The following is a 62,887-nucleotide window of genomic DNA, read 5'->3' as shown; positions in this document are numbered from 1 at the left end:
ACTAAGCATGTCTACACTCCTCCTAAAGTTACTAGAATTCCTCCATCAATGGCTTCTCTGAAAGACGCTAAGGCTGTGGTAGAAGAAGGTGGCTGCACTATCTGGGGGCAACTTCCTGATATTCCTTACAAATCTGACAAATGGGGTCTAGGCTGCACTGCTAAAGATCAGAGTGAAGGCAAACATCCTCGTCCCAAAGGTTTGGAGTATCATTTCATCAGCAAAGGAGTCAACGCCATAAGTGAAGACGAATACAACTGCTATCTAGACAAATGGGTCTTCCCTACATCAAACAAAGGACTGAAAAACTGGAAGACTGAGGACATTGTTTCTATCTCCTATAATCAGGAGTAATCGCCATTCTTAGTTTATTTCCTGCTTTCTTTTATATTTCCAATTTTAATTCCTGTATTTCAATAAACAATAAACTCTAAAAGCCTTGTGTCCCGCCCGAGACCCAATGGTCCATTGTTAGGGCTTGTCATTTCATAAGCATATTTTCATTCAATAAAGCATTGGACGTTTCGTATTCAAAATTGTGTGTTCGTTTTTATTTTTCTTGCTTTACTTTTATAGCTATGTTTTCTTACACACACCCACATACTGCACTGCAGATACACATCCACTCTGGATCCTATTGATAACGACTCTGCTATTGCTAAATATGACTTTGAAAATCCGATCTATCAAGCTGAGGACGAAGGTGAGGAAGGTTGTGAGGTGCCTAGAGAACTTTCCAGATTATTAGAGCAAGAAGAAAAGACTATACAGCCGCACGAAGAGCCAATTGAGATGGTGAACATAGGTACCAATGAAGAAAAGAAAGAGATCAAGATAGGGGCTGAATTAGAAGATACTGTTAAACAAAGATTGATCAAGATGTTACGAGATAATGTTGAGATCTTTGCCTGGTCCTACGAAGATATGCCTGGACTCGATACTGATATTGTGATCCACCGTTTGCCGATCAAAGAAAATAGTCCCCCGGTTAAACAGAAGTTACGAAGAAGTAGACCTGACATGGCTCAGAAAATCAAAGAAGAGGTCGAAAAACAATTCAATGCTGGGTTCTTAAAAGTTGTGAGTTATCCTCCATGGATCGCCAATATAGTACCCGTACCCAAGAAGGATGGAAAAGTCAGAATGTGTGTAGACTATAGAGATTTGAATCGAGCAAGCCCGAAAGATGATTTCCCATTACCACATATTGATATTCTGGTTGATAGTACTGCGCAATGCAAGGTTTTCTCCTTCATGGATGGTTTCTCAGGTTACAATCAGATAAAAATGGCTCCCGAAGACATGGAAAAGACAACTTTCACTACGCCTTGGGGCACCTTCTGTTACAAGGTCATGCCATTTGGGTTGAAGAATGCTGGGGCAACATACCAACGTGCGATGGTAGCTTTGTTCCATGATATGATCCACAAAGAGATAGAGGTCTATGTTGATGATATGATTGCAAAATCCAACACTGAAGAAGAACATCTAGATCACCTGCAAAAATTGTTTGATAGGTTGAAGAAGTACAGACTGAGACTGAATCCGAACAAATGCACCTTTGGCGTAAGGTCTGGTAAGCTGCTGGGTTTTGTTGTTAGTAGTAAAGGTATTGAAGTTGATCCTGCAAAGGTAAAAGCTATACAAGAGATGCCTGCTCCAAGAAACGAGAAAGAGGTTAGAGGATTCCTGGGACGTTTGAACTACATTGCCAGATTTATCTCCCATCTGACTGCTACCTGCGAGCCAATTTTTAAATTACTGAGAAAGGATCAAGTGGCGAAGTGGAACGATCAATGTCAAGAAGCTTTTGACAAAATAAAAGAATACCTGCAAGAACCTCCAATCATGATACCACCCGTTGAAGGAAGACCTCTAATCATGTACTTAACTGTGCTAGAAAACTCAATGGGGTGCGTATTGGGGCATCATGACGAGTCTGGTCGAAAAGAGCATGCAATATACTACCTTAGCAAAAAGTTTACCGACTGTGAAACAAGATACTCACTGCTCGAGAAAACTTGCTGTGCTTTGGCATGGGCTGCTCGCCGACTAAGACAGTATATGTTGAACCATACCACTTTATTGATATCTAGAATGGATCCTATCAAATACGTGTTCGAAAAGCCTGCTCTCTCTGGACGAATAGCAAGATGGCAAATGATATTAACCGAGTATGACATCCAATATACGACTCAAAAAGCAATCAAAGGAAGCGTAGTGGCAGATCATTTGGCACAACAAGCTGTGGACGACTATCAATCCATGAGTTTTGAAATTCCAGATGAAGATGTTATGTTTGTTACTGACTGTGAAGAGCCTGGTCCGGATGAAGGACCTGAACCTGGATCCTGATGGACTATGATTTTCGATGGAGCTTCAAATGCACTTGGTAATGGTATTGGCGCAGTGATTATCTCTCCTAAAGGTGAACACACTCCATTCACCGCAAGGTTATGTTTCGATTGTACCAACAATATGGCCGAGTATGAAGCGTGTATCTTAGGACTCCGAGCTGATATCGACCTAAGGATCAAGTTCCTAGAAGTATATGGGGACTCTGCCCTAGTCATCAGTCAAGTCAAAGGAGAATGGGACACGAAGCATTCTAATCTCATGCCTTATAAAGAATTGGTGTTGTCGTTAATTACATATTTTGAAGAGATTACTTTCGAACATATTCCCCGAGAAGAGAACCAATTAGCCGATGCATTGGCTACTATGTCATCCATGTTCAAGGTCAGATGGGATAATGAGGCTCCTGTAGTTACCATAAGAAGACATGATGAACCTGCACACTATTACGAGATAGTTACTGATGAGGTCGAAGAAAAGCCATGGTTTCACGAAGTAAAAAGATACCTCGAGACTCAAGAATACCCTGAAGGGGCATCTATCAATGACAAGAAGTTCTTAAGTAGGTTCGCATCCAAATTCTTCTTGAGCAATGGAACCTTATACAAACACAATCATGATTCAACCCTGCTTCGTTGTGTAAACAAGAAAGAAGCTGAAGAGATCATGGAAGACCTGCACGATGGTACCTTTGGAACTCATTCTAGTGGACATACTATGGCTAAAAAGATTCTAAGGGCCAGATATTATTAGTCCACTATGGAAGCTGACTGTCACCAACATTCTAGAACATGTCACAAATGCCAGATATACGCCGACAAAGTACACGTGCCTCCTGTTCCTCTAAATGTTCTGACCGCCCCTTGGCCTTTTGCAATGTGGGGCATTGATATGATCGGAGAAATTAAACCTACCGCCTCCAATGGACATCGCTTCATCCTAGTGGCCATTGATTACTTCACCAAATGGGTAGAAGCTGCTTCCTTTGCTTCCGTAACCAAGAATGTGGTGGCTCGATTCATTAAACACAATCTCATCTGTCGATATGGAATCCCTGAAAGGATTATCACTGATAATGGTACCAATTTGAATAACAAGATGATTACCGAGCTCTGCACACAATTCAATATCAAACACCACAACTCTTCTCCTTATAGACCGAAAATGAATGGCACTGTAGAGGCCGCCAACAAGAATATAAAGAAGATTGTGCAGAAAATGACTGTGACTTACAAAGATTGGCACGAGATGTTACCATTTGCTCTTCATGGTTACCGTACCTCCGCACGTACATCAACTGGGGCAACCCCGTTCTCACTAGTCTATGGTATGGAAGCTGTGTTACCGATCGAAGTTCAGATTCCATCTTTGAGGATCATGAAAGAGGCAGAGCTAGACGAAGACGAATGGATCCAGACTCGACTAGATCAGATAAACCTGATTGACGAAAAGAGGCTCGCGGCTGTTTGTCATGGACAATTATATCAGAAGCGTATGATCAAGGCATTTAACAAAAGAGTCAAACAACAAGCTTATCAGACTGGTGACTTGGTTATAAAAAGGATTATTCTACCACAAGGTGATCCTAGGGGCAAGTGGACACCCACATATGAGGGACCATTCGTAATCAAGAAAATATTTTCTGGAGGAGCAATGATACTCACTACCATGGATGGCGAAGACTTTCCGCATCCCGTGAATGCTGACATAGTCAAAAAATACTACGCATAAAAAAGACCCGCTAGGTCGACGTACCTAGGCAAAAATAAGGGCACCCCGACAAACCAAAAGGGTTTGGGCAAAGATTAGGGATAAATATAAAAAATATGTACACCCGTCAAGTTGAAAACCCGAAAGGGCGACTTGGGCAAAAAAGGGTATCCTGGTAGGCTGAAAACCCGAAAGGGCGGCCTAGGCAAAAGTTAAGGATTTAAGCGTACGACTATGTCTCGTTCAGATCTCTCATCAATCAGATACATCTACAACATCAAGTTCAAAGGGCTCAGATCGATTCAATCATCTTTCTCCAACAAGCATGGGATGAGATGCTCGAAGACATAATAACAATAGCAGAATTGAAACCCAATAGGATTGTTTCTACATAGCTATCTTTCTTTTGTTTTATTTTGTACCTTTTTCAAAAAACACACAATATGTTCTTTATTCTGCCTATTCATGGCTTTTCTTAATACAAGTTGCTTTCTTTACTTCAATTTTTTTCACTTCTTTTTCGAATACGCGAACGTCCAATGTTAACTTTGAGTGAGCATATGCATATGAACATGATTATCATTTATCTTTGCTTTCGTAAAAATATCTATTAGATCGTTAGGTAGGAAAGGCGAGGAGACAATGTCTAAAGTAACCCAGAAGTCTTTCTTGCAAAGTCTACAATCTGAAGGAATCCCCACAGAGCTAGAAGATCATATTCCCCACAGAGTAATCGTCAAGAAGACATCTTCAAACACTCTCGTCCAACAAAAGATGAAGATCCCCAACAGAGATTATATCTTTAACATTGTCATTTCTCCAACACTTTGCTCTTCTCCAAACATGGCTTATCAATATCTCTCATCCTCAGTCAGGGTACATCGAGTTACTGGATATCCCCAAGCAAAAATCATAAATCCCCAGCTGAACATCTTCAAGGATACAGAGATTTATTTTCTCAATCAAGACTACATGAATCATATTCACATATCACATGTCATAAACATATTCATACAATTGCATACATGTTCATGCATAATACATAAAGCATCGCGACAAGTGCGTACATAAAATGCGAGGTTCTCATTTATTTTGAGAATCCCGTCACATAAACACATTACATGCATCATGACATGGCATAAAAAACTAACTTTACCTTTTTCAGGTTACTACTGCAATCAAAATAAACATTACCTACCTTCAAATCTAAGTCGATACCTTTGACGGTTCCTTAATGATCTACCTTTGGAGTTAAGTCGATACCTTGGACGGTTCCTTAATGATCCATCTTCAGAGTTAAGTCGATACCTTGGACGGTTCCTTAACAATCTACCATCAGACCTAAGTCGTTACCTTTGACGATTCCTTAAAGGTCTACCTTTAGAAATTAAGTCGATACCTTGGACGGTTCCTTAATGATCTACCTTCAGAGTTAAGTCGATACCTTGGACGGTTCCTTAACGACCTATCTTCAGAGTTAAGTCGATACCTTGGACGGTTCCTTAACGATCTATCTTCAGAGTTAAGTCGATACCTTGGACGGTTCCTTAACAATCTATATTCAGTTTTAAGTCGATATCTCAGACGATTCCTTAAAACAGCCAACTTTTCAAAAACTAAAAGTAGTTCTGTAACGATCAACGATCAAACAACTAGTTCTCAAGCACTCCAAACATAAATACATGACTTACTAGATGGCATCCTCAAGCCCATCCCCGACAAAGGTAAATTTCTTGGTATTCTAGTGTTCAATCAGCTTCCACCTTCAGATACCTACTGGCACACAAACCACTCTACATCTTCAGGTTTAAGACAATTGAACAGGGGCAGCTGTCATACCCCAAAATTTGCCCATACATTTTTCCTCATTCCAATACAAATCAGTACATAAAGCTCATAGACACATTCTCCTACACAAAGGCTCTGAACTAGGGTTTGGTTCACTCAAAGGAAAATCACTGAATCAATGGCTCCAAAGCATCTCATATGGCTCAATACATCTCACATTATCCCTATGACAAGTATCAAGGCTCATTTCAAAGAATTGGTATCTCAGTTGTTCAGAAAGTCAACAGTCAACTAAGTTAACATAAAAGTCAACTGTGGCCAAAACAAAGTCAAAACTCCTGATTTTTTGTCAAGATCCTCATATTGAAGTATCATTCACCATTTGATCAATAATTGATCATGGTTCATCAAGGAAATATCAAAAATCAACAAACCAAAAAGTTTCTAAATTAGGGTTTTGTATAGGAAAAGTCAACTGAACTTTGACCAGTCATAACTCTCACATGGAACATCCAAAATTTTCCATCCAAAGCTTATTTTGAAGGAAATTTGATTCTCTACAAAATTGTGTCTCACATGCCAAGTCTAAAAATGCTTCATTTGAGAGATATGGACCAAAACATTATAGGTTCTTTTCAAAAGTCAACAAAAAGACACTTTTTTCAAAGGGACATAAAATGAGAATGGAAAAGAATTTTGATATGAGACCAAAGACACTGGTTATAGGACTCTCTAAGGTTTCTAAAAAGTCCTAGAACACCTCCATACCTCAAAAATTGAGAGATATTGGCCTTCCTAAAGTTGGACTATTTTGGAGGGAAAAATGTGAAAGAACTTGACTTTTTTTGCAAATAGGCCCAAGTTGTGTTGACTCAATTTTGATCCCCAAGTACCCAAGAGCCCAAAATATCTTTGCCACGAAAATATATGATTAATTTGATTTATTTTGATTTTTTATTCCAATTAAAAAGAATTAAAAGCATGTAAATTAGAAGAAAATCAATTATTTTATAAAAGATATGATTTGGATTCATTTTAATCATCAAATATACTTCAAAATCAATATAATTTCGTGCATAGGTAATTGGGAGAAGATTGAATCAATATTGGCCATAGTTGGAAAATTTCAAAATCATATTTTCAATCAAATTTTTCAAACAAGTAATCAAAGATTCAAAAGGATTTGTTCTTATTTTGTTAACCTAAACTATTCCACTATATATACATGATCATTCCAGACCCCTAGGGTTACAAAAAATTTTGCCTCAAGAACTACTAACCCGAATTCAAAAAGGCACAAAAATTCAATCTCAAATTCTGAGTTACAGAGCGATTCAAGGGATTCCAAGTATTGCAATACACCCTCTGAAGGTTCCTGGAACTGTTTAGATCGTCGCACGCAAGCAACACCCCCAGAATTGCCTCCATTAAGCCACGGTATGTAGGAATCTAAACTCGTTCAATTGCTCTAATTCACATGGCATAATCATGTTTTAATTGCATAAATCTGTTTATTATGATGTGTGGATCGTTTCTGGTTGGTAAATTGTTTAGTTGCGTGCATATATTGTGAAACACCATTGTTGGGTGTTAGGTTTCGTTTTAGGGTTTTTGTATGCAGGAATTTTTATGCAAAATTGAGGTTGTGTTCGAGTTCGTGGGGCCTAGACGAACTCATAGATGGCCTCGCGAAAGATTTTTATGTGTGTTTGGGGTTATTCGTAAGCTGGCCGGCTATGGTGACGGACAGGCGTCCGTAGGTAAAAACCAGGGTCTAAGACGACGGCTGGTTGGAGAAGACAAGGACGTGGCACGCGTTGATTGGCCCAGTTTGAAATTCTGCCTGGCGCGCGCGTTTGGAGAACAGCCAGATCCAGCGTGTTTCAGTCTTGTGCGTACGGTGCACCTTCGTCTCAGCAGCCATCAGATCTTCTCCCAGGCTCATCCAACGCTTCCAGATGCGAGTGCACACCATGATCCACACGCCTGCGCCACACTGAATCAAAGTTAAGTTTTCTTTAATTTTTTTGTTATTTATAATTATACAGCCTTTTATTTACATTTATATATATATTTTCAGCCAATCAAATTTTGTTATATATATATATAAATTATATGTTTTTTATAAAAAACTATTTTCTTATTTATTTCATAAAACATTTATTATATATTTTAATTATAAATAAGTATTAAAATTGATTTAATTATTTAAAAACCTTTAAAATTTCATATTTAATTCATTAAAATTCTAAAAAATTCAAAAAAATTGTTTTTGTTCTCGATTAAATTATTTCGTCCTGATTTAATTAATTAGGTCGCGAGACCAATAATTAATTAAATCTCTTATGTTCTCTTATTTGATTTACACGTAATTAGGATTTTTAGCGAACATCTCCTACACTAAAAACTATATTTTTCGTATGGCTTTTCAGGGTTACCTTTCGAGTGCCTCCAGACAATGCGCCCGATCAAGACTCAAAGCTAAGTATTTTATTTATTCAAAGTCTATTTTGTTTCCTTTTTGATTTTAGGGTTTGCCCTTTATATTTTCTCGAACTGTGCATACATTCACTCCCTCTGTTTTTTGTCTTTGCCTTGTTACTTTCAGGGTAACTTTGAGCCTCCTCCGACTGTCAACCATGTCAGATCAAATCCCAATGCAAAGCTAAGTATTGTTTATTTATTTATTATTAATTTCTTTATCCTTTATTTTATTAGGGTTAACCCTAATTGTCCCCGAACCGATAATGCACTCACCCTCTTTTGTTTGCCATTTTTCTTTCTTTCAGGGTTTGTCAAATGCCAAAGCTACGTCATTGGTAACCCTAAATCTCTTCTGTTTTTATTATTATTACTTATGTAAAACCCTATTAAGGGATCCGCTGGTTTCATTTTCCCCTTCCCCATACTATTGTTATTACTTTATATTGCTGCGTGGTTAGTAATCCTAGGGAGTGATAAACCATGAACTGAACGTAGAATCATTAATTATAAGATAAATATCTGAATTGAACCACATGATTGTTGCACACACGCACGCTTTTATAGTAATCCCTCTGTTGCCTTGTTGCCTGTTGCCTGTTGCCTGTTGCTTTTTGTGTTTTTTGCAGAATAGCCAGTCCCTCGGATATGAGGATACCTCAGCCATGTTGCCTCGATAAAAGATCATGGTCCCTAATGAGGCTGCCTTCGATATACTAACATGATCTCGACCCTCGGAAGTTGCCTACGGAAAAAGGCTGAGGTATCTTCTGGTTGCCTACAATGAAGGCTATTCTGGTCCTCCCCTTAGACTACCTGCCCCTCTATGGCATGGGTCAGTCTTATGGCGAAGGATATTTCGACGACCCTTTAACCTCCAAATGAAAGGCTTCCTGCCCCTTATGCCAAGGATAGACCCTTTCACCCTGAAAGGCTGAAAGAACTGACTCTTCAAAATTATAAGGTAAATTGCCCTTAAATTGCTTTGCCCTGCTCTGAAATTTTTCTTTCAAATATTCTTTCTCAAAATTCTTCAATGTGGCTACGCTCATTTACGAGCTAAAGTCCACATCTTCTTCTTCTACATTTCTGAAACAAAAAAGAGCAAAGCAAATTAAGAGCCCATGGAAAACCATGGATGCAAAGGGTGCCTTACACCTTCCCTTTGCATAATTACCCCCCGAACTCAAATCTTTTTAGGGTGTTTTCCTGTTCTTTTAGCCTTTCCGATATTTGGATAAAATAAAAGTCGGTGGCGACTCTTGCTTACCGCGACATTTTCGATTATAAAAGTCAGTTCACCGTATTACAACATCTCAAGATGATAAAAATTGAGCAAAATACAAGTTGCGGAAGTTGAACAATTTTGAAGAAGTGCATGAAGAGAAATGCTTGTCAAAATCAATTTTCTTCCAAATGGGCCCAAGTTCTTTTGTTCTAAACTCATTCATAAGCCCATATATGGTCTCTACACTCAATAGCACGTCCCTTGCTATTTTATTTTATTTATTTTGGAATTATTCCCATTTAAATACAAATTAAATTAAGTAAAATATGGAAACAAGGAACAATTGTATATGGGCTTCGCTTTCACTTGTCTTGAGGTCCAAGATAGCCCATATAACATGTCAATTTCGTGTACAAGCTTCAAGGGCAAGAAAAAGCCAATTTTGGAAAGATTTCATGTTGATTTTCCAATAAAATATTTTCATTAATACAAGATATTATGGACACAAAACCTAACCCTAGGGGATCCATATATATTAAAAAAAGATTCATAAAAGAAGGGGGGCGAAAATTGGACATGGAGGACTAGGGTTTGCATTCCAAAAAGTTCACATACAAACTAGATTTTCGAGTTGACACTTGGGGGCCTTTTCAAGAGCTTTCCAGGACTTCATCGTGCTCCAGAGGTTTCAAGGAGTAACTCCAGGCTCCAAGAAACGACCAAAAGCTCCTGAAACGTTTCATACGTGAACATCATTAGTGTACTATCTCTCGAATCCATATCTCCAATATTATTGCGTTTTGAATGAAACTAATATTACTAATGCGTTTCTAATATCCTATAGACCAGATTAGGGCCATCACATATCACATGGAGGTTGTAACGCATAGAGCAGGATATGCCATTGCTAGGGCATCGAGCTCATGGTGGTTCGGTTCCCACGTTACAAGCCGTTTCAGTTCTTGAAACCATTACCATTGGATTCGCAGCGTATGCTTTAGGCGATCTGGGTTGGTTTCGCTTTTGTTCCGGTCGTTTTTGCAGGTTCCCGACGCTCTCCTCGCCGGAGAAGATGACCGGCGTCGTCGCTGGTGAAGGGGATGACTGGGTCAACGCACGCGTGGCTAGGGGACGCATCGTGATTGGTCGAGTGTTTTTTTCTGATTCTCTCTCCAGATATCAATGGCCAGTCAATGGTCTCCTGGGTCCCACGTTTATTTTTTGAATTTCCCACATGAATTTTTGTTTCATATATTATTATTTTGGGTGAGGTATCTACTGACTTACACGTGCAGCCTGATTGGTAAGGGAGATCTTGATGTCACTATATAGACCTGGGTTCGATCCTTGGGTCTGTATCATTATTTTGGCCATATATTCCTTCATATTCCAGCACGCGTAACATACACAAAGCCCACCATACACCTTCAATTATCACCCTTAGATCTCCAATAATCCAGATCTAACGTCCAAGGATTTGCACCTCCATCATGCTCCCTCAACAAGCTGCCACACAAGATCCCAACCAGGTTCTTTTTGTTATAATTTTACATTTTTATTGTTTAATTATTTAGATTAACTTAATAAATCAAATTCTAATTTAATCAAACTATTTAATTAGTTTAGAAATATAATTAGGATTAGGATTATTTTAGGTTTTTTAGGAATTATATTTTCTCGATTTATCCCGATTATCCGAGTTAATGTATTTTAATCGATATGAATTAATAAAAACCATAAAAACCCTAGAAGTTAATTCTCCATTAGGGTTCGCCCAATCCCATTGGCCATTCGGCCGGAGTTTTTTTAGGATTTAATTTGTTACTCGTTCCGACTAAACCTATTAGTCGCAATGATTAACAATCGATTAATTTAATTAATCAAATCCAACAATAAAAAACATCAATCCTAATCCCCTTTAACAGATAAATGGCGGATGAATATCTATTTCATCCCGCTTTCGAATTAGTCGACTCTCTATGTCGTACTGATCAAATATCTGAATAAAGCAATAAAATAATTTAATTGATCCTTTATTTAAATTCTCCCTTCGACCCGACTAAATCTACTAGTCGCATTAGACGAGAGATAAAAATATCAAATTTAAAATACATTCAATTTGCTGCCCGCGACGATCAATCTATCGATCCGAATAACCAGCAATGTCCCGTAATCTGTTAGCTATAATGATCAAATCTATTGATCATCGCATCTGACAGTGACATATTAAAACCAGGGTTGTACGCCCAAATCTTAAAACACACTAAACCACGATACTACGGATTTTCATCCTTTCAACCCTGCGATGTTCACAACTACGATAAGGTAATTCAAAATACCTTCGAACTTCGCATTTCAAAACAATTTCAAAACAACTTCAAATACAATCAAATTTCAATTCTAAGGCGTACAATCCTGTGCCCGAACTACGTTGACTCTGATTCTCCATAAGGAGATACGTAGGCACTTGGATAACCAAGGCGAGTCCCCCTCCCTAAAATCTCAATTTAGTTCAAATCTCTATTACTACCCTTTTCAATTCTTTAGCTATTAACTTAATAATTTTAGCCATAAACCTATACCTTAGATTCAAAGCCAATAGGAAAGGGTTGAGGGTGCCTAACACCTTCTGTAATACGGTGAACTGACTTTTAAAGAAATGTCGCGGTTAAGCAAGAGTCGCCACCGACTTTTATTTTATCCAATAAGAAAGGCTAAAAGAACAGAAAAAGACCTTTTAAAGATTTTGAGTTCGGGGGGTAATTTATACAAAAGGAAGGTTTAAAAAACACCCTTTGCATCCATGGTTATCCATGGGCTCTTAATTGCTTAGCTCACTTTGTTTGAATTGTTTGAAAAAGTGGGGTGTAAATAGAAATTTGAATAAGAACTTTAGCTTGTAAATAAGCGTAGCCTTTTTGAAAATATTCTTTGGAAAAAAGAAATGGGAAAAAGATTTTGAATTTGAATTTGAAAGAAAAAGCAAGCAATTAATAGCAACTACCCTAAGTTTTAAAAAACGTTCTTTTAGCTTTTCAGGGCGAAAGGATCTATCCATACCATAAGAGGGCAGAAAGTCTTTCAATTGGATGTGAAGGGTCATCGAGAAATTATCGTTCGCCACAAGACTGTCCCATGCCATAAAGGGGGCAGGTAGTCTAAGGGAAGGATATAATAGTCATTTAATATTTTTAGGCATCATGCGAGGATACCTTAGCAATTAGGACAATCATTTTTATAAGGCAACCTCGAGGGAGTTTCAATAACTTTGAAGGCAACATTGCTTTAGGTATCCTCGGAATCGAGGGACTTGACTATTTAAAGGCAACAATAATTAAGGCACCAAGGCAGCAGGTGATAAGGCAACAGGCAACAAGAGGGGTTACCCTAAAGGTGTGTGTGTGGCACAATCACGTGGTTAACTTCTATGACATTTATCTTGTATTTCAGTGATCTATGTTCAGTTCATGGTTTATCACTCCCTAAATTACTAACCACGCAGTTAAAAATAAAATAAAGGCAGAAATAAAATTTCCTACGCTATTACAATAAACACCTACGGGGATGGGGAAAGACAGAAAACAAAAAAAAGCAATAATTAGTAAAAATTCATGAATGTCTTGATCTCCCTCGAGCCTCTGATCATCTGAGAATTAAACGAAAAATAATAGGATGAGTGTATTGATTATTCGAGGCAAACCCTATTTTGAGGGAAAGGCAAAAATAAAAGCAAAATAATATTTAAATAGGAAAAGAATTAAAAACTTAGATTTTGATGGTGCATAGTCGGAGGATCTTGGCTAACCCTGAAAAACGAAGAAGAGAAAGGGAAAGAATTGGGCGCGAAAATAAAAGCAAGGAGAATGAAAAGGCGAATAGAATATAGTAAAAAAAAAGGTTAAAACCTAGACAAACTCAAAGGTTAAAATCTAAGGGCAAAAACTTATAGTTAATAGACAACTCTTGCATTGTTGATATTAGGCTAACAATTTACATAAAGGTTTCCCTCAGTTATCTACGATTCGTGAAATTTAAAGGCTAAGCCTTGAATTATTTGTTAAATTATTTAACCTAATTAATTAAAAATTATTAAACCTAAAATTAAACTAATTTTAAATCAATTATCTAGTTATTTAATCTAAAACACTATATATTAATTAATTAAAATAAATTTACTAATAATAATAATTAAAAAGAAAATGAAATTCTAGGTAAAAAATTAAAATATAAACCTAAAGGCTTTTGGTTGTAGTAAAAAAAACAGTTTTTTTAAAATAATTAATTAAAAAACAATAAAGAGAAAAAGAAAAAAAAGAAATAGGACTCAGCTTTGGATCCTGTGCGGTAGTCCTTATGAGTTCCATGGTAGACTTGCAGGTATGTAGGCGCTGGATCTGAATTCGTATCGATCAAGTGGTAACGACAGAAGGGCGCACCATAAGCATCCATTTGTAGCGGGGAAAATCTGACATCGAAGCCATGGGATTGACTCGAATCAATATTCCGTTTTGAAATCGCCACCGCGCTTTATTTTTTCAAAGGAAAAGGGAAAAGAACGTAAAACCCAAAGTTTTGTTTTAAAAAAAACAAGAAAGAGATCTCAGGTACGGGTGTTGATTATATGAGGGGAAGGTTTAAAGCACCCCTCATATCCGTGGTACTCCACGGGAACCTTTTTGAAAATCTGTGTTGTGTGTGTGCTAAAAAAAACGGTTTGTTTTATTTTCAAAATAAGCTCGGCAAAGCGTTAAGCTTTGGGCCTACATACCTCCTCGGTGCAATGGAGAAGTCAGAGCTAATGTAGTTCCTCTTTTGGGAAAAACGTTTTTAAAACGAATAAACACTTTGTTGTCGTTAGAGAGAAATACTCAGCCATTGATCTTGAGCATGAGAACAAACAAGTTCTTTGCATCGCAAATGAAAGAAGGGCTCCAACTCGGATAAAATCAACGAGTATGCCACTAGCTCTCTCACGCGGAAAAGATCTCGTTATTATCAATCAATTTCAAAATCGTGGGGTATAACCACTCGTTTCGACAATTAACGGTGTCTAAACTTTTGAAGAAAAGCCACTAAGGGCGAAAGATATTTTTTATGAAAAAAGGTTTTGAAAAGGTTTGCAAACATAAGAATATTTTGAAAAAAAGGGAGAAGATTTTGAAAATTTAAGAATGGGAGGAGATGAAGAGGCTAACCTAATGCATAAAATAAAAGCTAAGGAAAGAAACGGTCTAACCGAATAAGAAGCCAACACTTGACATTAAGAGCCAAGGTAGTTTTCCCAACCTTTGGATTTATCAATACCAACACATTAACACTTGGGGATCCAGATGAACTTATTGTCTTAGCACCATTTTTTCATTAAGCACATTAAGATTCTGACAAAAATTGGGCAGAGTAACGGCTGTTTTTGGGTAAAATCCTTATCTCAATGCCTTGGAATTAACCATCAAGGGCTTTCAAGGAAATACCTGCACACATAAACATACAACAGAACAATGCCAGACAGACAGAACAATCACAGGATAGTAATAGAATGAGTCCAAAGGTACTAGGTCCATAAGTCCGAATCTCCAAATTGCTAGGGATAGTAACTGATAGTCCAAAGAGAGCCTTATGTATTTTTTAGATTTTTGATTATTTATTAGTGTTTTAGCGAAAAAATAGAGTATGGTCCAAGTGGACAAAGAGAAAATGACAGAAAGTAAATATGATGAAATGATAAAGTAAAGCGATAAAGCGAGAAATATAAAGAGCGGTAATATAAAGAGCGGTATAGTAAAGGTGCGGAAATTAAAGTTAGTTGTTAAATGTTAAAGATAACCATCTTGAAACTTGTCAAGTATGTTATCAAAGTTAGTAGGAGATCGATGGTGAGTGAATGATGTACTCGGATTTAAATTCAATGGGGTTTATCAGAAGCTTGATAAAATCATAGCGACTACACGATAAAAACCTCCACAAGTCTTAAATCAACCGCATACAATTCTCTTCCATATTTGATCTTTTTTATTCGGGACACGAAATATTGCGCTATGTTAAGCAGATCGCCAAGTGATTTATGTAGAAATCACCCTACAACGAGGCCGGTCAAAACTTTATGTGCTAATGCATGCGAGAAGAACGATATGTAGATCGCCTTCCGAAAGCAATACCGCACGAAAAGAAAAATGGTGAGTGATCTAGTCTTCACCAAGAATCCATAAGAATTCTCAAGGCATTAAGACTTTCATCGATCAAAATAAAGAGAAGTAAAAGATGGAACCACATTAAAAGCTCCTTTCATCCATAATTTCAATCACATAATTTTGCGGATTTGGATTCTCATCCTATCGACGCCCTAAGTCCATTGAAATTAGAGAGAAATTAGGCCTCTAACTTGTGATTCAAAGAAAATATCAAAAGAATGGAGTAGAAGATGAGTTAGAACCAAAAACAAGTCCAAAACCACAAAAAATCAGCATTCTGCCCAGTGTAAATCGATTTGCATAGAGTGTAAATCGATTTGCACAACTCTGTTTTCAAAATCTGCGCAGTTTTCAGTTATGTAAATCGATTTGCACAAGATGTAAATCGATTTGCACAACACAGTTTTCAAAAAAACAGCAAATAAAGAGAAGAAACTTGTTTAAACATAAAACCAAACACCTTGTGATCTTGGATCAATTTGTGCACGAAAATGTATCAATTAAGCAAGCAAATCTCATCAATGTAGCACCAAAGGTGCATCAAGCATAAACAACAATGGATCACATCTTGACTTATGGAATGGATCTAGAATTTTACCAAATCTTTCACAAACTTTGAATCTTCTTCAAGAATACACAACCACAAGCCTTGATCTCTCACAATTGATGAAGAAAAGTAGTGTTTATGTTGAGGTTTAGCTCTAAATTAGTGAGGTTCAAGATGTAACTCACTAATTTGTGTGGAAGAAAAAGAGCTTTGAGTGATGGGTTTGGAAGAGATGAGGAGAGAATTTGCAATAAGTTTCTTGGCTATCAAAGCTTCAAGAAATGAATTTGCAATAAGTTTCTTGGCTATCAAAGCTTGAAAAATGAAGAGGGGAGTGCCTCAATTTATAGCACTTAGGCTTGGGAAATTTTGTGGCTTGGAGTTAGGATTGGAAAATAGAAATAGGCTTGGAAAAGTGATTTGGAGCCAAAAATGAAATCCAATGGTCTTGATGCAATCACATGAGGGTACATGATTAGATGATGTAGGAAATCAAATGTAAGAACCAAGTCATGCTTCCCATGCTTGCAAATGATGTCAACACTTCAAAAAGCTGAAATTTGCCTTCATTTTTCCAAATTCGTGCTGGTGCAATCGATTTGCACATTATGCAAATCTATTTACATGGCTGAAAAAAGGCAAAATCTGGGGCAAAAACAGTTATGCAAATCGATTTGCACATTATGCAAATCGATTTGCACTGATGGCAGAAGCAAAATCTGGGCAAAATCAGTTGTGTAAATCGATTGTTGTCTTATGCAAATCGATTTGCACTGATGGCAGAAGCAAATCTGGTGCAGAAACAGTTGTGTAAATCGATTTACACCTTATGCAAATCGATTTGCACAGTGAAAATGTTGAAAAATGCTCCTTTGATGGGTATTTTGACTTGGTACCTACAAAACACAAACATACAAGAGCACAAGGCAATATTTTTGGTATTTTGGTTAGTAAAACAATATACACAAACTAAAACATGGGTGCTCGATGATTCCTTTGCAGATGAATTGAGCACAGCATTGCAAGTAGAGATCTAGGTTAAAACTTCTTGATTGATGATTGGTATGCAAATGATGCGTGATCTTAGGGTCAAAAATTGGGGTATGACACCATTGAACACGTGCACAGGATCTGTAAGCAAATCAATTGTAAAATAAAATTGTAAAACCCTGGGGATCGAACCCAGGTCATGGAAGTCATGCCCTTTCTCACTCTGCCAGTTGTGCTAAATTACCATGTTGTAATTTAAATGGAAATAAAACTATAAATATTAAATAAGCTCATAAAGATGGAAAAGTCAAAAGGGCGGTCCCTGCGTGCATGCGCGGCCAATCAGAGGAGGGGAGAGACTTTTGACTTGCTGACCCTCCAACGGAGACGCGCCACGTCTCGTCTTCTTCACCTCTCCATCTGCAAACAATTAGCTACGGTCTTATCGCGATTTAGCTACAATACCACTGCGAATGTTTCCTAGCAAAACCTGCAAAAAAACAAACTCTTAGAAGCACCGGGCAAACGCGACGGAGACCAACCCATATCCACTCAAAATCAATCCCTGATCTCGCAGGTGGCCGTCGTTTGGCCTAAGACGTCCTGCAATATTGAGTTTGTGAGCTATCAAGTTTCCATATTCTCTCCTTTGCAACTGTAAAAGACACCTTTTAAATTAGTGTATCAGTGAATTATTATTTTGAATGGTGGAATAAGCATTCTAATCACTTGTTTCTTCAAGTAACATAGACGTAAAATATTACCCAGCAAATTCAAAATGCATATTCTATATAAACTAATTTGGATTTCTACGCTGCTTCTTGGAGTCGTTGGATCAAGATTGCACGGTACAGTTAAAATCAGAGTTATCTGAGTTTGATCCAACAACTCCAGATACGCTCACCGGAACTAAGCCTTCAGATCCGATTCAACAGCTTCCCGCAATCCAAGTTGTGCCTACAGGAAGCGGTTTCCAACCATCAGTCACATCACATATAAGCCCAATTACATGCCATTATGTGTACATTTTCATTCATCTTTGCAAGTTACACCATTTTGACCTTACTAACTTGTGTGTTGGAGTGCTAACTTTACAAGTACTTCCTATGCTCCAAGACTTACACCGCCGTACCAGAGAGCTTCTACAGCTCTCATAAGCACATCATCGATCTTTTTTCCACGCCTGAATGGCGGCACCGTTGTGGGAACTGTTTTTTGATTCTCGTAAAATTCCACGTCGAATTCTTTAGATCCTTTCCATTGCACCGCTACAACTGTTCTTGTCGACTGATCAGATCGGTGTGAATTTTCTCAACCAACAATGATCACTTTGAAATCAACTAGATTGGCCGCTCATCGCATCACCAGTCATGTGACCAAAGCCACCGAGGCAGTCCTTGCCTCCACTCATTAGACATGATTCTTTTCTAGCTATTTCATTTAATCATTTATGGTTATTTATTAAGACATTGAAGCATTCTCTCATTATTACTATTTTATAAAATAGACTACAAAACCTAAAAGCTATTTATGAGGCTAGGTTTTTGGCTCCCTCCTCTTGCATGTGAAATTTCTCCTTTTGTATGGGTACTATTAGTATCCATGAAAATCATGTCATTTTCTCCTTTTGTATGCATCATTCAGTTCAACTGAATCTTTTTATGATTCATTTGTTTGTATTTTCGTTTGCTTGTATATCCATTTTTGTCATCCTATTGATACCTAACAATCCGTAAAAGAGAACGCAATTGTGTAGAATTGGAATATGCATCATATAAGGTACAGAGTCCTATATTGGCATAGTAAGTGTTACACATTATGGATGGGTCCTTTATTGCACCTCCACTCTATTCATCAACTATGTTATGTATGATAATATAATATTTGAAAATTTCTTCACCCACCTCCCAACCTTCTTGCCCACCCCTGGTGAATTTACCACAATATCCCTTGTTTCGGAAGTTCATTTTCGAAACTGTACTTTTTTTCTTAAAAAAGGTGTTTTCGGAAATGTATCTCCGAAAACGTGTTTTTTAAATATAAAATATTGATTTCGGAGATGCATCTCCGAAATAAAATTACTTTTCAGAAAATGGGGTGTTTCGGAAGTTCATCTCCGAACGCACCCCCCTTGGGGAATTCGGATATGAACTTCCGAAAATATGGCTGGGCAGAATAAAATGAAAAACAACAACAATTCGCTTTATTTAATCGGGTGAAGATTACAACGATAATATTACATAAAATATTATATAAAATTAGAAGGTAATCAATAGGCTTCCAAATTTCAAAAGGTTTTTTTATTCTTTTAATAAAAATACGTACTAGTCAGCTAATCAATACGTACTAGTGTAAGTGTATTGGATTTATCATCTTAGTTTTTGGAAGTGGTTACCGGGGCCGGAACATATGACGGAGGAGGTGGATGTCCGGAGGATGAAGAACCGGAGGTACGTCCACCGCGAGACAAAGAAGCCAATCAATGTAAGCTATAGTTTATCACTATCATCAGGGGACGTCATTACAAAAAATTGGGAAAAAAATCTTATTATTTTTAATCTTGATTTTTAGAAATGACGTCCCAGATGATAATGATAAACTATAGCTTACATTGATTGGCTCCTTTGTCTCGCGGTTGACGTACCTCCGGTTCTTCTTCCTCCGGACATCCACCTCATCCGTCATATGTTCCGGCACCGGTTACCACTTCCAAAAAACTAACCTGATAAATACAATACAAAAAACACTGTTCATTACAATCCGAAATCAGAACAAAACAAAATAAAACACGTCTAACAAAACAAAAACACGTTATTCCGCCCGACGAGCGTTACAAAATACATATCAAACAAAACAAAAACACGTTATTCTTCGTCTTCCCGACGAGCGAACTCCTCCGAATGAAGATAATTATACCAATCCTCATCCCACTCATTATCAGAATCATCAGCGTTGATCACGCCTGAAGGCTGAGCCTTCACGTCCGAGCCATTGACACCCAGGGGACGAGAAGCAGAACCAGTCAAAAGCTTCTTCTTCTCCTTCACCTCCTTCACCTCCTTCACCTCCTTCACCTCTTTCACCTCCTTCTTTGAAGAACCCTTTCTTCCCTTATCGCCACCCATTCCTGCGTAAAAATGAAGAAAGAAAGGTCCATGAGACCTCCTTTTATAAAAGAAGAAAGAGACACAAACTTCAAAGAAACAGACACAATAAATAAAGGCGTTAAAAATAAAGTACTTGCAAATTAAAACGGACACTCCCTACCCTCTCTAGAAGATGCAGTCCTGCGTGCTGGTTGTTTGCCCGACATGTTCCTGTAAACAATTGAAATCGATTAATATGCGAGACAAAATAAAAAACTAAAAAATTTGAACTTCTGATACAATTCGGAAGTTCATTTCCGAAAACTGGGATGGAGGTGTTTTGTTAGGAGTAAATTAATGGTAAATTCATGTGTTAATATAAGTGATTTCTTCTCTAAACTAATGCAAATTGTGATAAATCCATAGGTTTTTATTAAGAATTGAACTGAACAAGTTTAGTTCGTGCGTAAAGCAAATCGAATCACTTGTGGGTGTTATTGTTGCAGGTTTAGAGCTGAATTGAAGCTTGAGAAGAACATGAGGAGGAAAGAGAGCTGGAAGTCCCAAAGGCAGAAGAAAAAGATGAATTTTGCAAAGGGCGCGCCGCGAGACTTTCTAGAGCGCGCCGCGAAAATATCTCTGTTTTGAAGCGCGCCGCGCCAGTCCGATGCCGCGCCGCGGCCTCGGCGTTAAAAGCCCAAAACTTCTATTTAAAAGCCCTAGCTTCCAAGAGAAAAAGAAATTTGTGGAGAGCGAAATTAGGAGAACAATCTGAAGGTGCAGCCACAATCATCAATTGAAGACCAATTCTCTATCAAGCGAAGACATTCCTTTGATGAAGATGAATTCTTCCATTAATCTTTGTGTGTTCTTCATGTCTATGGAGAGCTAAACCCCTCTTGTTGAATCTAAGGTAGTAGTTAACCTATGAATATACAATACCATTAATTAATTCCTGTGAACAATTGTTTGAATTCATTATCAATAAGAAATCTTGTTTTTATTCTTAAATTATCGTTGAATCTTTGATCGAAAGAAAGGATTTAACTTTTGCCCTAGGTTACTATATTGATTCAATTGCAATTTGCAGAGATGGAATTGTAATTGGGTTTTCATAATTATCGTTCTTAATTACTATTATCGTTATTGATATTTGGAGAGATCGAATCTCATACCGGTAAAAGTTATCTAATTTGATTTGCAGACATGGAATCTTATTTGAGGATAAGTGAAGATAATGATTTAAAAGATTGTTCAATTGTGAATTAAGTAATAATTGTATAGGAGTAGGTTGATGAACCCTAAGGTTCAACATATTTCTCTATAATCGTTAACAACAGTTCATTACTCGCTTTTAATTTATTGTTTACTTTTGATATTATTAGAATCATAAAACAAACCAACTCAATTTTCCTAACTCAAAATAAACAACTATAGAACGGCAGTGATATTAACCAATCCCTGTGGATACGATATATTACCGAAAATATTTACCCACAAATACTTTCAACAAATTGGCGCCGTTGCCGGGTATTGGTGTCAATATTGCACGCATTGCAATAGTCATATTATTTTGAGTTATTTACTTAATTTTAGATTTTTAGTTATTTACTTAATTTTAGATTTTTTGTTTAGTTACTAAATTTTAGATTTTTAGTTTAGTTTCTTAATTTTAGATTTTTAGTTAGTTACTCTATTTTAGATTTTTTTTAGTTTAGCTCCTTTATTTTAGATTTTTAGTTAATTACATTATTTTAGATTTTGTTATTGCAATAGTCTTTTAATTTTGATTTTTGCATAATTTTTTTTTCTTGTTATTTCACTTGTTTGCTAGTTTTGTAGATGTTTGTTTGACAAAATGTTTGACCCAAATACAAATGACACGATTCATGCTCAAAACGAGATCCTTTTTCAACAAATGGAGTATCTCTTTCAAAGTGTGTCACAGTTCACACCTCAGGTTAGTGAGTTTCATGATATCGGATGGGGCATACCGGAAGATGCGATGGAGTATCAGATGGCTAACCATGAATACCAACAACAAGGGCTTTCACACTATAATCAAGGTTATCAAAGAGGACCCACTGAGTTAGAGGAAACCATGAATCAATTCATGCAATTCTCTTTAACCATTCAACAAAACCGGGAAACGCAAGATATTCAACTTACCAAATTCTTCACCGAGCAAAACGTAAGTCAAGTCTCAACTTTTCAAAACCTTATGACTTGTGTAGAAACCTGCAATGCTACTTCTATAAGGAGTGTAAAAGTGATTAATGAGGAAGTTGAAAACAATGATGATGACAAGGAAGATGTTGTTGAAAAGGATAATATAGAGCATGTAAACATCAAGAAAAATATAGAAAGTGATTATGAGCTCTCAATAAAGCTACCTTATCCAAGACCTCCAAAAAAAGGAGATGATGTGTTTGTCGAAGGAACAAAAAAGGAGGATATAATCAAAGAAGTCGTGAATGAGTTAGAAACTTCAAAAGTTGAAACTTTTTCAAAAGAGAATATGGTGGGCTTAGAGTTGAAGAAGGGTAGTAATGCAAAGGATCATAAACTCTCATTGGAATTACTTCCTCTACAGGTTCCTAATAAAGAAGGGAATGAGAGTCATTACTTTCGGCCAATGAAAATGTTTAGCCGTTTGCAAATCACCATCCCATCTTTAGAAGGTTTAAAGTTAAAGCCAAAATTTGTCAAATTCATCAAGGATAGGTTCTCACCGACGAAGAAATTAACGGATAAGGAGGTTATCTCTCTTGAGGAGAGGAAAAAACAAATGAAGGAAGAGAGATTGCGAGTTGAAGTGATAAGAATTAAGGATGAAGAAACCAAACATGCAAACTTTAAATACTTTTGGGGTTTCACATTGGTAAGAAAAGTACCAAGGAAAAGAGACAATGGTTGATGATTCAACCATGAACCGTCAAGCTATGTGACGTTAAACGAGGCACTTCGTGGGAGGTAACCCACACTTCTAATGTTTTATTTTGTTTTGTTTATTTTTATTTTTTCAGGAAATAATAAGGGGACCTTTCTGGTGAAAGCTAGGAAGAATAAATTGATATGGCAATACCCCTTGTGAGTCAACCCTCTCGGGCTTGTTCTGAAACATTGAGGTCAATGTTTAGTTCAAGTTTGGGGGTGGATTTACTCTTTTGCATTCTTCAATTTTATGCTTTTATGTTTGTTATTTGCTCCCAGTTAGAGTAAGTAGTCCCATAACAAAACGAGAATCTCAAGCGAAGTATCAACAATGAAGCAACATGTATGAAAGTGGTAGTAAGTGAATGTTCAATTTTTTTCTTCAGTTTTCACTTTTTTTTTCAATAAAGTGACAAAGCAGGTATGAATTTTTGAACTCAAACTCCTAATGTGTGCATGAAATTTAGGTTGTTAGTAAATTCTTAACAGAAGTTCTTTATGGTACACTATTGTATTGGATTGGTTTAGCCTTAACCATTGTGAGGAAAGCTTTCCATTGTTTACTATATGCAGGAGACCATCAATTATTTTGACGTGTTTGTATCATGCTAAACCGGGTGTTGCATCGTCTGTGGAAATCTGGGAAAATGATTTAGGCAATTGTTGAATCTGAGAGTTCTTTTAGCCTATTCTAAACATGCAACTTAATTTCTTCTGTGAGAGTGTGATCTTTTGCTAACCATTCTTTGAGCCTGAGGTCAAGATAAGCATCATAATATGCACCAAGGAAAATACCTGGTGAGTTTTGATCTCAATAAAGAGTTTTGTTCTGGATCATCAACCATAAAATTTGGTGATGTGTTTTCTCTTTGACCCTTTTTAGAAAGTAGGGGAGCATTCATCTAATATGAATACAGGTTGATCTCCAAGTTGGGGAGAGTCACATTCAAAAGAAGAGTAAGTACTTATGGTAATCGGTGAAAGATAAAAAAAAGTCGTAGCTTGAAAAAAAAAAAAGAGAAGTAACAACGTTTGAATATAACGATTGTTGAAAAAAAAGTGAAAAAGAAGAATCAAGCTACGAATGAATGAAAGAAAAGATGGACAGGTAAAAGAATTAGAGTTTTAGAGAAAAAGAAATAAGTTATGAATTGGATGCGTCCCTAGAGTAGGAACAACCCTTGATTATCTTCTTTTCTTTGAATCTAAACCACATTACAACCATAGAAAGACCTTCTGATTCTCAGATTCCACAGTACTTGATGCTAGCAATTTGGTGAACGTATGATATGGATCTTTGTTGATTTAATTGTTTGGATGAGTGTTTAACCCCTCTTTTATTCATCATACTTGTTGATGAGAGTGATTAGTGCTGATTCAATTACAATTGTGTAGTGTTTTGAACTTCTGGAGGTAATTTGCTTTCAAAGTTTGTTTCATGTGTATATTCTAAGTCTGCAGGCAGAAGAGGAGTATTTGACTTAGTTACTGGATTGAACCACTTGAGAAAAACTTTTTGAAAAAAACTTGTTGCTTGATTGTCGATAGACTTTGCTGGAGGTAAGTAATTTTGTTTAGGGACAAACAAAACTCTAAGTTGGGGAGAGTTTGTTAGGAGTAAATTAATGGTAAATTCATGTGTTAATATAAGTGATTTCTTCTCTAAACTAATGCAAATTGTGATAAATCCATAGGTTTTTATTAAGAATTGAACTGAACAAGTTTAGTTCGTGCGTAAAGCAAATCGTATCACTTGTGGGTGTTATTGTTGCAGGTTTAGAGCTGAATTGAAGCTTGAGAAGAACATGAGGAGGAAAGAGAGCTGGAAGTCCCAAAGGCAGAAGAAAAAGATGAATTTTGCAAAGGGCGCGCCGCGAGACTTTCTAGAGCGCGCCGCGAGACTTTATAGAGCGCGCCGCGAAAATATCTCTGTTTTGAAGCGCGCCGCGCCAGTCCGATGCCGCGCCGCGGCCTCGGCGTTAAAAGCCCAAAACTTCTATTTAAAAGCCCTAGCTTCCAAGAGAAAAAGAAATTTGTGGAGAGCGAAATTAGGAGAACAATCTGAAGGTGCAGCCACAATCATCAATTGAAGACCAATTCTCTATCAAGCGAAGACATTCCTTTGATGAAGATGAATTCTTCCATTAATCTTTGTGTGTTCTTCATGTCTATGGAGAGCTAAACCCCTCTTGTTGAATCTAAGGTAGTAGTTAACCTATGAATATACAATACCATTAATTAATTCCTGTGAACAATTATTTGAATTCATTATCAATAAGAAATCTTGTTTTTATTCTTAAATTATCGTTGAATCTTTGATCGAAAGAAAGGATTTAACTTTTGCCCTAGGTTACTATATTGATTCAATTGCAATTTGCAGAGATGGAATTGTAATTGGGTTTTCATAATTATCGTTCTTAATTACTATTATCGTTATTGATATTTGGAGAGATCGAATCTCATACCGGTAAAAGTTATCTAATTTGATTTGCAGACATGGAATCTTATTTGAGGATAAGTGAAGATAATGATTTAAAAGATTGTTCAATTGTGAATAAAGTAATAATTGTATAGGAGTAGGTTGATGAACCCTAAGGTTCAACATATTTCTCTATAATCGTTAACAACAGTTCATTACTCGCTTTTAATTTATTGTTTACTTTTGATATTATTAGAATCATAAAACAAACCAACTCAATTTTCCTAACTCAAAATAAACAACTATAGAACGACAGTGATATTAACCAATCCCTGTGGATACGATATATTACCGAAAATATTTACCCACAAATACTTTCAACAAATTGGCGCCGTTGCCGGGGATTGGTGTCAATATTGCACGCATTGCAATAGTCATATTATTTTGAGTTATTTACTTAATTTTAGATTTTTAGTTATTTACTTAATTTTAGATTTTTTGTTTAGTTACTAAATTTTAGATTTTTAGTTTAGTTTCTTAATTTTAGATTTTTAGTTAGTTACTCTATTTTAGATTTTTTTTAGTTTAGCTCCTTTATTTTAGATTTTTAGTTAATTACATTATTTTAGATTTTGTTATTGCAATAGTCTTTTAATTTTGATTTTTGCATAATTTTTTTTTCTTGTTATTTCACTTGTTTGCTAGTTTTGTAGATGTTTGTTTGACAAAATGTTTGACCCAAATACAAATGACGCGATTCATGCTCAAAACGAGATCCTTTTTCAACAAATGGAGTATCTCTTTCAAAGTGTGTCACAGTTCACACCTCAGGTTAGTGAGTTTCATGATATCGGATGGGGCATACCGGAAGATGCGATGGAGTATCAGATGGCTAACCATGAATACCAACAACAAGGGCTTTCACACTATAATCAAGGTTATCAAAGAGGACCCACTGAGTTAGAGGAAACCATGAATCAATTCATGCAATTCTCTTTAACCATTCAACAAAACCGGGAAACGCAAGATATTCAACTTACCAAATTCTTCACCGAGCAAAACGTAAGTCAAGTCTCAACTTTTCAAAACCCTATGACTTGTGTAGAAACCTGCAATGCTACTTCTATAAGGAGTGTAAAAGTGATTAATGAGGAAGTTGAAAACAATGATGATGACAAGGAAGATGTTGTTGAAAAGGATAATATAGAGCATGTAAACATCAAGAAAAATATAGAAAGTGATTATGAGCTCTCAATAAAGCTACCTTATCCAAGACCTCCAAAAAAAGGAGATGATGTGTTTGTCGAAGGAACAAAAAAGGAGGATATAATCAAAGAAGTCGTGAATGAGTTAGAAACTTCAAAAGTTGAAACTTTTTCAAAAGAGAATATGGTGGGCTTAGAGTTGAAGAAGGGTAGTAATGCAAAGGATCATAAACTCTCATTGGAATTACTTCCTCTACAGGTTCCTAATAAAGAAGGGAATGAGAGTCATTACTTCCGGCCAATGAAAATGTTTAGCCGTTTGCAAATCACCATCCCATCTTTAGAAGGTTTAAAGTTAAAGCCAAAATTTGTCAAATTCATCAAGGATAGGTTCTCACCGACGAAGAAATTAACGGATAAGGAGGTTATCTCTCTTGAGGAGAGGAAAAAACAAATGAAGGAAGAGAGATTGCGAGTTGAAGTGATAAGAATTAAGGATGAAGAAACCAAACATGCAAACTTTAAATACTTTTGGGGTTTCACATTGGTAAGAAAAGTACCAAGGAAAAGAGACAATGGTTGATGATTCAACCATGAACCGTCAAGCTATGTGACGTTAAACGAGGCACTTCGTGGGAGGTAACCCACACTTCTAATGTTTTATTTTGTTTTGTTTATTTTTATTTTTTCAGGAAATAATAAGGGGACCTTTCTGGTGAAAGCTAGGAAGAATCAATTGATATGGCAATACCCCTTGTGAGTCAACCCTCTCGGGCTTGTTCTGAAACATTGAGGTCAATGTTTAGTTCAAGTTTGGGGGTGGATTTACTCTTTTGCATTCTTCAATTTTATGCTTTTATGTTTGTTATTTGCTCCCAGTTAGAGTAAGTAGTCCCATAACAAAACGAGAATCTCAAGCGAAGTATCAACAATGAAGCAACATGTATGAAAGTGGTAGTAAGTGAATGTTCAATTTTTTTTCTTCAGTTTTCACTTTCTTTTTCAATAAAGTGACAAAGCAGGTATGAATTTTTGAACTCAAACTCCTAATGTGTGCATGAAATTTAGGTTGTTAGTAAATTCTTAACAGAAGTTCTTTATGGTACACTATTGTATTGGATTGGTTTAGCCTTAACCATTGTGAGGAAAGCTTTCCATTGTTTACTATATGCAGGAGACCATCAATTATTTTGACGTGTTTGTATCATGCTAAACCGGGTGTTGCATCGTCTGTGGAAATCTGGGAAAATGATTTAGGCAATTGTTGAATCTGAGAGTTCTTTTAGCCTATTCTAAACATGCAACTTAATTTCTTCTGTGAGAGTGTGATCTTTTGCTAACCATTCTTTGAGCCTGAGGTCAAGATAAGCATCATAATATGCACCAAGGAAAATACCTGGTGAGTTTTGATCTCAATAAAGAGTTTTGTTCTGGATCATCAACCATAAAATTTGGTGATGTGTTTTCTCTTTGACCCTTTTTAGAAAGTAGGGGAGCATTCATCTAATCTGAATACAGGTTGATCTCCAAGTTGGGGAGAGTCACATTCAAAAGAAGAGTAAGTACTTATGGTAATCGGTGAAAGATAAAAAAAAAAGTCGTAGCTTGAAAAAAAAAAAAGAGAAGTAACAACGTTTGAATATAACGATTGTTGAAAAAAAAGTGAAAAAGAAGAATCAAGCTACGAATGAATGAAAGAAAAGATGGACAGGTAAAAGAATTAGAGTTTTAGAGAAAAAGAAATAAGTTATGAATTGGATGCGTCCCTAGAGTAGGAACAACCCTTGATTATCTTCTTTTCTTTGAATCTAAACCACATTACAACCATAGAAAGACCTTCTGATTCTCAGATTCCACAGTACTTGATGCTAGCAATTTGGTGAACGTATGATATGGATCTTTGTTGATTTAATTGTTTGGATGAGTGTTTAACCCCTCTTTTATTCATCATACTTGTTGATGAGAGTGATTAGTGCTGATTCAATTACAATTGTGTAGTGTTTTGAACTTCTGGAGGTAATTTGCTTTCAAAGTTTGTTTCATGTGTATATTCTAAGTCTGCAGGCAGAAGAGGAGTATTTGACTTAGTTACTGGATTGAACCACTTGAGAAAAACTTTTTGAAAAAAACTTGTTGCTTGATTGTCGATAGACTTTGCTGGAGGTAAGTAATTTTGTTTAGGGACAAACAAAACTCTAAGTTGGGGAGAGTTTGTTAGGAGTAAATTAATGGTAAATTCATGTGTTAATATAAGTGATTTCTTCTCTAAACTAATGCAAATTGTGATAAATCCATAGGTTTTTATTAAGAATTGAACTGAACAAGTTTAGTTCGTGCGTAAAGCAAATCGTATCACTTGTGGGTGTTATTGTTGCAGGTTTAGAGCTGAATTGAAGCTTGAGAAGAACATGAGGAGGAAAGAGAGCTGGAAGTCCCAAAGGCAGAAGAAAAAGATGAATTTTGCAAAGGGCGCGCCGCGAGACTTTCTAGAGCGCGCCGCGAGACTTTCTAGAGCGCGCCGCGAAAATATCTCTGTTTTGAAGCGCGCCGCGCCAGTCCGATGCCGCGCCGCGGCCTCGGCGTTAAAAGCCCAAAACTTCTATTTAAAAGCCCTAGCTTCCAAGAGAAAAAGAAATTTGTGGAGAGCGAAATTAGGAGAACAATCTGAAGGTTCAGCCACAATCATCAATTGAAGACCAATTCTCTATCAAGCGAAGACATTCCTTTGATGAAGATGAATTCTTCCATTAATCTTTGTGTGTTCTTCATGTCTATGGAGAGCTAAACCCCTCTTGTTGAATCTAAGGTAGTAGTTAACCTATGAATATACAATACCATTAATTAATTCCTGTGAACAATTATTTGAATTCATTATCAATAAGAAATCTTGTTTTTATTCTTAAATTATCGTTGAATCTTTGATCGAAAGAAAGGATTTAACTTTTGCCCTAGGTTACTATATTGATTCAATTGCAATTTGCAGAGATGGAATTGTAATTGGGTTTTCATAATTATCGTTCTTAATTACTATTATCGTTATTGATATTTGGAGAGATCGAATCTCATACCGGTAAAAGTTATCTAATTTGATTTGCAGACATGGAATCTTATTTGAGGATAAGTGAAGATAATGATTTAAAAGATTGTTCAATTGTGAATAAAGTAATAATTGTATAGGAGTAGGTTGATGAACCCTAAGGTTCAACATATTTCTCTATAATCGTTAACAACAGTTCATTACTCGCTTTTAATTTATTGTTTACTTTTGATATTATTAGAATCATAAAACAAACCAACTCAATTTTCCTAACTCAAAATAAACAACTATAGAACGGCAGTGATATTAACCAATCCCTGTGGATACGATATATTACCGAAAATATTTACCCACAAATACTTTCAACATGTTTTCGGAAATGAACTTCCGAAACACCCCTGCGATGCAGTTTTCTGCAACTTCCATGGCAGACCCCTAAACCAAACTTCAAACCAAAACAAAATACTTCTAAACAACCTAAATACTACTAACAACCTAACTATATATCATTTATGCAATTAAAACACTAAATAACATGCATTTGAATAATAGATCTAAAAATTTCAAAACTTACAAAGTGTTAGGATTGAGGGCTTTCGAATGTTGTTTAGCAGTGTGATTGGAGCCTTGATGCAGCTTTAAAATTCTGTTTGCGCAAATTTTCGCCTTTGCCACTTTTTGTTTTGATTTAGGGTAAATGATTGGGGGAGGGGGAGTGTTTTGATAAATCTGCAGAAATCGCAGTATTTCGGAAGTGCACTTCCGAAATGATGTTTTCGGAAATGAACTTCCGAAATAAGACAATTTTTTCAAAAAAAAAAAGCGCTTCGGAAGTTCATTTCCGAAGCAGGGGTATTTTGGAGTTTTCGCTGGGGGTGACCCCCATAGGGAGGTGGCTAAAGAAATTCTCTAATATTTCTGTTGAGCATACATTCTACTGAAACTTAGAAACCATAATTTCTTTAGGAACTTAGACTTCCACTTGAAAACCAAAATAGCATCCATCAGTGCAAGTCCAAAACAAAGAAAATCCTAAAGCTATTGTCATGATTAATTGATCTAAAGTTAGTAAATAATCATCAGGTATAAGAAGATATTGCAATAGGAAATTAATAAAAAGTATCACTTTATTATTTCTATACATTTACACATATAATTTCCATGTACAAGTGTATCTATATCACTACAAAATTGAGTCCCATAGAAGTTCTACTAATTGTTGAGGATATTTAGAAGTGAGACTCTGATTTTAATAAGACGCCTAAACAGAAACTCAAGCCCTTCTTCAAGGTCTTGAATGCATGACTCAGTTATCTCTAAGTGGCTTTGCAAATCATCGATGCCTTCAACTTTTCTTGTTTTGGTAAATAGGAAAGACTGCAATGCTACATCCACTTGAGCAAATTCACTTTCATCTGTCAATTGTGAACAAGCAACTCTGTTGGACTGAATTAGCTTGGAAATGGAACCCCATCTGTTTGACTTTGATTGTATAGTCCCTGAGATAAATTGCAGGATTCTTTGAAATGTAGATAGTGTAGCTACTTCAACATCTTGTAATAATTTAATCAAAGTCAGTGTTTGATGGTCTTCGTTTGTAGATAACATATTGCAACTTTTGGTATTTCCGTTCAAATTTGTCAATGCTTTGGAGATGGCCTTTTTCACAACCTTTCTAGATGTCAAGAATTTCTTAGCCTCTGCAGTGACCTCCGCTCCGCCTCCTCTTCTTCTTATGATGGATTGAAGTTCCCTTGTGCATTCTTTAGTATGAATTACAGCATCTTTGGCAGCACAACACACATCTAATAGCCTTAAGGATCCATCCAATAGGTTATTTACCCAATTTTCTTGATGCTTATCATGTAGAAGTGCATCTTGTATTAGTGGAAGCTGAATCAAATTTTCAACACACTCAATCAAATCTCGCAGCCATCAATCTTATGGAAAAGTGACGATGAGGAGGAGGTTTCATCGGAAGAGCTTAGTAAGGTTTCCAAATGTTGACTGCATTTAAGAATGAGGGGGTGTGGTCTAGATGGCAAGCTGATTGAGCGGCCATGGAAATTGGATTTTGTATTCATAGGAGATACTGCCATTTTTATTTTCTGCTAAAGAGAAGAAAAAGAGAAGCCTTTGTTTGAATATTGAATTGAGTTATGGATCTGTATTTTTCCATTGGCATCTTCTCAATTTATATCAAAGTTGTTAGGAGACATAAGGAATCTCATCTTAATCACATATCAATGAGGCCAACTAATCCAGATTTGGATTGAGACACTATTTCATTTATGTTAGAGCTGTGTCTCCTCCAAGGAATATTTCCAACTCATTAGCATTATTAAAACATTTTCAATGCAAATGTTTCACCTAAACGTGTTTTAATCATAAACATAACCATTTTCACGTGTGCAATATTGTTAGGCATGTCTCTGTTGGAGGAACATGAATCACACCACACGTTTAAACATATGTTAACATGTGTTGAAATCCTTGATCAACTCACACACATGTACTAGATCAAAAAAGATCTTACTGGTTATTTATAAATAGAACTGCTTGTCATCTTCCAGACACATGATCCACTTTCCATGTTCATGCACTCCCGTCACATGCAAGCTCCTTGGAGTTCAAAATTTGAGTTTTATTATAGATCCTGACTTGAAATAGGGATGATATCCCATTTAACATTGCACAATTAAAAAATCTATAATAAATATTATGAGGTAATGTGTCCAAGTCAAATAAGCCTAAATATCTCAAAATGTATGTGAAAATAATATTCTGGAAGCAAACAAAAATGAGTAACATAGGAGAAGTCAATCTTGGAACTAGTCAAATCCAAATGTGAAATGCATATAAGTGGAGCCACTTGAACCTCGGTAAACAACTTTTCTTAAGAATAAAGCATATAATGGGGTAAATCAAAGCTATGAATCAAAGCGTCGAATCGAAACTCCGAATCAAAGCTCCAAATCGAAGCGCCGAATCAAAACGCCAAATCAAAGTAGTGAAAAAAAAAACGAAAAATCGTTTAAGGAATAGACAGAATGGAAGTTGTGAATGAGTTTACTTTGAACAGCCCTGCCGAAAAGTGACATACAAATTTCGTTATCACTCACCAAATTGTGAAGAAGCCAAATGATCAGACTGAGGCGGTGAAGTCGAAGGCACGGTAGGAATCGACCATGTGCAGGAAAAAAGCAATAAAGAACAGCAAAAAGTATCTCCTAAAGAAGATGCGAAGGAGCAAACAGTATCTTCGACGGGCAACGGTTGCGGATGAACTGTCAAAGTAATACAGAAAAATGAGTTGCAATCGATACAAACTTTGGGATTCATCATGACAAAGACAAATAGACAAAACAAAACAATAAGATTGTAATCCGTGAAAATAGTTAGCATATTTCTAGTTGTGGCTCACAAGCTTTATCGGTAAATAGAGGTGTACCTCAACAAGTCCTGAAGTGAAGCATTAGAACACAAAACACTAGATAAACAAAATGCATTTAGACATCTAGCACAATATAAACAAAACAAACATAAACAAAACATTGTTTATCAAGCAAAAAACAATCATTAAAAAAAACATCTAAGGTTCTAGTTTTGGGTTCATATAAACTAATACTGCTACAATTTTGTAAGAATATGACATTGACCCAAGAATTGAGTTTTCAAAAAAGAAAATTTAAACTCTAGGCATGTTGAGTCAAACTAGAACAAAGACTAAGAAGGAGGAGGAGAATAAGAATTCAAGATTGTGAGTTAGAGTGATTACCTCAAAGGATTGAAATGAAGGTTTCTTCGTTAGGGTTTCCTTTCTGAGAAAAACATATTAACTTTGCTTCTCAAACATATTTGCAGCGAGGGAGGAAGGGGAGCAATTCTTGCATGGACACGAACCTAAATCCATATATTTAGGCACAACCAATAAGAAGAGAGAGAATTTTAATTTGTTTAAATTTTAATTTCGTTTTTAATTGCCAACATGGAAGGTGGTTGTGATAATGGAGGAGAGAGATAATTTTAGTTTTATTATTTAATTAATAAAAAAATATGATTGGTTGTGTGTAAATCCAGGTGTTATAGCTGTGTCCATCTAAGTATTTTCCGAGGAGAGCAATTCTTGCATGGACACGAACCTAAATCCATATATTTAGGCACAACCAATACGAAGAGAGAGAATTTTAATTTGTTTAAATTTTAATTTCGTTTTTAATTGCCAACATGGAAGGTGGTTGTGATAATGGAGGAGAGAGATAATTTTAGTTTTATTATTTAATTAATAAAAAAATATGATTGGTTGTGTGTAAATCCAGGTGTTATAGCTGTGTCCATCTAAGTATTTTCCGAGGAGAGCAATTCTTGCATGGACACGAACCTAAATCCATATATTTATATTTTGGCTTAATTGCAGTTTTGGTCCCCTTATTATTCTTTTTTTTTGAGTTTTGGTCCCCCTATTTTAAAATCCGGAATTTTAGTCCCTCTATTTTAGTTTTTAGAGGATCTTGGTCCCCCTGCAAATCCGAAGACAATTTTTAATGAAATAAACCTCACATTGATGACATGTTTAACATAAATCTTAAATAAAAATAGTTTTTTTTGAACATATCACTGCTGAATTGACATTGACACGTCATTAATGTGAGCATCATTTCATTTAAAATTGTCTTCAAATTTGCAGGGGACCAAAATCCTCAAAAAACTAAAATATAGGGACTAAAATTTCGGATTTTAAAATAGGGGGACCAAAACTAAAAAAAATGAATAATAGGGGGACCAAAAGTGCAATTAAGCCATAAATTTTTTTACAAAAACGTTATAAAAATTAATAATATATAAAAAAAGTAGTAAATAAAAATATTACAGAATTCCACGTGTATTTAAAAAAAAATTAAAAACAAATCACTCATCCAATTAGTACTCTTCATTAATTTTATTTCAATTAATTAAATAAAAATTAAAATATAGAAAATCATGGTTCCTATATCCCACCACATAAATTTTAAATAATTAATTAAATAAAAATAAAAATGAAATAATACATGAATTTTCATTATTCGCATTGTGTATAAGTGCGAGTTGATTTTTGGAGGATTTTGGTGGAGAAGGTTTTGAAAGGTTTCAAGTTAATATTTTTAAAAAGTTTAAAAAATAATATACTACATTATTATATAAAATCATATTATTTTTTAAGGATTATTCCATTATTATTTTTTGTTGTAATTTTGAATAAACATTATTATTTATCCCACTAACTATCATTTTTTATATTTATTCACTAAATTAATTAATTTTTAAAAATATTTGTTAACTAATTTGTTATTTATATTATTATTATTATTATATTATTATTATTATTATTATTATTATTATTTGTCTTTTATTTAATAAATACTCTTTTTACTTAATTAATATTTTTTCCTATTATTTGCAACACTTTTCTTTAAGTGGTGTTGGATTAGGTATTTGAAATTTTTCTATTTGTTATATTTATAATACAATATTTGAAATCATGTGTTTTAGGTTGCTTTATTTTAATTTTTAATTAATTAATTAATTAATTATTTGTTTTAATTAATAAATTATATTTTAAAAAAATAAAACATTTATCCTAACTTTCTTGCATAAATAGCCATATTTATTTACTTTATTTTTATTTATTTTTTATATAAGAAACTCCAATAGTTTATAAGCATTTATTTAAAGTTGTTGACGAGTATTTTACGGATATATTTAGAGTCTTTATTTCATAAGGGTTAAATATATTTAAAGTTCCTATAAAGTTAGGCATTTTTTACTTTTCGTCCCTCTAAAATATTTCTTTAAAGAATTGTCTCTCTAAAGTTAAAAATTTTAACTTTCCGCCTCTCCTAATAAAACTGTCGCTAATTGAGTCGTTAAGTAGTAAATCATCGCTAATAATAGTGGCTAATTCAGTCGCTAAATTGTAAAAACCGTCTCTAAATTGTAGGAGGGACAAAAAGTTAAAATTCCTTACTTTAGAGGGAGGATTCTTTAACGAAATTTTTTAGAGGAACGAAAAAGTGAAAATGTCTAACTTTAGAGGGTCTCTAAACATATTTATTCCTTTCGAGAAATTTGAATCTTCCTTTTGGAGGAAAAATTGTCGTCTTAAACAGTGATTTCAGAGAAATTTTTCCTGTCATTCTAAATGCTACAAGACTAAATATTGTACTTTGTACCATCAACTTACTCTACCTTTGAGTTTCGGCAAATTTTGTTAGCTTTAACTTTGACAAAAAAAGAGAGTCTCAAACCTACATCTTCGTGTTCTTATGTCAATGAATTAAAAGAATTTTCAAATTGAATTTTAAAAGACGGAGATGAAAAACTTGGAGAAAATAATGATGGCGAACTAAAATTAAAATACCACATGACCTTTTGATCGAGGATTCAGGTGATCATATTGTTTCAGTTGTTGATACCACATTATATCCATCAATTTTAGAGAGAAAATGGATGATCCAACTTTTATTCAGAATCGGGCAACTAAGCACCTACAAATGATATGTTGATATATTAAACAATTATGTTATGTCGCTAATTTCGAGTTAAGAAAAGACATACTTAAGTGTTGATAATTCATGTTCACTAGGTGAAGATAATAATATTTATAATGATATCCATACTTCTGAATTTTGTAACATCATTTTATGACTATCAGATCATGAGTTAAAACTCAAAATTGGTTTTCAACTAATGTTGCTAAGCAATAATATGTAGTTGTTACCCCAAGCCACAGTAAATAGTAGTGATACTTGACTTAAAACTATCCACATCCGGAATTATGTGCTTGAGGGAAATGAGATATTACAAAATAGTTTTGGACAAATGGTTTTTATCCCAACATTGTATTTTATCTAACCATGCAATTTCATTCGTATTTCAATGCAACCAATTTTCTATTATTATCTTTTTAGTGGTGACTATCAATAAGACTCAAGGGCAATCTCTCAAAATGTTGGTATATATGTTGTTGTTTCACGCGTTACTTCATGTCTGAATTAAAGATGCTTATATGCGATGATAATAAACATGTCTTCACCAAAACTTATAATGTACTTTACAAAGAAATCTTTTAGAATTTGGGATAGGAAAATTGTACACACACATTGATATTTATGACGATGTATTTTTTTATTTCAATATTTATTGGTATCTACCACGATTTTATTTTTATTTTTTTATTATATACTTTATTTCAATTTTTAATCACTCATTAAAACAATTAACTTCACGTGCATCACATGGGTTCAAGTACTAGTGTGTGTGTGTGTGTGTATATATATATACTAAATCAGTCACTAAACATTATAGTGACCGGTTTTTAAGCTTTGTTAGTCTCTAATTCGGTCGCTAAAAATGAATTTTCTAGTAGTGAACCCAATCTAACATTAATATAACATTCAATGGGTAACAATTTGTCGATGATTTAGATGTTTTTGCAACACTATGTGATAATGTTGACTATTCAATATTAAGGGTTGAGGTTTTCAAGTTCTTAATGAAGTTAAATGTCGAGAATATGTATCTCAAGAAAAATAGATACAATATGAACTTCACCTTTGTGATTTTCAAGATGGTATCGTCTCAAAGTAAGAATTGAAGTTTCTCTCACGAAAATTTCATGAAACAGAAAAATCACATGGTCATAAATAGTGATAGGCGAGAGATGTAGGTGAAGAAGCATTAAAGAGTGTGTGTAAGGTAACACTAGTATAATCACAAGGGATACAAATGTGTTTGAGAAGATCATTGATTCAATGACGGCGAAGGTTGCGCGGGACACACTGGTACGATGCTACGATAGTGAAACATCAGTGAAAAAAGTGAAGCTTCAGAGTCTACGTAAGCAGTATTAGAATCTCAATATGAAGAACAATAAGAAGGTACCATATTACATCGCCAAAGTGATTGTGGTCACCAATGAGATGAAGACGTGTGGAGAAACACTCTCTGAACAAGTTATTATTGTAAAGGTACTCAGATCCCTTACACCTGATAAGTGCCAAAATGTCGATATTTTGAGTATATATTTGTGGCACTTATCGATTCTATTCTTATGATTTTTGTAATAAAATCCTAATTTTTGTGTAAATATGTGCATACTTGTGTTTTTGATTCATTTTTATACCAATTAATAGTTTTCCATTCATTTTATAGGTATTCATGCATCTTTGGAGCATTGAGTAATAAAGACCAAAGGCTAAGCTTCAAGAATGAAAATTCTACCAATTCATCAAAGAATAAGGATCAAAATAAGGATGACCAAAATCATCATTTTGGTTTCCATTCATTCATTATTGGATAGAGAATTGAATAAGCTTTCCAACGCTTCGAACCGGGCGCAATTCGGAGTTACGGTTCTCGAGTTATGGCGAAAACAAAATCTGGTTTTTAGCAGACTCCGCTAAGCGGAGGGGGTCCGCTGAGCGGAGCTCCAGCGGAGCAAATCAGCGTCTGGATGCAATTTTGAGTCCGCTGAGCGGAGGGGGTCCGCTAAGCGGACCTGCTAAGACAACAGCTCGTTAAAAGGGGCCACAATCACATTTTTAGGTTATGGGTTGGGTATTTTTGAGTCCCAACACCATCAACTTCATTCTTAGATCAAAATTAGCTTAGAAAACAACTTCGGAGGTTGCATAAGGATGATCGGGGGTGGATTGAGCGTCGAACGGAGCTGACAAACCGGGAGATTTTTGGTTCATTTCTCTTCTTTGTGTATTTCTCTTTGGTTGGGTTTTGTTTGTATATTTACTTGAATCTTATGTATATTTACCGATTATAATGTTATATTTAACTTGCTTTACGAATCTGTGTTGATGTTATCCTGGATTTTTGCTCTATGCTGGGGATTTGGGGTGCTTTAGAGATAAACTTTTTGAATCCTTATCTAGGATGATTATCTTTTGGTTCTGAACTCTAGAGATAGATTTAGAGCTAGCATTCACCGTTTGTATTTGTTCTTAATGCTTTCGTGTTTGAGCGGCGCGCGAGAGATCGTCGACGCGAGGATACAGATGTTCTCGCGACTTCGCGTTAGAGATAACCTTAGTTGTGAGATGATCTCGTTTGTGCTCTAGAGATGGACGCTTATGTGAGAGATACGTGATAACATAGATGAGTATCGTAGGTTGAGTATAATAGGTTGGTAAGTGTATGTTTGTGAAGAGTGGGTATATTTACATTCTTGATAAGTTATTTCTCTTCTAAGAATGTGTTTATTCTTTTCCTGTCTATATCTTTGTTTACATTTTGCTCATTCAAACCCAAGCTCGAAACCGTAGAAACTGTTGAATGGCATCTCTCCATCTCTGAGGACGGTAATTCCCGGATCAATATTTCCAAATCTTTCTTTTGTTGCTTGCCCTATACTGCATTCAACAAAATGGCGCCGTTGCCGGGGATGGTTTTGATTGCATCGCAATAGTTTCCGTGGTATTGAGCTTTGTATATATCGTATATATTGTATATGTTTACTTGTATAATTTCACTTGTATATATACTTACTTGTACATGTTCACCTGTTTATGTTCACCATATAGTTTTACTTGTATATGTTACATATAAGTATACTTTTATTGGTGAATGTTGGTGAAACATGTTGATCTCAGATGAGCTCTTTAATAACAAATCTTCACTTTTTAACTTGTGAATCCAACATTCACTAACTTTTCTCTTTGTGTATGTTAATAGTATAAGTGTTTCATGTTTGTATATATGTGTTTGTTCATGTACATATTTGTATACTTGTGTTTTCCTTTATGTTCGTATAATCGTTGTATATATTTGTACTGTAACGTTTGTTAAGTGGTTGGTTAGGACACTTTCTTTATGCTTGTGCGGTGAGACGTCACCATGGCATGACGAGAGGAGGTTACTTTCCAAACACCGAAACAATAAAGGCGTCGAGCTAACGACGTAAAACAAGCGCTTGTTGGGAGGCACCCCAACGGTTGTAAAGTTTTGTTTATTTTTATGTTTAAGAGGAATTTAGGTGAAGTGGTGTGTGATTGGAACAACTGGTGAAATTCTAATTTTTTTGAGTTCTGATGTGCCCGCTAAGCGAGCATAGCAGAATTTTGTTTTTCTGCTCTGTACCAGTGGGGTTCCCATTCCACCTGGTTCACTCATTTTTCCCACTTTCACCAAGGCTAATTAGTAGTGTATAATAGTTTTGTTTTTCTAATTCTTTTGTAATTGTTTGTATGCAAATTTTGTTCGGTGATACGGAGATTTTTGAGGTGATTTTCCAAAGCTTGAGTGTTTCAACTTGCGGATGTATGGTAGGATATTATTTTTGAAGTCGTATCATTCAAGGTACTCATTTATCGCTTTCTATAGCATAACATGTTTAGGAAACTTTTCATTTGTACAATTACCATACCATTCATTCTTTTGCATTACTTGCTTATTGATTGAATCACTTTAGTTCCCAAACCATAAATGTGAGGAAGCTTTCCATTGTTTATATATGCTGGAGGCCACAGTCTTTGTTTTAACTAGATTTTATTATGCTTAATCTTTTGTTTATGTTGATTTTGTGAAAGCATGAAAAGGATCAAGGCATTTTGTTTCATTTTGAGCACAACTACCAAAACCAAATAGTCAATTCACCTTGTGAGTGTGTGATCATTTGTTACCCCTTTTGAGCCTTTTTGTCATTGTCCATGTTGTTTTTGTAAATGCTTATCTTTGAGTGTTTAATTCTCATTTTTGCATGGATGATTGATTCTTTGTTTTCTTGAACCCTCAACCATGATTTTTGTTATGAATTTTTACCTTGCCTTAGAAAGTAGGAAGTATTCACATGATGGTGTGGTTGAATTCAAGTTGGGGAGAGAAATGGTTGCTACTTATTTGGTTGTTTCTATGAGGTTGAAAAGAAAGAAAAAAAGAAAAGAAAAAAATGTGAAAAGAAAAGAAAAAGAAAGAAAAAAAGTGAAAAAGTTTTGAAAAAGAAAAGAGAAGTGAATAATTGTGCTAATAAGTATTATGATTGGTTTGAGAAACTTGTGGTTATGGAATAAGTTTAATCGAGATTTTGTTGTTTGAATCTTTGGTGGATTGATCACTCCCTTAGATTTAGGAAAGTTTTTGTTTCGATTAGCCTTAGGACATATCCCTTGTTTGTTAACCAAGCCATATTACAACCTTGAAAAGCCCTTGTGATTCTTGCTTTTATATCTTCAATGTGATTTTTGGATGAATGCATAATTTAATCTTTTGTTTGCAAGATTGTTGGATGAGTGTTAAAAGTCCCTCACCTCTGTGTGTTCTTCATCCATTGATGAAATTTTGCTATGTGTGATTCATGAGATAGCATGTATTGTGTTAGAATGTTTTGTATGCTTTTTGTGCTTAGGATTAGTTTCATTTACATGTTGTCGTTGTATTATAGTGGTAAGTATTTACTTTGTTTATACGTTATTGTATTGAGCCATACATTTGTTTTTGGTTTTCAAAACTTGTTGATTCACAATTCTTTGGTTTATTACTTTTGATTCTTTGATTTATTTGACATTGTTTGAGGACAAACAAAGTTTCAAGTTAGGGAGAGTTTGATAAGTGCCAAAATGTCGATATTTTGAGTATATATTTGTGGCACTTATCGATTCTATTCTTATGATTTTTGTAATAAAATCCTAATTTTTGTGTAAATATGTGCATACTTGTGTTTTTGATTCATTTTTATACCAATTAATAGTTTTCCATTCATTTTATAGGTATTCATGCATCTTTGGAGCATTGAGTAATAAAGACCAAAGGCTAAGCTTCAAGAATCCAAATTCTACCAATTCATCAAAGAATAAGGATGAAAATAAGGATGAAAAAAATCATCATTTTGGTTTCCATTCATTCATTATTGGATAGAGAATTGAATAAGCTTTCCAACGCTTCGAACCGGGCGCAATTCGGAGTTACGGTTCTCGAGTTATGGCGAAAACAAAATCTGGTTTTTAGCAGACTCCGCTAAGCGGAGGGGGTCCGCTGAGCGGAGCTCCAGCGGAGCAAATCAGCGCCTGGATGCAATTTTGAGTCCGCTGAGCGGAGGGGGTCCGCTAAGCGGACCTGCTAAGACAACAGCTTGTTAAAAGGGGCCACAATCACATTTTTAGGTTATGGGTTGGGTATTTTTGAGTCCCAGCACCATCAACTTCATTTTTAGATCAAAATTAGCTTAGAAAACAACTTCAGAGGTTGCATAAGGATGATCGGGGGTGGATTGAGCGTCGAACGGAGCTGACAAACCGGGAGATTTTCGGTTCATTTCTCTTCTTCTTTGTGTATTTCTCTTTGGTTGGGTTTTGTTTGTATATTTACTTGAATCTTATGTATATTTACCGATTATAACGTTATATTTAACTTGCTTTACGAATCTGTGTTGATGTTTGTTAGAACAAGATTTGTTCTGATCAATTATCTTAGTTTTGATGATAACAATAATATGAATTTTGCTTAAGATAATATGGTACTCTAATCCAATGCAATTTCCTTTTCAGGAAATATATATAGAGTACGCATAATTCAGCGCTCAGAAGCTTTGTCTCAAAGGGTTCAGCATGCAACATCAGAACATGGTCTGGCAAGACATCAGAAGATGGTCGAAGCAGAATCAGAACATGGGTCTATGGAAGCATCAGAAGAACAAGAGAACAGAAGCACTGAAGTACTGATGGTATCACGCTCAGAAGCACTTCAAGGTCAGAAGATCAGAAGATGCTATGCACCAAGCTGTTTGACTCTGATGATATTCAAACGTTGTATTCACAAACATCAGATCAGAAGGAAGTACAAGTGGCAAGCTACGCTGACTGACAAAAGGAACGTTAAAAGCTACTAAAGGCTACGTCAGTAGACACAGCGTGAACAAGGCTCGAGGTAGTTGACAAAAGCGTATAACATTAAATGCGATGCTGTACGGAACACGCAAAGCATTAAATGCACTCAACGGTCATCTTCTCCAAACGCCTATAAATATGAAGTTCTGATGAGAAGCAAGGTTAACGATTCTGCACCAAAACAACTCATATTAAACTTGCTCAAACGCTGTTCAAATCAAAACTCAGAATCTTCATCTTCATCAAAGCTCACTACATTGCTGTTGTAATATATTAGTGAGATTAAGCTTAAACGATTAAGAGAAATATCACAGTTTGTGATTATCGCTTTTAAGAAGCATTTGTAATACTCTTAGAATTGATTACATTAAGTTGTAAGGAACTAGAGTGATCGTGTGGATCAGAATACTCTAGGAAGTCTTAGAGGTTATCTAAGCAGTTGTAACTAGAGTGATCGTGTGGATCAGTAGACTCTAGAAAAGTCTTAGAGGGTATCTAAGCAGTTGTTCCTGGAGTGATCAGTGTGTGATCAGAAGACTCTAGAAGACTTAGTTGCTGACTAAGTGGAAAACCATTGTAATCCGTGCGATTAGTGGATTAAATCCTCAGTTGAGGTAAATCATCTCTGCGGGGGTGGACTGGAGTAGTTTAGTTAACAACGAACCAGGATAAAAATAACTGTGCAATTTATTTTTATCTGTCAAGTTTTTAAAGCTACACTTATTCAAACCCCCCCTTTCTAAGTGTTTTTCTATCCTTCAATTGGCATCAGAGCGCCGGTTCTAAGGTGCAAGCACTTAACCGTGTTTAGAAAAGATTCAGGAAGAGAAAAACGCTTCAGTAAAAGATGGTTGATGAAAGTGAAAAGTCTACACCTGTATCTACATCTGGCTCTGCTGAGCAATACAACGGTAACAATGGTTATACCAGACCGCCGGTATTTGATGGTGAAAACTTTGAATACTGGAAAGATAAACTGGAAAGTTACTTTCTTGGTCTAGATGGTGATCTATGGGATCTTCTGATGGATGGTTACAAACATCCAGTAAATGCCAGAGGCGTAAAGCTGACAAGGCAAGAAATGAATGATGATCAGAAAAAGCTTTTCAGGAATCATCATAAATGCAGAACTGTTTTGCTGAATGCTATCTCTCATGCTGAGTATGAGAAGATATCTAACAGGGAAACGGCCTATGACATATATGAGTCCTTGAAAATGACTCATGAAGGAAATGCTCAAGTCAAGGAGACTAAAGCTCTAGCTTTAATCCAGAAGTATGAAGCCTTCAAGATGGAGGATGATGAAGACATTGAAAAGATGTTTTCAAGATTTCAAACTCTTACTGCTGGATTGAGAGTTCTTGAAAAGGGATACACCAAGGCTGATCATGTAAAGAAGATCATCAGAAGCTTACCCAGAAGATGGGGTCCTATGGTGACTGCATTCAAGATTGCAAAGAATCTGAATGAAGTTTCTCTGGAAGAGCTTATCAGTGCCTTGAGAAGTTATGAAATAGAGCTGGACGCAAATGAGCCTCAAAAGAAAGGTAAGTCTATTGCATTAAAATCAAATATCAAGAAATGCACTAACGCTTTTCAGGCTAGAGAAGAAGATCCTGAAGAATCAGAATCTGAAGAAGAAGATGAACTGTCCTTGATCTCCAGAAGGCTAAATCAACTCTGGAAGATCAAGCAAAGGAAGTTCAGAGGCTTCAGAAGTTCAAGGAAATTTGAACGTGGAGAATCTTCTGATGAAAGAAGATTTGACAAGAAGAAGGTCATGTGCTATGAATGCAATGAGCCTGGACACTTCAAGAATGAATGTCCAAATCTTCAGAAGGAAAATCCCAAGAAGAAGTTTCATAAGAAGAAAAGTCTTATGGCAACCTGGGATGAGTCAGAAAATGATTCAGACTCTGAAGATGAGCAGGCTAACTGTGCGCTGATGGCGACAGAAGATGACGAATCAGAATCTACATCAGAATCAGATTCTGAAGAGGTATTTTCTGAACTTACTAGAGATGAGTTAATTTCCGGTCTAACTGAACTTCTGGAACTCAAGTCTCAAATCAGTCTCAAATACAAAAAGCTGAAAAAGCTATTTGAATTTGAAACAAAGAAGCTTGAGTTGGAGAATTCTGAATTAAAAGAAAAACTTTTAAAATTATCCAATAATGTTGGATCTCCTTCTGATTCAGAAAAATCCACTCCTAGTCTAAACCATATTCTGAAAGAATATGATTTAAGTTTCAGGAAGTTCTTATCTAGAAGTATTGGCAGAAGTCAGCTAGCTTCTATGATATATGCTGTGTCTGGAAACAAAAGAGTTGGCATTGGTTTCGAGGGTGAAACCCCATACAAACTTGAACCTGTTGATGAAATGAAATTCACATACAAGCCATTGTATGATCAGTTCAAGTATGGCCACTCCCATGATATTAGGCACACTTCACATGCTCAAAGTTTTCACATAACACACACCAAAAAGCATGTGACACAACCTAGGAAATATCATGGAACTCACATTAAGAATTATCATGCTGTTCCTCCTATTGCTTACAATGTTAAACCCAAGTTCAATCAGAACTTGAGGAGAACTAACAAGAAAGGACCCAAGAAAATGTGGGTACCAAAGAAAAAGACTATTTCTTTTGCAGATTCTCTTGGTGACAAAGAAGATAAAAGTCAACATGACATGTCTCCTAGACTCAAGTTGGTCTCAACACTTGAAGGGAAGAAGGACTGTCTTCCAAGTTCTGGTACTTAAATCTGTTGAAGAAACTTTGTCTGAAGGTGATCAGAAAAGATAGCTTATCAGTCTTGAAATCATTTGTCTTGTTTGTTTCTCAAGCAATGGTGTTTCGTTCTTGAGTATTTTAAAAGCTCTAAATGCTACAGAATATACAAAATTGAAACATTGATTGTGGACGAATCAATAAACATCTGGTTTGATGATAAACTTGTTTCTGATGAAACAAAGCAGCTTAAGAATTTCTGCAAATACAATCTTGTCGTATCAGAAGCTGCAGAACAAAGAAGTGAACCTCCAGAAGATGTGTATATCAGAAGTAATGGATCAGAAGATCATTCAGATTTATATCAGCACACTTCAGAAGGAGTGTTTCCAGAAGAGAAACTTGATCAGATCAGAAGCAGTGATCAGAATCTGAAGGCGTAAAGTCTATTCTGAAATTTACAGCTGTCATCTATTATCTGATGGTGAACACGTGTCTGTACGGTTAGTACAAAGCGTGCAGTTGAAAAGACGCCGACCTAGGTAACTGTATTAAATCATTTCATTTACTGTGTTCTCTCTCCTAATGTCATTTCTCATTAAATGCATAATGATTTCTTTTTAAATCTTTTAAATAACCCGCTTCATCTTCATTCCCTCTTTTTCTCTCTTTCTCTCTCTTTTGTGCATTCACTTCGTTGCATTTCTCTTTAAACCCTAGTTTTCTGATTTGATCTCAAAGCATTATCATCATGAACTCTTCCTCCTGTTCATCTTCCTCAAAAGAAAGACTTACTTCTTCACAAATTCTTCTACGAAATTTTGAATATGCTCCGTTGAAAACTTGCTTGATACCCACGAAGGACTTGGAGGTTTTATGTGAAACTGCTGTGGACTTCAACAATCTTAAAGCGAATGGCTTTAAGTGTGATGCAAGAATCCTTGAGCAAGGATGGTCCAAGTATCTCAATAGATTGGTTGGTCCAATTTATCCTGATCTTGTGAAGGATTTCTGGGTACATGCAACGGTTACCCCAACGGCCATCATTTCATTCGTGCTAGGGCATGAAGTAGTTATCTCTGAAAAACTGATCAGGAAGCTATACAATCTGAATGATGAAGAAGGTTGGTCTGGTTTTCGATATACATCTGTTGATTGGTCAATAGTTGAAAAACAAATCTCTAAGTCTTCTGGGATTGACTCTAATAACACAGGCACCTTGAGGCCATTTTATAGAGTATGGGCTGAGATTATTCTGGGTTCTCTTCACCACAGAAAAAGGATGCTCTCCTCCTCTTACATCAGTCCAGATCACAAGCACACTCTTTTCTGCATTGGCAAAAAGACTGAGATCAACATCTCTCACATTCTGTTTGAGAATCTGAAGACTTCAATCCTTGAGTCAAGAGAAGAGGAAAGGGCGAAGTACCCTCATCTTCCAAGAACGACTATTCCGTTTGGAAGAATGATTTCAGACATTCTTACTGAAAGCAAAGTGCTGGACTCCATCAGTAAACTCAATGCATCCCATTTGCTTGGAGTAGTTCAAGGTCCCATTTTTAATGGTGTGGATCTGTTCAGACTAGAACTCATTAAAAATGTACCTTCTGTGTGCCCAAGTTTTCCTGACATTCTCTCAAGAAGAGTTGTTGCTGAAGGTTTTGCCTCCCTGTTTCAAGAAGAACTGCATCAGGTTGTCAAGTCTTACCTGGAAGATTGTGTTAGGAAGCAATCAGATATTGATCCTGCTTGGATCCGTGGCAGATTACTTCCGTCCAAGGCTGATCTTCTGAAGAAGGATCAGAAGGAACTAAAGGCTAGGCTAAAAAGAAAAGCCCAAGAAGATGAGGCTGAGAAAGCCAAGAAGTTGAGGGTCACCTATGATCCTGACAAGGTGGACTCTGAAGAACGAAGAGATAAAAGGATCAGAGATTCCTTTCGCAGAACAAGATCTTCTTCTTCTGTACAAATCTCCAGAAAGGTTTTTACTCCACCTCCTTCTGTCCCTAAACCTTCTCCCCAATCACCTCCTTCTGAACCAAAAGTAAACTTCACCTTACCAAATCCTTCTCCATCATCCTTCTCCTCACCCATTCTAAACCCCACACCTTTAAGTATTCTTCCCCCAACCCCTTCTGATAAATCTTTCTCACCAATTCCCTTTACAAACACTCCATCCTCGTCTCAATCTATCATTTCTGATATTCCATCCTCATCAATCATTCTCTCAGATATCCCTTCTTCCTCATCCACCGTACCTCCACCTTCTATATCCCATCCATTACCTACCAGAAAATCCAAACCTTACTGTCTTCTCTACCCTGACTACAAATTCACCTTCAATCCGCCTGAACCTGAACCCTATACCTACCTGGAACTTTTCAGACATGAGGTGATTAGCAGTCTAGACCTTCTGAAGGATGCATTCCTAAATGGTCTGGATGATGTTTCTACAAGAAATCTCTGGAGAAGATTTCGCAAGGATTTTCAAGTAGAAGCAATGGGAGTACAGAAAAGACTAGTGGCTGCTGCTCCTGGTTACCCTGGTTACCTTCTGGAGGAAGATAATGGTATATACTACCATCCTCTCAGAAATTGTGTTGCTGCTGAGGAGAAGCCCTTTGTGGATGAATTGGAAGTATTAAGACTGGCTGCTGAAATGGAAGCAAATCCATGCAGAGATATTGTTATCTTTATTCCTGATTATCCTGTTCTGCTCGGAGATTTCAAGACTCTCTTTGACTATCTGAGGGAAAACCCGTCTGTGAAAGACCCAAGCTTGGTCATTCCAGAAGTTGTTGACCCACCAGAAGTTGAAGGTCCTTCTGCTCCCAGGAATCTAGCTGCCATTCTTCAGGCACTTGAGAATGGAGACTCGGAAATTCCTGCTGCAGAATATGGAGATGCTTCTATGCAAGAAGCAGATGCTGAAGATCATGTTGCTAAAACTGTTCCTGTTGAGGAAATCCCTGCAAATGATCTATCTATGGAAGCTGCAGATCAACATGCTATTCCTGTGGTTGAAAGCGGTGAAGCTTCTTCTGATGAATCTTCTCGTCTTGCAAGGACTCTGGAAGAAATTCAGAAAAGACAGGATGAGCAAAGCTCACTCAATGCTGAGTATAGCGCTTTCATGGTGAGGCATCTGTCTTTGTGCATCTGATCTTTCGTGTCTTCATGTACTTCCATACCTGCTGTTTAAACTTCAATGAAATCATCTCCTTCCTCCGTGTGTTTCGTTTGTTTATCTCTGAATCTTTTTTTGCTTTTTGATGATATGACAAAAAGGGGGAGAAGATAAATGATAAATGATTTGATTAATCTATCAGTTGCTGGGTAAAGCTCCCACACATTTACTAACAAGAACTGCAAGTTCTATATGGTTTAAGTGTTTTGCAGGTATAAAGAAGTGAAGAGAATCTTCAAAGCAAACACAAGAAGCAAAACCATGGAAACTGAAGCAAGCTTAGTGCTGTCAAGCTTCAGAGATCAGAAGCACTGATAATAGAATTTGATCCATATTTGTCTATTTGATCTGACAAAATTCTATTTGCTCTGATACATTATTTTAGCCTATATGGCTATGATACATATCATGTGTTCTAATATACATTTTATGTTCTGACTCGTTCATGCTGACTTTTGTCGTTTAGTTTTTTGTTCTGTAACATTTCAGGATGTAGGGATGCTCAGATGATGCTCTGGTACATTCAACAATGTTCTGATACAAATCTAGCATGAAGTGATGTTGGTAGGAATTCAAAGCTCTGAAGCTATCCGAGGGAAGCAGAAATCAGAAGCTGTGAATGTTCTAAAGATCCAGAAAACTCAAGTTCTGAAGCTGTCCTAAATGGAAGCAGAAATCAGAAGCTGTGAATGTTCAGAAGATCAAAGAAATTCAAGTTCTGAAGCTGTTCTAGATGGAAGCAGAAATCAGAAGCTGTGAATGTTCAGAAGATCAAAGAAATTCAAGTTCTGAAGCTGTCCTAGATGGAAGCAGGAATCAGAAGCTGTGAGTGTTCTAGGGATCTAAAGAAATTCTAGTTCTGAAGCTGTCCAATGGAAGCAGAAGTCAGAAGCTATGAATTCTCTGAAGACAAGAAGCTTATATGATCGTCTCTACCGAAATAATCAGGGAAGTCTTTTATTAAAGTTCTTCGAGTATTTATTTCAGGGGGAGATTATTTATCTCAGGGGGAGATTGTTAATCTCAGGGGGAGACATATTCATATGCTTATGCTATAGCTGTGTAATTTGTCTTTTGCCGTCTGTTCTTTCTGATCGCAAATTCATATCATTTATATATGTTTTTGTCATCATCAAAAAGGGGGAGATTGTTAGAACAAGATTTGTTCTGATCAATTATCTTAGTTTTGATGATAACAATAATATGAATTTTGCTTAAGATAATATGGTACTCTAATCCAATGCAATTTCCTTTTCAGGAAATATATATAGAGTACGCATAATTCAGCGCTCAGAAGCTTTGTCTCAATTGGTTCAGCATGCAACATCAGAACATGGTCTGGCAAGACATCAGAAGATGGTCGAAGCAGAATCAGAACATGGGTCTATGGAAGCATCAGAAGAACAAGAGAACAGAAGCACTGAAGTACTGATGGTATCACGCTCAGAAGCACTTCAAGGTCAGAAGATCAGAAGATGCTATGCACCAAGCTGTTTGACTCTGATGATATTCAAACGTTGTATTCACAAACATCAGATCAGAAGGAAGTACAAGTGGCAAGCTACGCTGACTGACAAAAGGAACGTTAAAAGCTACTAAAGGCTACGTCAGTAGACACAGCGTGAACAAGGCTCGAGGTAGTTGACAAAAGCGTATAACATTAAATGCGATGCTGTACGGAACACGCAAAGCATTAAATGCACTCAACGGTCATCTTCTCCAAACGCCTATAAATATGAAGTTCTGATGAGAAGCAAGGTTAACGATTCTGCACCAAAACAACTCATATTAAACTTGCTCAAACGCTGTTCAAATCAAAACTCAGAATCTTCATCTTCATCAAAGCTCACTACATTGCTGTTGTAATATATTAGTGAGACTAAGCTTAAACGATTAAGAGAAATATCACAGTTTGTGATTATCGCTTTTAAGAAGCATTTGTAATACTCTTAGAATTGATTACATTAAGTTGTAAGGAACTAGAGTGATCGTGTGGATCAGAATACTCTAGGAAGTCTTAGAGGTTATCTAAGCAGTTGTAACTAGAGTGATCGTGTGGATCAGTAGACTCTATAAAAGTCTTAGAGGGTATCTAAGCAGTTGTTCCTGGAGTGATCAGTGTGTGATCAGAAGACTCTAGAAGACTTAGTTGCTGACTAAGTGGAAAACCATTGTAATCCGTGCGATTAGTGGATTAAATCCTCAGTTGAGGTAAATCATCTCTGCGGGGGTGGACTGGAGTAGTTTAGTTAACAACGAACCAGGATAAAAATAACTGTGCAATTTATTTTTATCTGTCAAGTTTTTAAAGCTACACTTATTCAAACCCCCCCTTTCCAAGTGTTTTTCTATCCTTCAATGTTATCCTGGATTTTTGCTCTATGCTGGGGATTTGGGGTGCTTTAGAGATAAACTTCTTGAATCCTTATCTATGATGATTATCTGTTGGTTCTGAACTCTAGAGATCGATTTAAAGCTAGCATTCACCGTTTGTATCTGTTCTTAATGCTTTCGTGTTTGAGCGGCGCGCGAGAGATCGTCGACGCGAGAATACGGATGTTCTCGCGACTTCGTGTTAGAGATAACCTTAGTTGTGAGATGATCTCGTTTGTGCTCCAGAGATGGACGCTTATGTGAGAGATACATGATAACATAGATGAGTATCGTAGGTTGAGTATAATAGGTTGGTAAGTGTATGTTTGTGAAGAGTGGGTATATTTACATTCCTGATAAGTTATTTCTCTTCTAAGAATGTGTTTATTCTTTTCCTGTCTATATCTTTGTTTACATTCTGCTCATTCAAACCCAAGCTCGAAACCGTAGAAACTATTGAATGGCATCTCTCCTTCTCTGAGGACGGTAATTCCCGGATCAATATTTCCAAATCTTTCTTTTGTTGCTTGCCCTATACTGCATTCAACAACACCTCAGTTTGATTAAATTGTTGTAGCAATTGAACATTCTAAGAACCTCAACACCATGAGAATTGAAGAGTTGCAGAGTAGTCTAGAGGCACAAGAGTTGCGTCTGACTGAGAAAAACTATGAAAGAGAGGTAGAACAAGATTTTAAAACGTCTTCTAGTAAGAAGAATCAGAAGCATTCTTGGTCATAAGCCAAGAAGAGACATGGTGGTTCTCAAAAGTCAGAAGCCTCTAATTGTGATAAGAAGAAACACCAGAAGGGAAAAGAGAAGTGTGACAACAGAAAGGTTTAGTGTTACAACTGTAATAAGTTTGGTCATTTTGCTAAGGACTGTTGGTCAAACTGTAGCAACCTTCTCTAAAAATTAAAATTTAGAGTCGCCACCTATTCTACCAGGGTGAATAGGAAACCCTACGTAGTTAAGAGAATTCTGGGTAAGTTATTATAATCAGGTCAAGGGAAGGTGTTAGGCACCCTTAACCCTTTCCTAAGGTTTGCATTTAAGGTTTGTAAGAGTATTATGGTAAGATTTAGGGTTTATAGCTAAGAAAATGAATAAGGTGAAAAGTGAGATTTAAACCTGATTGAGGTTTTGGGGAAGGGGACTCGCCTTGGTTATCCAAGTGCCTACGTACCTCCTTATGGAGGATCAGAGTCTACGTAGTTCGGGGCAGGGTTGTACGCCTTAGAATTAGTATGAATGTGTTGAAGGTATTTTGAATTACCTTATCGCAGTTTTGAAAATCCGTAATTTGTAAGGTATTTTGAATTACCTTATCGCAATTTTGAATTTGTAAAAGAAATTGTGTTTTAAGATGGCGTATAACCCTGATTATAATATGTTCTATTAATCGCGATGATCAATAGGTTTGATCACCATAATTAACAAATTTAATAAAGAATTGCTAATTATTCTAATCGATAGATTCGATTATCACCATTAGCAAGTAAATGTATTTTAAATTAGATTATTAATTATCGTTACTCCTCGTAATCAATAGATTTGATTAAAATAAGTAATAAATTGATAAAAATATGCTAATCATCGTAACCAATAGAATCGGTTAAAACCCTTTAGCAAAATAAACCTTATTTGAATTTAATATTTAATTAATTAAATAATCGATTATTACCCATCGCGATCAATAAATTTAATCGAAACGAATAATAAATAAAATTTTATTATTTATTATATTATTAATTCAATTTAAAAATCAAATTATAAATATAAATAATAATTAGAACTTAATTATTAAATTAGTTAAAATAATAAAACAAAATAATTATAATTTTAGATTTGGATTCAGTGTGGTAGTATTGATGGTCCATGGTATAGAGAATTTAGTCCTGGGCGTTAGATCTAAATGAGTGATGATCCTATGGCTAGATCCTGAAGGTACATAGTGGCCCATCTAACTGCTAGCGCATGAAATTATGAAGCAAGGCTTAGTAAAAATAATATGGCAAGGGCCAGGGATCGAACCCTGGACCCTTTGGTTGCAAGAAGATGCGTTTGCCATCTGGACGATTTTCCTAGTTTGCAAATTGAACGCAACCATACAATAATATGTGAAAAAAGCAACGCACACCTAGAAACACGCGCCAAGAGTCAAACTGGCCAATCATATGGAGACACGCACCTTTCTCCTTCGGTGAACCCAAATTCAAACCAGGGCTATACCTACAGCCAAAGCCCGTAGCAACAACCTATAGCGACGATTTTATCTGTCTCTATAACACCTATGAAATCACAAAACTCTACACAAGCAATATAAATCAAAAGTAAAACCATGAATCAATGCGTGGTGGTCCCCCAAACACGATGGAGCCCCTAATTTTGTCTAATTTTTGCCTAAATCCTAAAGCCCCAATTTGGAAGCTCTAAACCCTAACAATGGCATAAACCTATCCCTGCATTCATTCTTCAATTAAACCATTCAGATTGCTTTGAAACATCCATAAGAACATAAATATGCAATAGAATTGGATTAAACATGCATGATAACACTAAATCGAGTTTGAAAAAGAAGCATTAAACCGTGAACCTGTTCTCTAGCTTCTGGGCGTTCGTGAATATCTGGACTGATTCAGAGGCACACGATAGAGCAATTGGAATCCTTGAAATTGCTTGGAATCCCCCTAACACCAAGAACGACCTTGACTTTTTATGACAAATTTTCGAGTTAGGTTAGGGTTTCTCCCACCAGCCAAAAAACTCCCTCCCTGCCTTTGATTACTTCTCAATAAATATGAGGACTTAATTAGGTTAACAAATGTGGATTCATTCTTGTTAATTTGTCAAATTGGTGTTTGATTGATTCATGGATAAAAGCTTTTCAAAATTGGCTCAATTATGCTCCTTCTCTTTCCAATCTCTTTTCCCACGAAAATTATATTCAAATATGGAATAAATGTTGATTGAAATTGGTCCTTATAAGACTCATAACCAGATATTTGATTTTCCTTTGATTTATGTAACTTTAAATCATTATTTAAATGAATAAAAATCATATAAAATCAAATAAAAATCCTATAATTCGTGGAAAGTGAATTTGATAGCTTGGATAACTTGTGGATCAAGATTAAAGCTTAAAAAGTTCGGCCCATTTGCAAGAAACTCCAATTTGAACCACTTTTATTTCACATTTTGCCTCCAAAATTGCCCAACTTTGACAAGGCATATCTCGCTCAATTTTTAAGATATGGAAGAGTTCTAGGACTTTTTGGAAACCTCAAGATGTCCTATACAAGCCAATTTGGAACATACTTTTCATTTGAGGATTTTATCTTGATGATATGGCATTTGACAAAAAACTGTTTTTGGTTGTCTTTTGAAAATGACCTATAATCTTTTGTACCATATCTCCCACATTAAGCATTTATGGCCTTGGCATGTGAGATACAAAGTTGTAGAGAATCCGATTTCCTTCAAAATAGGCTTTGAGTGAGAAATTTCTGACATTCCATGTGAAAGTTATGACTGGTCAAAGTACAGTTGACTTTTTAGACCAAAACCCTAATTTAGTAACTTTGCCCTTTGTTGATTTTGAAGCTTTTCCTTGATGAATCATGATCAAAATTTGATCAAATGATGAATGATACTTCATAATATTGATGTTAACTAAAAAACAGGAGTTTTGACTATACTTTGACCATAGTTGACTTTTAGGTCAAACTAGTCGACTGTGGATCATCCGAGCATTTGAATGAGCAATCCTTGGAATTGAAGCTTGACTTTTGACATGGAGATACCTTGAACCCTAATAAACCATATGAAACCCATTGGAGCCCTTGATACATCCTTTCTCCTTAGCGAATCCAAAACCCTAACTTGAGGACCCTTTGATTAGGAGAGTGCCTTAGATTAACCCTTGAGCCTTGAATATTCAAATGAGCTTGAGTATGAAAATATGGTGGGCAAATTTTGGGGTATGACAGCTTCCCCTGTTCAATCTTCTTAAACCCGAAGAGTCAGACAGGCACGTCTGTCTATCGTGATATAAAGGTAGAAGATGATTGAACACTGAAGTGCCCTGAAATTTGCATTTGCTGGTGCTAGCTAGGGTATTATGAGGAATAGGCTTAGAGATGCCATTTGCAGGAGATCACAACCAACAGGATGAGATTGTGATAATTATATTTCTTGTTAGCATGAATCCCATCCTGAATTGTAAAATTAGCTTGATGCAATGTTATGATGCATGTAATGTATGATGCAGTGAGCTTCTCAAAATAAATGAGAGCAACGTATGTATATGCACTATGAATAAGGTATGTAATTGAATGATGCATGACTATTAGATATGTTATTTGAAGTATGTTAGTAACTTTGGAAAAGAAAAATAAAACCCTCGTTTGTTACCGGTGAAGTTTTGAAAGAGATCACTTCCGAAGAACTTACGTGAGAAGAAACCCAATTGAGGAACCCTTTGTAAAACCCTGTTGTAAAACCCTTTGTAGATCCTTATCGTAAAACCCTTTTGTAAAACCCTTTGTAAAACTCTTTGCAGATCCTTGTCGTAAAACCCTATTGTAAAACCCTATTGTAAAATAGTTCACTTGCTACGCCAACTTACCTACACCAAAGTTCCTGGAAAGGACGAGAGATGTATGGACACCACTATGTGGTTGAAGCGCATTAGTGACTCCGTATTACAATTTCTGACTGGGGAATATAAATCCCTATTCGTTGTCGGGGATGATACTAATTAGCGTGGAGATTTGAAGGAGATCACTGCCGAGGGACTAACGTGATGAATAAACGTAGCTAGCAATAGCGAGGGCTCGCAGTTTGTTGTGTAGATGATAATTAGCTTGCTATAGTGCTAGCAAGTTTTTGTAGTTCGTAAATAACCCACTTACTATAGTTCTAGTAAGTCTTCGCAGTTGGTGTAACCCACTTACTATAGTTCTAGTAAGTCTTCGTAGTTGGTGTAACCCACTCACTATAGTTCTAGTAAGTCTTCGTAGATGTCTTGGATGAGAGAGGAATCACTTGTTATGGTTCTAACAAGTTTTCCCAGACCTGACATCTGTTATGGAGTTGGAATGATGAGTAGGTTTGCGAATAAACCAAAGTGGTCACATTAACAAGTTGTTATAAAGATACTGAGGTATATTAAGGGGACTCTAAGTATGGAGTTTTATTTTTTTCGGTGCTAAATTTGATTCAGAACTAATATGGTATTCAGACTCTAATTGGTGTGGAGGTAGAGTTGATAAAATAAGTTCTTATGGATATTTCTTCAAGTATCTAGGAAGTCCCATTTTTTTGGTGTTCCAAGAAGTAACATGTAGCTGTCTTGTAAACCTGTAAAATTAAATACATAGTTGGTGCTTTGTCAGCTTGCCAAACAGTTTGGCTAGTGAATTTATTGCAGGATTTGAAGATCAAGGTGAGCAAGTCTGTGAAGTTGATGATAGACAACAAATCTGCCATAACCCTTGCCAAGAACCCAGTGTTGCATGAGAGACGCAAGCACATTGACACAAAGTTCTATTTTTCTGCGCAATCAGGTTCATAATGGAGTGATAGAAGTTATTCACTCTAACACTCAGAATCAACTTGAAGATGTTCTGACTAAAGCTATCAACACTGAACACTTTATCTACTTGAGGGATGAAATTGGTGTTGTTGATTTTAGTCCTGATTATGGATTAAGGGATGATGTTGAAGTGTAATCCAAATTCAACACATAGTTTAATCATCTTCATTTAATTAACATTTGAGTTTTATTTGACTAGCATTTTGCATTTGACATATTGTATAAATACTGAAACTCACTTTTCAGTTTGTAACCAATTTCACTTTAAGAAATTTTGTTAGAAAGTTTATTTTCTCTCTTTTCTCCCTCTTCTTCATCTTTATCTTCAACCATGTACACCAACAACTTAATTGTATTAACATTCTTTGTTTTTTTTTTGGAGTTGGTCTTGTCATTATTAGAACAAGTGGGTGATTGTTGTAATTAATAACAATAATTAATGACCATAAGTGTATTCTAAAACAACAAGAAACTATGCAAGTTAAGTTTTATTTTTTAATTAAGAAATAAAAAACGCATGTGAAGTGTTGCGCTGGGCAGTTTGTTTTTTGAATTTGGAAATAAACAACGCTTTTTGAAGTATTGCATTAGACATTTTGTTTTTTGAATTCAAAAATAGTCAATACTTCGTGAAGTGTTGCAAAATATAGTCAAAAATAGGTAATGCTTCGTGAACGGTTGGAAAATGCAAGCAGAAATAAACAACACTTCTGAAATGTTGCAGTGGGCAAAAAGTTGCAACATTTATCAATAAGTATTGTTGAAAGGTTGTTTCATCAAGAGTCGCAACCTTGTCAAATAACACCTATAAATTCATAAATACATCTTCTCTTCAAATTTCATTTTTCATCTTTCTTACATTCGAATTTTCATCGGTCTTATACAAATTTGAAATAAGTTGAATTTCCTGAATATTCATGCACATTGACTCTAACACATTATGAGTGTGCAACTTCTGAGTGTTGAACCATGCTATGCTAACTCTAACACATAAGGCTGAGGTAGCTAGTGTAATTATAATGGTCCAAACAAGAGAACTAAATGAATCGAATGTTTACATGGACCACCTTATTGTTTGTAGCGACCGACTATATTGACACTCCAGCATAAACATTATTGAAAATTCTAACGTTTTAAGAGACCGCAACATGTGTATAGTAAACTCAACTAGCAGATTACATACGCCATGCGACTATTCGACCTCGTATCTCGCAAGGTACAAACGTTAGTCGACTTAATATTTTAACTTTAATGTATGCAAACAAAAATAAATGACGTATAATGTTGATTTTATGGCTATATTCAAAAGATCATAGAGTTATCGTCATGTTAATTAGGCTGAATGACAAATTGGACTTGTCAAAGCCATCAGTATAGTGCTGTGATATCCTCACTAGCAGGGAATTGCATAGATTTCAAACTGTATATGTATTTTTTCCACGGAGTGATTGACGGGGCAAATAATTTCATTGACATATAGTTATCCACTATGGCTATATATATAGGTTGCTAACTTATAGTTTTCATAGAATCAAAAACAACCATGTCTATCATATTTGTGCTTGTTGGAATATTATTATCTTCCACTGCAGTAGAGTTTACAGGTATCATATTAAATTTTCTTTATAAAAAATAACTTCAATATTATCATTTATTTTGGTGCAATATTATTAATATGAATATGTATCAAACATGCAGGTGCACAATCCGTAGGTGTTTGTTATGGAGGAAATGGAAACAATCTCCCAACAAAGCAAGCAGTGGTAGATTTATACAAATCAAAAGGAATTGGCAAAATCCGCCTATACAATCCAGATCAAGGAATACTTCAAGCCCTAAAAAATTCAAACATAGAAGTAATCCTCGGCGTCCCAAACGACGTTCTTAAATCACTTACAAATGCTCAAGCCGCCACTAATTGGGTCAACACAAACGTAAAACCCTATTATCCAAGTGTCAAAATCAAATACATTGCGGTTGGGAACGAAATTCACGCCGATTCGGCCGAAGCGAGTTCAGTTCTCCCCGCATTGCAAAACATTCAGAATGCGATATCTTCGTCAAATTTAGGCCAGATTAAAGTGTCTACCGCGATAGACACAACTCTAATTGGAAAATCTTACCCACCAAACGACGGTGCTTTTAGCGACGGTTCAGTCGGTTACATAAGGCCTATTATTAACTTTTTAGTTAGAAACAGTTCACCACTTCTTGCTAATGTGTACCCTTATTTCTCATACGTTAATAACCAACAAAGCATAGGTCTTGACTATGCTTTGTTTACAAAAGCAGGGAAAAATGAAGTTGGGTACCAAAATTTGTTTGATGCAATTTTGGACTCAATTTATGCTGCTCTTGAAAAGGTAGGGGGTTCTAATGTGAAGATTGTTGTGTCTGAAAGTGGTTGGCCATCTGAAGGTGGAACTGCAGCTAGTGCTGGAAATGCTGGAACATATTATGGGAATTTGATTAAGCATGCTAAGGGTGGGACTCCTAAGAGGCCTAATGGACCTATTGAGACTTATCTTTTTGCTATGTTTGATGAAAATCAGAAACCAGGTGCTGAAATTGAGAGACACTTTGGACTCTTTAGGCCTGATAAATCACCTAAGTATCAACTAAGTTTCAATTGAGATACACTAGTGGTGATTATGTATAATAATAATAAACTAAATGTAACTTGTAATAAAAAGGGTACCTAGTGCTCTTATGGTTACTTTTAGATATTTACAATGATGAATAATGATAATAAATTCTACGTACTCACACTTGTATGTTTTCTCTACCAATTAGTTATTTTTGACTAAAATAAGGTATTAATTTGTTTAAATTTGGTGGATTAGGTTGTAAACACAAGTTTTGTGTAGTTAGTAAAATTTTAAATTATAGTTTCAAATTTAAAGTTAATAACATAAACCTATCTTTTAAAAACCAGACCGGACATCAAACCGGTGAGGGTATTGGGTCACTGATTTATTGGTCGAACCATTGGGTCACTGGTCAAACTGTATGACTAAACTAGATTAAACCGGATAACTCGATTCAATAGGCTGGTCGTTATAACAAAATTATATAAGTATAAAACATGTCAAACCGGATGATTTAGTCTCTATAAAATATAACTAGCACTTAAATTTTTTAAAAATATCATATCATAAATAAATTTACATATTTATAATTTAAATTCAAATTTTAAATATAGATATCACACATAATAAAATAAAATAGTACAAAATTATAAAGTAGAACTGCAAATAAACTTTAATCAACTTTAATCGCAACATAATCTACTTAACTAATATATAATTAAATAATTTATAACCAAATAACTTCATTGTCTACTAAATTTAATTTAAAGGAATGAAAATTGTTTAAATGTTGGGTTATCCTTCTTCAATATCAAAACCATATGCAACAAAGTCAACCGTCCGCAACATCTTTATTTTTATTTTGATTTTTTCTTTACCCACCTCCCTATGGGGGTCACCCCCAGCGAAAATCCCAAAATACCCCTGCTTCGGAAATGAACTTCCGAAGCGCTTTTTTTTTTTAAAAAAATTTCCTTAATTCGGAAGTGCATCTCCGAAAACACCTCATGGGGGGTGTCTTCGGAGATGAACTTCCGAAAACACCTCATGAGGGGTGTCTTCGGAGATGAACTTCCGAAAACACCTTTGTTCAGATTTTGGGGGGTTTCGGAAGTTCATTTCCGAATTATGCAGAAACTGTGTTTTTTTTTTTATGTTTTATCTAAAACAGTCTCGCATTTTAATTAAACGTAAACGCCAAATAAAATAAGCAATAGATAAACTGAAAATACTAATATGATAAATAAACAAAAAAAAAATACTAATCCGATGAAAATAATATATACAAACCGAAAAAAATAAAAATAGTGTGCTAAAGATACAATCCGATAACAAAAAATATATAAACCCGACCACTACTGGGTATGCCTAAACCTCTCGCCCTGAGACCTCCTCTGCCGCCTGTATGTCGCCGCACGGTCCGCATCAGTGACGATCATCTCCATCACGGCGACTGCCTCTGGACCGCCCCGCTCCACGATACCTCGACCCAACGCGTCCCGCCCAAGCATCGATATCCGCTGGCAGATCGGCATGAGATCAATGGCGTGATCATCCTCGGCCTGCTGGTTCTCCAGGATCTCCTCGTGTGCTGGCCTAGGAGCGCTGGGAATGTCGGGTCTCAGAAGAGGATGTGACACCCGGTAGAACCATGTGACGTATCCCTCCTCACTGTGCCAGTCCTGGTTGACCCGAGTGAGACGGTACTCCAGCGGTACCACATGATCCTCCCAATGCTCCCATATGGCAGTGAGCTGCACTCGGGTCACAGTGTCGGGAGCAGCCTCAAAGGGTGACCTGGGTATCCGCTGCACGAATCCGAACTGACGCATGCACCGCTCAGGGAGATATCGAACCATGATGCCGGTCCCGCAAGCCAACCAGCCAGAATAAAGTGCAATGCCGTCAAAGGGGACAATCTGAGCGTAGTCGATGAACGGCCTCCAGGTGACGTCGTCGTGCAGAGTGCGGTCCAGGTATCCACGGTATGGTCCCACCGCATCGTTCCCCCTCTGGAGATCGTATCTGGCAGCCCTGGGCAAGGCGTCCACGTACGCAGGATCGAGGTGGTAGCCGTGGATGCGGGAGAAGTAGGAGATGATCCAGCTCTGAAACAGAAACAAGATAATGTATTAAAATTAAATACGAAACATAAATAAATAAATAAATACGATAATGTATTAAAATAAAACGTACCGTAAGCAGTGTGCAGGATCCGACCAACTGCCTCGTCCTCCAGTTGGAGGCCTCATTCAGCTTCTGGTAGAGATATGCCAGAGTAGCTGACCCCCAGTTCCACTGGTGAACGGTATCCAGGTGTTTACGGTGATTTCCGGTAAACAACCGCTAGTCTTCCAAACTATAATAAATATGATTTGGTTACTTGCAGGATCGACTAGATTGATCCTAGGACACATAGTCAAGAAGATTGTCATCAATGTTTGTTCTGACCATATTCATTATTTGTCTTCTTCAATAAGCGTTGTTCGATTAACAGAACAAATAGTCTCGACAATCACTTTGTTATATATAAATATGACTTCATCGAAGTGACATGACATAAAAATTAAAAGGACAATTGAAACGTAAAGAATCTTAAACTGCAGAAATATAAAAGACTTTGAAAGTAAATAGCGTGAAAGTAATTCGAAAGTAAATGACGTTAAAGTAAAGATGCAGAAACGTAAATGGCAAGAAATAAACGAAATGCAGTAATTCTGAAAGATAAAAAACGAAAAGATAATACACATGTATTAAAATGGTGGTGTCATACGTACATTTTCTCAGCGAACTCTTTCTCTTAACGCTTGATACTTGAGTAAATATGTGAGTGATTTGTACAAAATGAACACACGGAATCCTAACATTAAGACTCCTATTTATACTAGTTTCGACCTTAACGGTCTTACACTAATCTGCTGCCACGTTTCTCATCAGAACTTCCAGCGAAGCCATCTGTTGTTGAACGGTTACGAAACCGTCTTCGAATTTCAAATCTTCCCGCCTGAGTCCATCTTCGACGCGTGGCAGTGTATTGAACAAACACTAAAAAACACGCTAAGTAGTAATACTTAAATACATATTCTATGAATTTTGTCTAAGTCCCGAAGACATATGCTTTCATTAATCTTTCAGCGTTCACTTGTCTTCATCGAACTTAGAAGTCTTTATTTTTCCGAAGCATGACCATCAGTAGCCATTTTTAAGGGATGGCCATCAGTAACCATCTTTCCTTCGATTCTCAACTCCTTCGAAGGATAAACAACATAAAACGAAATCTTCAGCTAACAAATTGCCCCCAATAAATGCCTGTTTCGAGAATCAATAGAAATAGGCGTTTCTTGCCATTATAAGATTTCGTTTTTATGATCCTTGAAAGTTCCAAGACTGCTGACTAGCGTCATAATCACTGATAACACTGTTTCCGAGACGTCTTGTCATTTTCAAAGATGTCTTCTCATAACCTACATTCCCACGTTTTAACCTTACTTCCTGATCATTACTCCTACATACTAGGAGTGAAGCTAACTCATTCGACCGCCGTTGGATTAAATCACCAGCCGCCACGTGT

General features: G+C 36.1%; 2 protein-coding genes and 1 pseudogene across 2 annotated transcripts; 2 read left to right on the top strand and 1 right to left on the bottom strand.

Annotated features, from left to right (window-relative positions):
• Positions 1 to 2,361: 2,361 nt before the first annotated feature.
• Positions 2,362 to 10,657, top strand: LOC131640036 (uncharacterized). The gene is made up of 2 exons (XM_058910451.1): positions 2,362 to 2,850; positions 10,607 to 10,657. Exons 1-2 carry the CDS (start codon positions 2,362 to 2,364, stop codon positions 10,655 to 10,657), a joined length of 540 nt encoding a protein of 179 aa, XP_058766434.1.
• Positions 10,658 to 31,128: 20,471 nt separating this feature from the next.
• LOC131640041 (uncharacterized) lies at positions 31,129 to 32,201 on the bottom strand (annotated as a pseudogene).
• A 25,881-nt stretch (positions 32,202 to 58,082) lies between these two features.
• On the top strand, positions 58,083 to 59,490 carry LOC131640035 (glucan endo-1,3-beta-glucosidase-like). Its single transcript, XM_058910450.1, has 2 exons — positions 58,083 to 58,332; positions 58,427 to 59,490. The coding sequence occupies exons 1-2, from the start codon at positions 58,272 to 58,274 to the stop codon at positions 59,359 to 59,361; spliced, it is 996 nt and encodes a 331-aa protein (XP_058766433.1). The 5' UTR covers positions 58,083 to 58,271; the 3' UTR covers positions 59,362 to 59,490.
• The last annotated feature ends 3,397 nt before the right edge of the window (positions 59,491 to 62,887 follow it).

Source organism: Vicia villosa, unplaced genomic scaffold (assembly GCF_029867415.1).
Source record: "Vicia villosa cultivar HV-30 ecotype Madison, WI unplaced genomic scaffold, Vvil1.0 ctg.002905F_1_1, whole genome shotgun sequence".
Classification (NCBI taxonomy): Eukaryota; Viridiplantae; Streptophyta; class Magnoliopsida; order Fabales; family Fabaceae; genus Vicia; species Vicia villosa.
Note: the sequence above shows the minus strand (reverse complement) of the source record. Positions and strands in the feature narration are given on the sequence as shown.

Coding starts and splice junctions, on each gene's coding strand:
- LOC131640036 (XM_058910451.1), top strand. CDS start 2,362: ATGATTTTCGATGGAGCTTCAAATGCACTTGGTAATGGTATTGGCGCA. Junction 2,851..10,606: donor AAAAGCCATGGTTTCACGAA/GTAAAAAGATAC, acceptor TCGTTTTTGCAG/GTTCCCGACGCTCTCCTCGC.
- LOC131640035 (XM_058910450.1), top strand. CDS start 58,272: ATGTCTATCATATTTGTGCTTGTTGGAATATTATTATCTTCCACTGCA. Junction 58,333..58,426: donor CACTGCAGTAGAGTTTACAG/GTATCATATTAA, acceptor TCAAACATGCAG/GTGCACAATCCGTAGGTGTT.